At 39.6% G+C, this 72,089-nt stretch overlaps 1 protein-coding gene across 1 annotated transcript; it reads right to left on the bottom strand.

Annotated features, from left to right (window-relative positions):
* Positions 1–48,379: 48,379 nt before the first annotated feature.
* On the bottom strand, positions 48,380–70,648 carry BMS1 (BMS1 ribosome biogenesis factor). The gene is made up of 23 exons (XM_053949480.1): positions 70,572–70,648; positions 70,050–70,292; positions 69,583–69,773; positions 69,133–69,212; positions 67,506–67,694; positions 66,882–67,024; positions 65,526–65,647; positions 64,726–64,922; positions 63,883–64,019; positions 62,555–63,396; positions 61,623–61,724; positions 60,524–60,681; positions 59,913–59,994; positions 58,892–58,968; positions 57,648–57,833; positions 56,063–56,251; positions 55,266–55,446; positions 54,743–54,801; positions 52,495–52,617; positions 51,306–51,453; positions 50,255–50,430; positions 49,600–49,761; positions 48,380–48,904 (listed from the first exon to the last, which is right to left on the bottom strand). Exons 2-23 carry the CDS (start codon positions 70,223–70,225, stop codon positions 48,668–48,670), a joined length of 3,957 nt encoding a protein of 1,318 aa, XP_053805455.1. The 5' UTR covers positions 70,226–70,292; positions 70,572–70,648; the 3' UTR covers positions 48,380–48,667.
* Between the last annotated feature and the right edge of the window lie 1,441 nt (positions 70,649–72,089).

The following is a 72,089-nucleotide window of genomic DNA, read 5'->3' as shown; positions in this document are numbered from 1 at the left end:
CCAATAAAAAAACATCAGCCACCAAAAAATTGAAAGGAATTGAAAGGAAAGTTGAAGTTCAAGATCTTCTAGAATTTATTTCAGTATTTATTTATAGAGGAGTGTCTATTTAACAATTTTAGTATTTTAGTATTTATTTATAGAGGAGTGTCTATTTAACAATATACTCCTTACCAAAGACTTAACAAATATAAATTTTCAGTTTACCTCATGCCTCAGACATAGGGAAAAAGTAGTTCTAGAGCATAATTGTTGTTTCTTAATGGAAATTAGTTTTCCAATCACTTAAAATTCACTCCAATTAACAATATAAACTTATTAGGTGTCAATAAACCAAGATATCTGAAAATTCTACTGGCTCAAAAGAAACCAAACCAACATAATTAAAACAAAACAACAAAAAAAAATCAAGAAAAAAACCCCAAAACAAAAAACTCAAAGGAATATTCAATTCACAGCATTTATCTCATTTTCCACAATCCTTATTTTGCACAGTCTGTGTAGAATTTAAAGGGATTAAAATGCATTCCTAATCTTCTCCTTTGAATAATTTCTATTGCCAAAATTTTAGATGTTCCATTCCTATGTGTCCCTAATCCTTTGTGGTTCTGTTTTTTCCCAGCAGAGTGCAGATGTTTTACTGAGATCTACTGCAAACAGAGCTCACAAAATAGGACTATATACCATAATAAATAACTCAATATAACAAGAAAATGCAGAAAACGCATTACAAGACCTATTGCAGATAATATCCAAGTCCAACTTTAACCTTTTAAATGAAGATTATACAGCTACTGTGTAATTTTAATGGGAAGTACACTGTAACCTTGAAATAAGTATCTTAAACTTGTCCGTCTGCTCTCTTTGACTCATTCTCTGCAAACAGCAGTTCCTGATAAAAATGAAAACATGCTTTTGCTACATGACTTCCAGGAGAATCTCTAGATCAATTAGCATTTGTATTATCATTTCAGGAAGTGATATATAACCCTGGCCACTTTTTGAGCTATCTCTTGGAGAGCCTCTTATCCCTCTGTCAACTCACATTTGTCTGCTCATGAAGTTACTGGAAAGAATGACTCAACATTAATTTCAATTACGGCAGAGTGAAAGTCCATTCATAAATATTGCCCCTGACAGACTTCATTTGGCTTCTTGAAGCTGACCTTGATTAACCAGTACACACTCCATATGCCAAAGAAACAGAATCAAGAACTTGCAAACATTGCTTTAACTCAAATACACAGTATTTTAGGGGAAACAGAAAAAAAAAGTTCACATTGAAAAATTAAAACAAGTTTTCAGTATATTAAAGCAATTTCCAGCAATTGTACCATCTTAGTAATAGCCTTTACTGTAATCACCTAAGGAGAACTGAAGATGCACTAACGGCAACATTTCATTCATTCTGAGGCACATCTAATTGAGTCTTAAAGTACCAGTATCAGGGTTTTTTCCCTTTGTGAATGCCTGCAGAAATGTATTAGAACAGGTTTCAAGTATTTGTAAGTTATTCATCATATAAACATAGTTTGATGGAAGGCTAGTTATTCTACTAGTTTGAAGGTATACAGTGCACCAGTCCCCAAAATATAAAAGAATTCTGAGAAGCACATATGCATACAGCACATGCTATGTAGACAGAATTTTCCCAGAAAATGAACAAATAGCCTTTCTGTGCGAAATACAGGACAGCAGATGGTGAGGTTAGTTTTTCTGTAGCATTAGCATCTTTTCCCTGATTGTCATAGTGCCTCAGGGTCCTTTGAGCATTTAACAACCCAGTAAGATAAGGTGAGGAACAAACACAAGGAGAGACTAAAGTCCAAGACTGAAAGTATCTAGGAGCATAAGGATTATTGATTACAGAAGTCATGGGGGTTCAGGCTTTTTGTTCTTTTGAGATTCAGGCCTAAATGATTATCCAAAGTGGCAAGGAAAGTTTGAGGGAATGAACTTCCACCTCTATCTTCTGTGCCAGCCTGCACAATCACCCCTTAGATTATTGGTTTCTTTTGTCTTCATGTTGTGAAGTGCTGCAGCTGCCAGAAGATGAGGCCATGTGCACCTCTTTCCAACAAAAAAACAAAACAAAACAAAACAAAAAAAAAACCCAAAAGAAAAACCCAAAAAAAAAAAAAAACACCAAAAAAAGTGAAGACAGCTTTGGTGGAACTGTCAACAACAAAATTCACTTGACTCTATCCTAATGTAAAGGGCAGGATAAATACTGTTCAGATGACCTACAAAAGGTTTCCACTTTTTAAACACAAATATAACCTCAGGTACCATGCTGTCTTCATGGTTTGGCTTTTCAAGTTTATGCATGTAGCAGTTAGTTATCTGAATTGGATTATGTATTGTAAACCCATCTGGTGTAGCCAGATTATAAGAAAGGGCTTTTAATGCCAATCATGAGACAATCTCCTCTGCAGTCATAGTGATACTGTACCATGCTTACTTTCTGCCCAAAATGTTCACAGATACCTCGCAGCTGTTGACTCCGTTTCAAAATAATATATCGATTAATTCAATTAAAACTTCAGTGCAAGATGTTCTCAGGAGACTATATGAAATCACAAAAGATAGAATATAAGGACAATGTGCTGCTGAGCTAATTGCAAATATATCTAAAAAGCCCTTTATCCTAATATAGTGATAAAATCCATTTCCCAAGCTTCTTTCAGTCAGGTGATATTTTCTGCTGAGATATCCTCTGTGTAAAGCCAATATTCACTAAAAGCAATTACTGGTGCTGCCAGAACAAGTACTGAGGAGCAGTGGGAGAGCCTGCCCACTGTCTGGTTCAGGATCTCTTTCTGTCTTGGCACTGGGTGTTTGCTCTGGAGGAAGTTCCACCTCACTGCTGCCAATGGGCTAAAACCCAGTGTACATTTTGCCTCCAGTAGCAGAGAGCAGCTCTCTACCAGAAACATTTAAGAAAACTGCTGATTACAATACTTAAACGGCAAATTAAGCCATAAGGTTGAATACAATCCTCCACAAAACAGTGGATTTGGCAGCACGGGCCCTGCATCCCCCCTGCAGTAGTTCCCATGGCTCCACTGGTGCGTTGCTCCTCAGAGAGCTCCCACGCTGGCACACCTGCGCTCATGGCACGGCTGTGCTGACACATCCATCCTTCCCAGCCACCCTCCTTGGCACACCCTGCTGTGCCACGAGCACCAGCAGTTCCCCGTGACCAGAAGCCCAACACTGAGCCTGCCATGACAGGGCCCTCACCATGCTCTACCTTGTCACCTCTCTGCCAGGGCTTCCACACCCATCTCCCAACACCGGGCACCGCGGCTGGGCTGTAAAAGCGTTGGCAGAGGCCCAGAGCCCTGCCCAGAGCGGAGCCGGGAGCAGCCTCCCCTCACGCGCGCTGTGGCGGGAAACCCTCGAGGAGGCCATCGCTGCCAAGGGCCACGGCGTTTGCAGCTTCCGTGACTGCTTCGTTTGGCTGGGTCATGGGATGAGCACACGGGAGGTGCCCCATTGTAAGAAGCCAGTGAGTTTTCTGCCTACCTATCCACCATTCACACAGTCTCCTCCACCACCTTCTCCCGGTCTGAAAATTAACATGGCTACTCTGCAAATAAACTCACTTTCTTACAGCCTAAAACGTAGCCAACTGAACTGCAATTTCCATTTCTAAACAGCATCTTAATGGCCTTGTGGAAAGCACCTTTCACTTCAGGCAGTTTGTGGTCCAGCTGTCACAGGATGCCATTTGTTTTCCAGCATTCCTCATGCTCCTAAGATGCCTACTTTATCAAGGCAGCACCCACCCCCCTTTAAGGCATTTTAGTTCATCTGTCCTTATAACATTCATGGGCAATAAGCTAAGACTTATCTTTCTGTAAATACCAATTCTATTCTTTTTAAACTCCTAACAATTTCTTGCTGATTTCCCACACTTTGACCATGATCTTATCCTGCATCTATTTTAGATCCATTATGTATTCTGCTTTTTGTAGGAAGCAGAATACATACAACTACTAACATCCTTAATGAACCTCTTTTCCAATTTTCATGCTCTTTGACTCTAATTGGCTTTCTACCAGCCAGCAGCCATACCACAAGAACAGACTTTTTACTATGAAATATCTCAATTGACTTTAGGTAATTCAACCAGACTATATAAATGCCTCTTTGAACAATTCAGCAGCTACCATGTAAATATCTTAATCAGTGAATCAATTGAGGATTTTCCTTCACTTTAAGGGTTGCATTGGAAGGTGAATCTCTTTGGCAATGTGTTTTAAAAACACTGGTTACTGAGTCACAATGTTGTCTTCCCAAGCAAAATGCAGTGATGCAAGTGATACAATTGTTTGGCCATACCCTTGATGAAAAAAAACATGAAACAATTGAATATTGTAATTTTCCTCTCCTCTTTCCCTAGAATTGTGCATGTCACCTCTAGAAAAATCCAGATCCCATCCCACACTGGCCTCAAGAAAAGCACACCAATTCAGACTTTGACTTAAGTTTCTAACTGGTGAAAACCAGAAACTGTAGTAGCACTTGTCAGAGTCTTGCTGAAGCTTACCAGCATTCAGTCTTAGTCAGGAATTTATCCAAAAGAAAAACTCCCAGCATCTAACAGAAGAGACATTTCACAGATGTTAGTCAATTGATTAACTATGCAGTTGCAACGTAATAACCCCATACATGTGATTGGGGAATTGTAACTTGCAGCTCTTCAGCTGTTTGACACCATTTATTGATTAGAAAAACAGATTGCCATTCTCAGAATTGTAACATAATATTTTAATTACTGCCATATATAACATCTGACTTTCAGCCCATTAGGATAAAATTATCCACATAGTGACTAAGTCCTCCTCTCACCCACAGCTCCCAAAATCTGATTTATCAGTGATGCCTATTCAAGCATGATTCTGCAGCCTTTTCCCCTACCAAATAAGTTTAATCTCTTTTTATCTCATTTTGCAATGGGAAGACGCAATCAAAGATGTTCATTAGTAGTTGGATGCTTTTTATTTCACAGTCCTTGTAGAAAGTTACAGAAAATGGAATAAAAGACGTATAACACAAATACTTCAGAGGCAATAACCCCTACATCACTAGATTGTCCCTTTTTAATGTTATTTACAAGAATCTGGCAATGGTGCTCATCCTACAGTATCTGATCACCTTTGCTACAGAAAGTAGAAATTATTAATCTTCCAGTAGAGTTCAATAGTTACTAGCAATTCCATGCACAAAAGACTCTGCAAGAGACAGGGTTTGGAGTTTGCTTTATCAACATTTTATTGACCTTTTTCCTCCTTCTCCTCCCTTAGGATTGTTTAATGATCTGTGTGGGGAGAACTGATAAGTGAAATTTTAACATTGAGAACAATAGACCTAATACCTCTCTAAGGAAGCTCCCCATGTCTTAAAGTGACACTTGTGCAGAATCCAATAACCCAGAACAATCCCAACAAGAGTATTAGTCATTAGATTGTGTTATAAAGGCAACATTATAAACACCCTTACACAACACCCATATCTTTCTACAGAAAATACACACACAAAGGAAATAGGTATTATTCCAACATTAAACTCATATCTTGCATTTAAGTTTCTTTTCTGTGACTAATCCTTCTGTCTGGCAATCAAGCAGTCAAGTCTGGATATATAGACAGCTTCTTTTTCTGCACTGGGATGGCACATAGCGAGTTGAGCTATCAGAAACTAAGGTTTTCTAGCAACAAATATCTAAAGAACTTAGCTAATTCCTATCATTCAAAGACTAAGGGAAAAATGTAAGAAGGCATCAGTGTGAGACAGTGGTTTCTAGGAATATATTCTACTTTCAGCATGTGTGTAACACCCTGTGAAAAATAAAAGTGTGTACTCCAACTGTGCAATTCACATCACAGAGGACCCTTAAAATAAACAGGTCTTAGGAGAGAACATTGTCCATTGCTGTATTGTACAATTAATCAAGCAGAAACCTATCTCAAATTTAACCTCTAAAACATAGGGTGAACTATCACCTCCTTTAATTCCTCAAAGGAGATGCTGGCATATGGACAACCTGTGTGAGAGGTTGCAAGGCAGCATAGGTGTACAAGTGTTGCAATTCCATATGCTGTATGTGAATAAGACATTTGAACAGTAAAGCTGATTTAAGCACGAGAATTGGAAGAAAATCTCAACTATTTTACATGTGCTAATTCCAAAAGTCATTCTCATTTTAAGTGTATTATGGAAGTCCATTCTTCTATTGGAAAAGTACTGTTTACACTGATACTGCTCTGAAAATAATGTCATGTGGCACATTTCTCTGAATGTGCTCTGTCACCCATCTACCCATTTGTCCTTTAGATAATCCAACACACCGATTGCCCCCGGCTCTGGTGGTTTTTCTTTGCTTGTTGACTGAGCAGCCAGTGTATGTTATCTTAAGGCAGCATAAAGGAGACCGAAGCTTGTGTTTTTGACCAGTAATGTTCTTCTGTACACTTGTACTCCCCCATTCTCATCTCACTACTTGTAATCCCACCAACAGCCATAATCACAAAAGATCAGAATCTGGAAACTGAAGAGAAGTCAAAGAAACTAAGAAATTCACACAGTTTGTATCAGTTTGCACTCTTGATAGCAAGGGAGATGAGCACAGACGTTTTAGAACCAGATATCAGAATTTGCAAAATCTCCTATCTCTCTTCATGGTAAAATAAAAACTCCAAACTTAACAGAAACATATTAAAACATTTTTACTAACCTTGGTTTCCCGATGCACTTCTGCATCAAAAAGTTAAAACTTTCCAGGTTTGTGATGGGTTTTTTGCCTTACAATTTATAAAACATAAAATTGCCTCCCTGATCACTCCTACCATGCAGAAAGAATGCCCTCAAAAGCAGATTTATCTTTAGTGGTACTCCTCATCAAAAAAGGATGGGGGAGTTATTTTGTTTTCCTAAAGAGTATAATGAATTTTACTGGTAAAGGATTCTCTGTTACAAGCTCTGGGATTGAAGTGTATGTCCCACGGGTGTATAGAAATCAGAAAGTGGGCAATGCTCAGTGACCATGGGATGAGAACAGAGTTTAAGAAGCATACAAAGGCTGTTATATAACCTATTAATTCGATGGCTTCACAGCATTTTCTGCTCTGTTGGGTACAAATGAAAGGAAAAATTACCTATTCCAAGCCTATAAGGCTTGCAATCCCTAAAAAGGGCTGGCAGAATCTATTCTGGGAGATAGTGTTCATGTAACCAAGGGGGACAGTTACTTCTCTGCTGAAAATTCCAGCTGGAATTGAAATGGAGAAATAATTCTGTTCTTTTTGGAACTAAACTCTGCTCTACAATGATGAATTTTTAGTCACTCTCCATGTAATTTTTGCTCATTAGAAATGAAACTCACTACCAAAAAACTCTGCTTTTGTCACTGAGATTGATTTCAGGCTGGACTCTGCTTTAGCAAAGGTGGAACCTTACAAGTCTTTGGACTTAACGGTCTGTCTTCATAGAAGGCAGATGAGAAGTAACATCAGGGACAGTTTTATTCCATGGAAAGAGAAGGAGCTTAGAAATTACTAAATAAATACAAAGAGGAACCAAACTAAATGTTCTGACCTACAGTGCTGTGCTTGGTTGATCACTAAATCTTTTTTTCTCACTACTATAAGGAAAACCACAATTACAGACAAACCAAAAGTTTGTCTGTTTTTTGGCTGGGATAGTTTTAATTTTCTTCCCAGTAGCTAGTACAGTGTTTTATATGCCCTTTTAACACCGACAACAATCCAGGCCCTAGCAAGTGTGCCAAAGTCTTCTTTTTTTTTTTTTTTTTTTTTTAAATCAGACAAGAGCAAAGAAGCCTTGTTTATTCAAATGTTTATCCCGGTAATGCTTTTTCTATAAGGGCAAGGTGAAACCTGCACTTACGAGTTTCACCATGACTTAAAAAAAACCTTTACAGTTCACAGTAGCATAGAAGCAAGTCTGCCACATTTCACAGGCTTACATATATTTGCACCTGCTAGCTAAGGTAATAAAATGCTTCCTATGTCTCAAACAGGAGTTCACAAATCACATCATGTGAACGAGCAGAGAGCTCCCCTGGGTGACTGAGCATACAAGGTATGACAGGAACCGTTTCTGCAACAAGCTCCACAGCAGCTCTCAAACAAAGCATTGGCAGGAACCATTGCCTGAAGTTACCCTGCAGCCTTCTCAACACTCAGGAAGATTATACACACACATTCAGTTTAAACATTCTCAGGATCAAGAAAGAAAATTACTAACCACAAGAAATAAATCAAAACCTAAACAAATCCACAACTCAGGCCCCCAAATGTTCATGTTTACATGTGTTACTCCGTACCTGACAACTTGATTCCAACAATCAGTACATGAAAAGAGAGAGAACAGTGTCTGGAAATTCATAGCAATGTGCCTTATAAATGCTTTCTACATTACATTTGTGTTAATACTTTGAAAACTTAATTCAGCCATCCCACTAACAATATAAGATAATTTTAGCTGCTTTTACATCAACTTTCACAATTAGTCTGATCAGGTAGCATGAGGGCATATTTGTTATAGAAGCACACTCCTTCATTTCAAGAAGTAATTGCCAACACATTCCCCTACTCCATAAATAAAGCTTTTCTTTTTTTCCAAGCTCAATCCCTGCAGTGAAATGGCACACAGATGACAGCACTCAATTAAGTTCAGAATTAATGTAGCATGAAAGCACGGTCTTACCAAGAAGGCCAAGTGAAATTGAACAGGAGGATTGCAGGTATTTTCACTATATTTTACTGCAAATGATCACTCATTTTTCCTGCCATGGAACAGGTTAGTAGGGCAATAGTCAATAAAGGGGACCTTTGGAAAGCAAGGGGTGGCATTGAACTCTTAAACATATTAATTCAGATGTAATTCTTAATATTCACCAATAACCGAGTTGACCTACATACCTGTGCTGTTGTCAAAAAAGGTACTTCTGAGAGGAAATCTGATTTTTCAACCTCCTCTATGGGTTACTGGATAACACTCCAAACTATTTGTGAATAGTTTCCATAAATTAAGTTATTAAAATTAAACTCTTTCATTGCATGATGAGCTCTCTGGTAATTTATGTACATGTGTACATACTTATAAGTATACTTACAATATATGCATATTTATGATATCTTTTTAGTGGATCAGCTAACTGACATGACTTCAGACACTGACCATGTGAAAGAACTAAATTATAAATTGTGTTGGCTAGAAGTTATTATTCCTGTCTCAAGAAAACTGATGGGGATGGGAAAGGGAGTAAATGTGCTTATGGACAAAACAGTAGAGTTAAATTTTGAGAAATTGAAAACAAAAATGTAAAAAGGACTTAAAATTACTCTGGATAATTTTGACTCAATCTATTTCAGTCAAACATATCTATCTACCTTATGTTTTTTAAATAATTCAGTATGGACCACTGAATATATGAATATATTTTATTAATATGAAACTAGACACATTTAAAATTAAATGAATACAGGAATAACATTTCAGCTATGAGAAGTGTTTTGAAAAATGTGATGTTCAAAACAATCCTTTTTTCTGTGAAGTTTCAGGTGTAACTATTCCCATTCCTCCCCCAGAAAAGGCTTCATTCTTTTATTTTCAGTCAGCAAGAGTATCTAGCAATCATCTGTCAAATCTGCAATCAGACCAGACTTGACAGTCATTACTCCTCTACATACAGGTAGGTAGCAAATAGAATAACTAGAATTTTAATACAAATTACACACAATTCTCCTTGGTTTGAATGTACATAGGAAAATCAACACAGAATGCCTTGATTAGAATGTTCATGTCTCCAAAACCCATGAAAAAAACTTCTCTCACCCCACACTGTGTTCTGCACAATCAGTGCACTAACCATGATTTAAAAGCACAGATCTTTCTCAGATTTCTCAACTTCTCAAGAAAAAGGCCAAAACCTTTGAGGGATGTTTTTAAAGTTCAGTGTTCTCCACCTTGTTTTCCTTAGCACCCACTCTTTTCTTCAACTGCAGGGCTGTTTAGTATCTGATATCAGCTCTGTCATCTTCCTAGAGGCATTTATAGGACCTTTGAATTTCAAGTGGTACCGGGAATCTCTCTTGCTGAAATCATGGCACCATCACTTGTTTTTGTCCCCAGGGGTAAAAAGAAAATCAGTGATACCCAAAGGGAATATAATATTTAAGAGCACTATTGAAATTTTTCAGGCAGGGGCTTGTTTATCTTCACTAAAATTTCAGAGGCGAGATAATGTGAAGCACAGCGTGGTGAATCAGAGACTGACAGGTTAAAATAATTGAAAGGAGCTCGAGTTTTTTGCTAATTGCCTGCTGCAGGAGAAGTCCTGTGCTATGCCATGAATCGAATGGGTGAGCAGAGACCCAATATTTTCTATCAATCAACATTACAAGCATTTAATGAAAAGTTTCATAATGGAAAGGTTGAGTGAGCTGAGACAGATCATTTTCATTAACCAACTCCTCTCCACAGCCTACAACTCCATTATGAAGCAGCAGTCTCCAATTATTTCAAAGCTCAGTTTCCTCATATTAAAAATAGTTTCTGCAGCACATTAAAAAACTGACAAAAAGTTAATTTTCATGCATCTTTGGTAAGGTAGAGGAAGTGAATTGGGACAAAAGGAGTTCCTTTGCTTTTTTTGCAGTAGTCTGTATGTTTTAACAGGGGTGACCTGGAAAAGAGCTAAGAAAGGTACAAGGAAAAGAATGGCATAAAGCACTTGAACCTGTCAAGCCAGATGTGGTTGACAATAATTTTTTTAATTAATCCAAGTAAAACTCCTGAACACAGGACCTATATTTCTATAAAACCCATTTCCTTGGCAGAAGAATTTACCTCTGGATTGTGTACCTGGCAAAGGGAGTAATAACAGATCCCAAATCATTATATACCTGCTTGCAATCTGAGATAAGAATATGTGAAGTTTTCAAATGGAAAATGAATGTGAATCATGCAATTGAATTTACCCCTTACTAGAAGCCCTTTAAACTTAACTGAGGACATGCAGGGAAATGGAAAGCCTTCAAAGCAATCTAATGTACAACACAGTTGTATCAAGCACCTACTAGCTTCAGCTTTCAAAGCAGACAGCTGGTGTCAGGGTCTGAGTCTGCCTTCAGCTAAATGTGTCTGGAAGTCATCCATACCCACAAGTTAGAGACAACCTACTCTCACAGTATGTACATCCACATTCATGGTACACATCTCTTCTCCAGAAACTCACATTCTCTTATTCATATCCTCCATTTATTCATTGATATATTAAATAAGAAAAGGGTTCTTGAGTATAAAGTGAAGACTGCTGGAAGGCAAGAACATAATCCAGAAGGGGATTATGTAGAAGGGAAGGAAATGTATAGGTACCTACAGAAAGCCAAAACTCAAGCAGCAGCACATGGCCACAAACATTAATTGTGTATCAGCTATCCTGTCTGCATTACAAATTAAATGTTTGCCTAAGCTGTTTAGACCACAGAAGTTTTTGAATTATTGTCATCATATATTTTCTCCACTCTTTTTGGCAAGAGAAAAGAAACATTTGAAGGACTCACACAGACATTCGTCAAAAGATTGATACTGTCTGTTCTTGGCTAGAGTTTATGCAATGACATTAGAAAGAATTTTTAGAAACATGTCTGGCATTAAGGTGAATAATCAAACGGTTAAAAATATAGTTTAAATGCCATTCTATACTTAATAATAAAATTTTATTAATATATGTATTTGAAACAAAACTAATACAGGTCCATAGAGAATATATTAGCAAAAATTCCATTACCTAACTGTCATGTAGGGACATCACTGTCATCCCTGAAATTATGTCAATGAAGCGAGCGAGCTATGAAGAGATGAATTAGGGTCAGTCTTTGCCAGATATTTATTTTCCTTCATTTATTACAGAAGAAAACTCACATAGTTCAGTCATGTTTATGGTTGTTTTAGAAGAAAGTAAATGGGAGAATGATTTTTCAAAATACAAATGCTTAGGCTGTATCTTAATTTTCATTAAGTGCATCATTAAGGGGAATGAAAAGCAAGATAGATGTACTAGTCCAGGAGAATCAAAGTGAAGGAACAGGACAATTCTACTCACTAGTCCAGCAAGTCTAGAGGAAGAGCAAATTAGTTAATTAATATTTCAGGGTTTTTTAAATGTTATTAGTAATGCAGAAGAACAGCTAAAACCAATTTTATAACATTTACTGCTATATTTATCTCAAAAAACATTGGATATTTGTCTAAAATATCCCCAAACCTGCAAAGAATCATTTGAAATTATTTATTTTGGTAGTAGCATCAAATATCTAATAAAAGTTAATGTTCTGAAAGAGTGAAGGGTTGCAGGGAGAAGACAAGCAAATATACCAGACACCTGCAAGTGCCTGGATTCTTGCAACTCTTCATCAATTTTGTTTCTATCACAGCCATCCTGTGGGGATCCTGGGCATGCTGGTGGGGTACACCAATAAACTTCAGCCCTTTGCTTTACTTGCCAAGAAAATTATTCTGGTTAAAATAATATTATTTCACACACAGGCTATGAGACCAACTTAACCATCTAAAGCTTGACCTAATGTAGCAAAATCTTTTCAACCAGAAAAATTATGTCTCTATCTCAAAGATAGTAAGAATGGTACAAAACCCAAACAATGGCTTTTACTTCATTGCTCCTTTCCATCCTTTGAGATCAGACATTCTGGTTGGTTGTCCTGACATAGCTCTTCTAGGTGATGGTTTCCCCTCTAATAGTCTCTACAGTGCATTTTCTACTGCATTTTCAGAGTGCAGTAAATGAACTTGTTCTTAGGACAGTTACCCACATTTTCTGTAACAAGAGTATTTTCAAAACTAACAGCCAGCAGGCAGCTGCAAGGACAAAATTGGTCTGTCTGAAGCTCCTTCCAGCTCTCTAGTGGCAAATGTGAAATACTGTAATTCCTCCCTGTATTATTTCTGGCTATTATTTTTTATTGGACTATATATATAGCTATGTCCCAAGAAAAATAGAGCTCATCAGGTAACAGAAACCAGGCAAAAGAAATAATAATTTCTAGGAACCCTGAACATTAATCTTACTCAAGGTTTTTTACACTGTGCTGCTACTTCTGCTTTAAGAAAAGCATAGCATCGTAAATACAAATATACTCTCACAGAAGCTGTGACTTTCTAAAGCAGACAATTCATATTGGAAGGTGAAGGGGAGTGGCAGGTGCAAACTAATTGAAAAGAAGAATTCCAAAATGGTGGTGCCTTTAAAATATTTTTGTTCAAAATCCTTACATGTGCATGGGAAAGGTGGGAGTGGTTTTATGATGATTCTGCCTTAACTGGTACCGGGTTCTGTGTTAAGTGCAGACAGTTACAGTAACTCTTAGAAACAAAAGAAAGTCAAAGGTCTCTACAATTTTCTCAACTTTACTTTGTAACACATCTACTTCGGGTCAGGCATCAGCCACTGTGTTCCCAAGTACTACATGTCCTTAGCTTTTAAATGTGGTACTTTCTTATGGTTTTAATCAAAAAAGGTTCCTAAAGATTGTTTTTTAAAAAAGTATATTTTTCTACACTAGGCAAGGAGGTTTCACAATTTATCCATCTTTATCACCATATGGTCAACTTTTTCAATGCATTCTAATTAGGACTACATCCTAATTAGATCTATATCTTTAGCAGTGACTATTGTGCTGTGGGTCTGCTCACCAAGACAGCCTTCCTAGTTTGTTTTCAGAGGAAGCTCTAAATGTATTTCATCAGCTGAAAATTTTACAGCATTTTTCTGGTCAGTTGCCTGAAAAGAAACCAGATGCAAATCAGGGTAAGTTGATACTTCTCTTTCTTAGATCTAAACACATTGTAGGCTGCAATTAGAAGTAGTGCAGTAGAATAAAGTTGTTGTTTCTAGAGATTTCTTTTCTAAAAGCACTGTCCTCCTTTCCTGCGCACACAGAGATCATGAGTTTTCACAGTAAACTCTCAGACACTAAGTTTTCCAGACCTGTCTCTAAGGCACTATCCCTTCCTGCTGGCTCATTGCATCAAGTTTGGAATTAATCCATTTGGTTGGTGGATGGAAAGAAAAAAAATCAAGAGTAAAGAGAAAAAGCAAGGAAGATCAGACATATAGGAAAATTACAATACTTAATTATATTCTTCACCCATGCCTAGCTGCATCTAGAACCTTTGTGAGAGTGGAGCTAACAAATCTAAGCAGAAAGACAAGCTGTGTCACTGCTAAACAAGAAAATTCAGATGATAGTTGCTGGGCAAAGTGTTCAGACCAGGTTTCTAGGATGAATGCAGTGCTCCTACAACAACCCAGCAATTTCAATCTAGTTCTGGAGCATCAGCAATACATGACAAAGCACACCAACAAAACCTAAGTACAGGTGGCATATCCCTCAGCTTCTCACAGAGAGCTTCCAATTCTGTAGCAAGCCCACAGCTGCCTTGTGATCTAGCATTCATTCCTGATCATGAGCACAAGGAAGTCAGCACTAATGGAAATAAAGCAATTAGATGTGGAGAGAGGCTCATGCTGCCTTTATAGAGCACCCTGAGCAGATTTCATGAGTGATATTAGCCTGCCACTTCCCTTGCCAGTGCCTGGTTTTCTTACAAGAAATATGTGTATAATAAGTAAAAATATACATGTATTTTTTAGTACAGTATTTGTAAACCTACTAAACTTATAAGCATTACCGTTGGATTTTATGTGCAAACACACTCAAAATTGTGTTATAAATGATGTAAGGTTGAATTTTTGGTTGGATTGTTTTGTTGGCTTGTCATGGCTGTTTTTTGTTTTTTTTTTTTTCAAATTTAGGATGTTTCTTTGTAAAGTATTTGCTTTCTACCCCCACATCTTTGTCTAAAGTTCTTAAGTGCCATAAAAAGTATTTACATGCCTTTAAATGAACTATACATTTCACACTGCAATATTTAATCTTCCATGATATTGAGAAAATGCACTCTGTTCTTTGAAGGTAGCAGTACATCTCACATGTTATTACTAGAAAAGGTCATGAAAAGATCAATACATGCCTTGTGCTTACATATCTTCCTAGAGAAAATTGTCCTTTACAAGCAATAATAAAAAACCTCGCCTAGAAAGAAGCAGAATCATAAGGAATAAAAGTGGTAATTAACAGAAGGCAGATGGAATGCCTTGAACTTTCAAGGTTTGATCCTGTGCAGCCTAAGAGGAGATAACAGCCAGAATAGATGCTTAACACCAAGCACAGATGTAAGCAGAGCTGACTAAGAGCAGTGGGGGGAGGGGGGTGATCTGCATGGTTACTTACTGAGAAGAGGATGAGAATATAAGCAGTAAATTAAGCAAAATTGATTCTTCCCAAGACCCCACCCATGCATTTTTTTCTAATTATGGCATAATTCCATGCTTCTTCTAAGCACTAACTGCATCTCAGAGCCAGTGAAGATTTTACTCATTCACAAAGGAACCAGATAACAAATATAATTTAAAGTTGTGGTGCAAGTCACCAGTTGGCCCAAAGTATTTTTTAATGATTTGTTGCTACTGCTGTTCTCTAAATTCATTTTTGGTTTGGGGTAGGTGAGCATAACAGAATCAACATTTCCCTGTTGTACCCAAGGCCTTGAAAAGGTTTGCCATCTAGATATCATTTAAAATACTTTCATTTCCACCATTTAAAATTTGTCAGCCAAAATGTTCATGCTTATCGCAGCTTCCTTCTTGCATGGCTTTGGTCACTGTGAAATCTGCATCATTCCTGTCCTCTTCATGTACAGAAAAGTGAGGTACAAAATAAACCAAGTCTGAGATCCAAGAGGGATTTTTGTTTTGAAAGTTGGAGTTACTGCAATGTAGGAATCTAAGCCAAAATTTTAATCATAGGCTGATGATTATGATAATCATAGGCTTCACTTACTGCCTAAACTCCTCCAATAAGATGGTTTTCAACATCCCAAATTGTCCATCTGCCTAGGGCTTGGCTTCTGCACATGCACATCAGGTAGGAGAGGAAGACCAAAGGATCCAGAACTTTGCATTTCTATCTTGTTAAAACACATAAGGCAAAGTACTTCTAGATATTTTAACTGAGGGCCTGGCCTAGCAGACATTCCCACAGTACTAAGTTTAACTTCATACTCTAAGTAAGGTTTATCATCAACTTCAACCCCAGTGACATTGCCCCATTCATCTACTTTTAGGATATCCTAGTAATGAGAACACTCATCTAAAAAAGATAAAAACTCTTGTTCTGAATATATTCAGAAGTGACTTTATAAGACTCATCACTACAAGAACCAATTTCCTCCTACAGCTTATGAAATGCCCCCCATTTCTTTTCCATTCACTCTATTTGAATCCTGAGAGTCCCTTTTGAATCCTGAGAGAACAGACCAACTTCAGCAGGAGAGACTGATATCTGCACATAGAACAGCCTCCAGTCACACACAGCACAGCTCCAGTGAGGATGGGGGCAGAGCCTTTGCCAGACAGAGGCAAGGAGGACAACATTAGCAACCTGCTTATTGTGCACATCACTAGTCAAAACATACTGTTTCACAAAAGAAAACTGTTAAATAACTTATTATTTTGCTATAATGGTGTGGGGTTTTGTTAGGGTTTCTTGGGTGGTTGGTTGGTTGTGTTTTGGGAGGTGGTTGTTAGTTTTTTTTGGTTTTGTTCTTTTTTTATTAATATGATTTAAATCACAGCAAGATTTCCAGTTTAAAAAAAAAATCCAGATTTTGGCCATCTTCTGGGATAGAAATAAGTTTTAGTGTGTAGGTGTGCAGCTCATTTGGCTTATTAACTTGCTTTGTACAGTAGCTCAGTAGGCAACCATCTCCATCTGTTGAATTTTGTGTCTTGCTGAGAAACCAAGGTCTCTTCTGGAATTTTGCATGGGAAGCTTTGCCTCTCAATTTTCCTGGTAGGAAAAGAAGGGCCAAATCAATGTGTTGTTTAATCCTTGTCTCTTACTTGTACATCTCCTCTCACAAAGACACTGGGACTGTGACCTGCATGCCCACATCCAAGACAGCTTCCAAAACTGGATATTCAAGCTTGTATACTGATTTTCAGGCATTTCCTCAGACTACTGTTGTTGTGCTCCTTCCCTGGTAGGTTCTCATACATTTTGCCCCAGGTGAGTGTATCCACCTTATCGTATGCCAAGCAAGAGTCTCTTACCAAACTGAGGATCAGTTCACCATTCCCAGCTGCTACAGTTTTCCTTCAGCTCCTCATCCAGATATTCCAGCAAAAAAATGGTGTTAAAACAGCTGCCTCCACCTGGAAGCAGTTTCTGTGTCTGGTTGCAGATCTGCAATACTGCAGAAGGTAGAGCCCAAACAGAGGCTTGTGAAGGTGGCTAACACCCCTGATCCCAGCTCTGTACATTTCAGGAATAAAAAGAATTTTTATCTCTAATTGTTTTCAAAGGAAGGTCACTTCCAATGCATTGTCTACAATAGATTGTCCTGCCTTTTCCTTTTTATAGCTCACAACATCTAGCTAACTAACAACAGGGCATTTTCCTCAGGGGGTCATTCATATCCTATTACCACCAAGTGACCAATTGTCAGTATGCAACCCTGTTTACTTAAGCCGTTGCCTAGAAACTACTGAGCTTTTCCATTTGAAGCTCAACTTTATTGCAACACAGACAAACAATGAGATATAACCATGTGGGCAAATAAGCAGCAGCCTGCTTTCAGTAGTTTACACCTATTGTTTCACTTCCCATAAGTGGTGGTTTTGGTTAGTGAAATGATTTTGGCCCAAGACATCCTGTAGTGTAACTAAAAATCAATCTATTTTTTCAGGACTCTCCTGGAAAACAATATATAACTTCTTTCTTCTTTTCTCTTGGAATCCATAGTCCTGAACAGTTTTATTATTACAGGCTTGAGGTTTTCTTGTTCAAGTTTAAACATAGAGACAATTGAGCCAAGACTGTGTTTAAGATTAGGTACCTTAATAAAAATAAAATGAAGCCCATGGTATTACTAAATAGATGTATTGTAACTACAAACTTCACCTCATGATTATCAAAAGCAAACAGCCAGTACAGACTGATGTGAAAAGTGAAAGTGAGCAACCACTCCTGATAGGAGAACAGTCCCTTCATTCACATCAGTGATTTGGAGGAAGCTGAGGGAATATAAATGAAGCAAAATATTGATTTTTAACTTCCATTATTTCTTAATCTTGGTAGCAACTCAGTGTACCTGAGACACAGATTTTCTTAGGCACTGAACAGGCACAAACAATTGTCCTTTTTGTGTTCCACACCTCAGCACATCAGACACTGAAAGCAATAGGGAATCAATAACAACTGTACATGAACACATGCCTGGGCTGGAGGTTTCCTTCTGATCCAAGCGTCAGGCTGAGACCCTCACCTGTGCAAAGATCTGTAACTCCCCAACACTTTGAAATGCAATCTTCCTATCAGAGACTAAGATAGAGCTTGCAATGACTATGCCCCAGGCTTGGTTTTCCGAGATTAGTCTAGGTAGTCTCCATTTTATTATGTATAGATATGGACATATAAAACTGGGCAAAACACTTTTCTCCTAAACCTGATTAAATAGATTTTATTAAGTTTCCTTCATCTTTTCTGGGTTATAAACCTCAGTCTGGACTTTTATACAATTTCAGGCTACTAGGAAAGATAATTCAGCAGATTCAGTTGGAGGTGAACTTGCCTTGCATCTGCATTAGACCTCTCCTGTCACTCAGTAACTTTTCCATTTGCTTCAGTTACATAACCACTCTTGAAATAACATATGGATTTACTATAGAAATTCAGTTGCTCACACTGTGTTTGAAAGTGCGCACAATCACTGACCTTGAAATATCTCAGCAAGAATTCTAGCTGATTCTCTAAGAGGGGAAATCAGTGTTCTACCAAGGTATGGTCATTTTAACAGCCCACATCCCTAAGCCTATGTCTTGGTTTAGGATTACATTGCCTGACAAACCTGTTTAGGGTTTACATGGAATACTTGTGCCTATATGAGTCCATATATGTTAGCACACTCTAGTTCCTTAAAATATGTGAGAGTGAGTTTCAGTGTGCAAATTAGATTGTCTTGTTCTGGTTCAAATTGACTGGATGTGCTGTTAAACAAGCACATCCAGTCAATATTTAATTTAGAGCAGACAATACAGGGCAGACTGATAATTTGCACAATGGTTGTAGGCAAATTATGTACAAAACAGCACAGCATGAAGACAGTGAAAAAAATTACAAATATCACCTCTTTAAAAACAGATAGTTTCATCTCTTGCTTGTCTGACTGAACAACTAAACAAAAAGAAAAATTTAAAAATTAATGCATGCAAAGAAAAATTAACAAAATGTGAACAAGCACCAATCTCCAGTGCTTGCTAAAAATGTCTGCAGCCATGCTAAGCTTACATTACATACAACTTCAAGTGTGAGGATCTCAAAGTAAATATTATCTGTGAAAGTATCATCCGAGTTATTTCAATTAACGTGTGCAAAAGATATAGAATATTTTTTTATCTTGTTTGGGTTTTTTGTTCTCAAAAATAAGTTCCATTTCTCTATGCACCTTAAAAAAAATGAGCAATTCACATTGAATATTCCCAGTATTCCATATGGATTAGTAAGCAAGGCTGAGAATAAGCCCAAGAGTAACATGAATGAGGCACTTTGTGGTAAAGTGCAACAAATACATTAGCAAATATTTCTGTAGTTATTTCACTAATGGTCATGAAAGCATGGTAAAATGGCTTTTGAAATATTCTACTGATATTCCATGTAAACACAGTCCTGACAACAGAAGTGTTGTTTTTCAAAGGTTTGCCTATGAACATTTCTTCCCGTCATTTACCCCCCTTCTTGTCTACCCATCACTTTTCCCCCAGAAGAGTCCCCTTGATATCTATTCATGCACTTTCTTTTCCAGACACACTCTCTCTCCCACCATTTGTTCTGAGACACAAAGAATAGCTTGCATATTGCCCAAATTTATCAGTTATAGCTAATAAGTTTTGACTGGTATAAAAGACTTCAAGTTCTACAAAGTAGCAGAATATGCAGGCTATTTCAAGGTTAAAATATTTAAAATTGGCCCACCAAAGAGATACAGAATAGCAAAAATCCAGATATTTCAACTTCTAAGACATCTTCATTCTCCCATTGTCTTGCATTACACATTTTGCAACCCAAAATTTGTCAGGTTTAACATGCTCCCTCCACCCCCAGCTCAAGACAACTTTACTTAAGAATCCAATTTGTCTGCCATTCATCAATGCCCTCCACGTGAACCTCATGGCATCACAGAAACATTTCTATCCCCTCCATCCACAGTGCTGGAGTCTCTTGAGCCAACAAACTGTCAAATTAGTGCCAACTCATGACAGCTTTATGATATGTAATCTTGTTCACCAGCAAATGGTCTGAGACCCCCTGCTTGCTACTGCTGTCATACAAGAAAAGCTTTTTTTGTGCGTCTCTGATATATTTATATTTTGAAAGCAGATCCCAGCTGGGCAAGTAGTGGTTTTGCCTCACAAAAATCTTTCATACGCATACTTAACTGCTTTCTCCATGTGTTTCTTAAAAAGCAGCTTTTGCTTGAAAGGTTATGTTAGGGAATAGGAAATTAATTAAAAATTAATTTAACATGTACTTTGTCCTGCTGATTCCATATACTTATGTAGCAAGCAAAAAATCCTTACTCCTTCAACATTCAGTCACAATTGACACACTGAAAAAAATATCTTGCCAGGGCTATGTGGGCTGCAAAGTCCATGTATCAAAAACTGAGGTGCAGATAAATCAACTTTATACAGATATATTCACAAAGAGGAAAATTCACAGGGGAAACATTTCTGAAGGTTTCAAGATGATAAACAGTGGACAACAGACCAATGTGGAGAAGTTAGAAAAGTAGCACACACCCTTCTTACAGAGAGTTCTTTGAGACAGGAAATTAGTCTTTCCTTTACATAACTTTATAATAACCTTATTCTAGTGATTACAATATAAAACAACACCAGTACACTAACTGACTTTTTAAACATATCCTGAAGTAGTTAGCTTTTACATCCCTCTTTGTACAAGTGACAGTAGCTGCCTACATTTATTTCTTAATTGGTAGCAGAATTAACCACAAGAAGTAGCCAAAAGGAAAAAGTAGTGTGTGAGAAATGCTTAAAAGCAAGAACATTGTTTTCAATTTGCTTCATTTATAATTTAAAAGCTATAAAGGGTGCAATTCTGCAAAGTTCCCATACAAAGCACCATAGTAAAGTCAGTAGAAACACAAAGACTTATGGGAATAAGCCCTATAAACAGGGTAAAAACAAAAACAAACCCGAAAAACCTAAACAAAAAAAAAAAAAAAAAAGGGACACACACAAATGGGAAATACCAGCGGTGACTTTCACTGGAAAATATTAGTTCTAGAGTCTTACACCTTCAAAAAGCTTCAAGTGTAACAGGACTGTGCTAGGAAACAGACTTATTTTCCTCTATTGCCTGTTCCTCTGGTCTAGAGAACAGCAGAAAACATTAGTGGTTTTGCTGTTTTGCTTAAGAACCACTTAAGCTATTTTGCTTAAGCTATTCTTAGGGGCAGTGTGCATTTCTAGGCTTGAGCTGACCATTGTTAACTAACAGAGGACTCACACATACCTTCATGTGGAGTCTAGCAAGTGGTACACCCAGATTACTCACATAAGAAACAAACAATTAATGAACAAATTTTCCTCACCATCTAATCAATCTAGGATGTTAGGACTTGAAAAGGCTACAAGGCCATGTAAAACATTCTTGTCCTTCATCAAAACCCTAACTCAGGACTTTGGGCACCAGGGTAACCTGAGCACTATACCTCCTCACAAGGCAGCCAATAACTAGAACACATTCCTGCCATTCAGCTCTTCACCCTCCATATCCCAGAAAAAAAAAAAAAGCTCAGCCCCTCTCATCTTATGGATGAAGCTTTAGGATTAAAAATCATTGCAGATATTCATTTATTTTATAATTGAAGCTAAGATACTTATTTGAGGGGTGTAGTATTTTTACATGGCAGATATTAAAGCTCTGCAATTACAGAAGAGAACAATCTGCAGCTCATCCCATTTCAGCTTTAGTTTATTAGAAAATGTTGCTTGTTCCTGTACTCTGGCCAACTAGTGCTATGCCACATAATCTGATAGTTTAGTATCAACAGAAAATGACAGCACAAGTAAGCAAGTTTTCATCCTATATTAAGTCATGGAAATTAACCAATTCAAAAGTACAAAGCCCAAAGTTCTTCCATTCTTGCTCTTTCAGGAAGTATTTCAGAAATAGCCACAAGAATGATTATAAAATTTTGCAAAATAATTTGTCCATTTGTTCAACTGGCAGAACCATTGCAAGGTTCTAGTTGAAAAGACAGAACCTCAGAGGGTGTTTATGATACTTTAGGTATTTTCTGTCTTCAGATAAGAATTTATAGATCATGAAGAAAAGAACATTATATTGCCTGTGTAGTTGTCCATAGTAATATGACTTAAAACCATTTGAATTAATTTAGTTAAGTAAAATCTCAAATCCATGTGAGCTCATCTAGCCAGGGTCATCAATGCAATAGGAGCTTGCCATGTTGTAGGAATCACAAGCACTATGCCCTAAACCAAGGCAATGCAGTCAGTGGCTCTGCATGTACATCTGCCTGCCTATGAGCAGCCAAGAAATGCTACTTGGTCTTTCCTGTCACACACCAACAATCCATCTTTCCCATTTACCTGCCATCAGAAACACAGAAGTGACCTTTCCACTTGCAAGTTAACAAGTTAGAATTGCTGCTCACTTCACAGAAGGACGGCCAGAAACTGGAGCAAATATGCGATCTACAAATGCATTTCAATGATGTCAGGCATAAAGTCAAGCAGAAAGATGGATATATTAGTATTTCTTTTTTTCAGAGAAGTCTTATGCTGTAAACGACATAAATCTTTGTCTCTCCTTCCTCAGTATTAGCACACAGAAAGGCACCTTTCCTCCTTAGTACCTGCTTTCAGTCTAAACAGAGGAAGGGAGGTGGCCAGGCTTCTTGACACAAAAAATGAAAGCCATTCTCTGGTGTTCCTGCTGAGATATATCCTTTCACACTCACTGTGTGTCCAAAGCAGAATAAAGGGCTAGAGGAATTGCAGTGTATTCAATATATAGTACAGCTTGTATTTATAAATAATAAATATACTCAAGTACATTATAAAATATGCTTATTCATTGTGGTCTATGGTCTACGATCCTTCCATGAATGCTGCTGCTACAGACTTAAAGGGTCACCTGAGGACAGGCTGTAGCAATGAATATCTCTATTGTATAGCTGAGACTGGACCTTTCTGTGGAGGATCTCAAGCTGATGAAGTTCCATGATTAGAAGTTGGTAAAATTATTTGTAATCAAGGGAAAACTGCACAGACCTCGGTATGAAATGTACTCAAACTTTAATGATCACAACAGTTATAAACAGTCACATTCACAACTGTCACTGTTAAGTGACAAATAAATTCTAAGGAATGGATCATTACTGCAGATTTTGAAGAAAAATACTCTAGAAAGCCTTCAAATCTCAGTCTGCTACAGACACGCAATAATCACAATATGGTGTGCTCGTGCTTTGGAGCCACCTGAGAATGACTTCTGAGAACAATCTGTGTTTATCAAAATTGCCAGACTCAATTATACTTTGAGTGTAAATGCTTTGGATCCTGAGAACAGGTATATTGCTTCCATGGAGAAATTAGTTCTGTAGGGAAATCGGATCAATAAATCTCTCCAAAAGTACACTGTTTCTTGCTAATTCTCCACTGCTGACTACTCAGTAGAGGAGCATTAGCCAGCCTGCCTTTCCTTGATCAAGCATGTCATTCACTACCCCCAAAAGAAGGGATCTGCTGTGCCATACCAGACACACTGTCCCCTAGGGGATCAGAAAGAGCCAGCATTCCAGGCATTGCTTCACCACTTAGGATTGCATTTGCATTCAGGCTTCTCATAAAGCAAGAAATGAAAATATTGCTTCTAAATAAAGAAGAGCAGGACTCTAATTCATACTTAGTTTCATGGAAGGGCATTAAAATTGATTCTCACCACTGTGCTAAAGCTTCACATTTGTTTTCAAAAAGTACTGTTCAGTATTAATAACAGATGCTCTATCCAACTAATCCTTCACATATCCTGTCATTTGTTTTGGCTTTCAAGCTTGCTGTTCTTAATGGGCTCTTTTTCCAAATAATGCACGTCGTTGTAGATGCTGTATCATTGCAACAGACGGATGTGTCTCTCTTCCTCCCCCCTACACACACATTTTCTGATGTGCCTTTCCAACCTACTACCAGAGTGCTAAAAACCATATCCACGCACAAGAATCATCTTATTTGAACTGCAATGTACTGTACCCAAAGGTGAACTTTGAGTTAAAAGTGAGCATCATTTCATAGATAAGATATTAGAACAAGACACACTGCATTTGATTGCAGGCTCAGTCAGGAGTCCCAGCCTTAGGTAATATCCATAATCCTTAAGATAGACCTTTCTGATCTGTAAAATAAGAATAGTTACATTGTCCATATTTTTTTTTTTTTGAGCAATTTTGAGGCTTACTGTTCTGTACTTGCTGATATTCAATATTTAACATCTCAGAACACTGATAGGGATCTCTGAACATTTCAAGAAAGAATAGGAAGAAAAGCAGAAAATAATCCTCATAAGTCAGACTGTTTCTTTTTTCATGCATATATATTTATAGAAAAATTGACACGTTTCATTCTTTCTTTGCCAGAAACAGGATACAAACTCTTTGACACAATTAGATAGGAAGAATCAAAGCCCATCTGACAGTTCCCTTCATGAAAAGATTAGAGCCATGGCTGGAGGCAGGATCATTTATCTTTCTCCTTTTCACTGACAAAATCTATGATAAATTGCTATATAAACCTCATTCTCTCTCTCTAAGCAATTATGTAGGTGTTGTTTGATTTTATATAGCTATATATATATATATACACCTATAGGTATCTACATAGGTTTATAAAAATCACACTCCAGCAAAACATGGCACCAGCACTTGGCAGACTACATGAAGATGACTTTTGTAAAATCAAAATACCATTCCGCTTTTTAAGACACATTGTAAAGAAAAGGTAGTGAAGCAGTATTGAACTAATACAGAAATGACAACATTATATATATATAAGCTCTGATTATATACACACACACATATACTCCCACACAGAAAATGTATAGACATATATAGAGAAAAATGTCTGCTTCAAAGTCCAGAGCAGCATTTCCCATTTACTAGGTCAAAACAACATTAAATTTAATCTTGCTGCCTTAAAATAAGTTGGTTAAAGGACCAATAAGATTCACAAGGAAGAAAATCTGTCCATCATCAGAAGTTACAGTTGATACAACAATATTATAAATTATCTACATGCATATCCTTTTCCTTAGTGATTCCTTTGAGTAACAGTGTTCCAGGAAGATGACATACAATCTTCACGCTATATTGCAACCATCAATGAACTGATGGTTTTGTAGTGTATATGCATTTATACATACATGTGCTCCACAGAAATTACTCTGGCACCATTCTTGTATGATTCCTGTTCAGCATGTGCACCAAAGCATGTGCTTAATTTAAATTCTGTGGTTGAAGTTAGATACAGGTTTGTGTCCTTCATCTATGCAAGTTTAAATATCACAGTGAAATAAGAACTTCGCTTGATCCTGATTTGAACTGGACTTCTACAGGTTCTGACCACAGCCCATCACATACTCTGAACTCTTTTACCTCCTTAAAAATTGGGTTTGAGATTTGAAGACAGAATTTTGAAAAAAAAAGATTTAAGAATTGAAAACCCCACACATGTCACTAGCAAGAGCACAGGGAGACATGCATACACATAAAAGACTTGAGTGTCACTGGCAATTGTATGCTATCCTCTATGCATTTCACAGTCTCCAAGTTAAAGGCACCTGAAAAAGGCAAGTTTTTGATAGTTACCTTTAGTCTTATACATCACTAACCATTGACATTTTACATTGTATAACACAGCATGCCTTAAAGAGAGGCAGCAGCAAAACACATGTGCACATTGCCCCAGCTCAATCCAATTTTTAAGGCACCCAGACTCCTGAATTTCTGATGAACTTCCCCATTCTGGTGCCTTCTGAGGTAGGTGTGACAAAGGTTAAGAGACAGAGCACACTGATGAAGAGACAACTGAGACTGCCAAGTTTCCTGTTCCAGCAAACACTGGCACTGCTCCTGGAACAGAGGGGAATAGCAGTCTCTTAAATTACTGTTGTATCCCATAGCTCAAACATCTGCAGAAATGAGGGGATTTACTCTTCTTTCCCCTCTCCTTTCTCCCAGCTTCTTGGATATTTACACTTGCAATGCCTTGTGAACTCCACACCACAACACTGACTTAAATCTCACAGCACCGAGAAACACTTTAATTTTATTTAGCTCATAACACTAAGCTTCTGTAAGAGCTTTTTCAAAGCATTATACTGACAACCCTTAGAAAAAAAAATGAAACAATTTTTGATTCCAAGGAGAAAGGAAAAGCATCCACATAATATTTTATTATATGTGACATGTTTTCAGTATTGAAATTAAAGCTTTGGAAAAGGCTACAGAATATAAAATCAAAGTCCCAAGAGTCAAGCTGGATATATCTATCACTGATTTCCATTGAAAGTTTTGTTATATGCAATTGAGTACATAAAGACAATTTTTTCGATATTTGCATAACTAATATGTTACCCTGGAAAAATATTTATTTTCAAGCTTTAAAAATACTGTTTTAAAAACATAGGTAGGACTATTTTGTGAACAACAATGTATGCTGAAACAACTTCGACTCTCTCCAGAATTATTTCTTGAGGAATTGGAAGTATGGAAGTAAATTAATATAATGAAACTCTAAATTAAATAGTTCTAAACTAGTGTATAATCTGAAGAGAGATATAAGGGTAACCTAGCTTGTTACCAAATGGCATCTAGCTCACATTCTGAGTACCCTTATTGTAGTGAGATATGTTTGGTCTCTTCTGAGAGTACTTACACCTCCCTTTCTTAGCCATTAGGACTAAAATTAGTATTTAAGAGTTGGAACAATATGGCATGTGAAAAGGTTAGCCCTCATATGGCACTAATTTAAGTAGATCAAGAGTAACTATCTACCTAAAAATATACATTCAGCCACATATGTTATGCTCAATGAAGAAAACACAGGATGAAGTTCTGCATCAGGGATCATAATGGTCCGTGCTATTATCAAAATCTACTCCTCAAAAATTCAAAATAAACAACAAAAAGACCCCCAATAAAATAACCACCTCAGAAAAACAAGATACATACAAATAAAAATATCATCAAAACTACACATACTCCCCACACCTGACTCATTCTCCCATTCTGTAGTTCTGTGGAAGAGTTAGTTGGCTTAGAAGAGGGTGTGAACATCATCTTTGTTATAATAAAATGAGTTTTCATCTCAGAGAACTTTTAAAGCATATTTTCTACAGCATTCAGACATGAAAACTGTCTAGCACACATGCCCTGACTGTATTAGATGTGCTTTCCAAGCTTAGATAGAAGAGTTTAGTCCCCTCCTTGTTTCTCAGGTCAGAGAGGGCTAACAGTACTTCAAAAGACAGCGCATACTCTCAGCTAGATAAGTTTTTCACTGTGGGGGGAATTACAGTCCCAAAGGAAGCTCCTTTCTTCTATTAAAAGGAGAAACTTTGGCTGCTGAGGGAGGCAGAGCTGTGGGAGAAGGTTTTTAATGAACTCAAGTAGAAATTGTGTGGATTAACAGCTGCATCACTGGATCAGGAGTCAGGAGATATGCACTCTATTCCTGGCTTTGTGACCTCAGGCAGATCAGTTTTACTTAATAATTACTGCACTACAAGTAATTGGCAGCCAAAAAAATCATGTAATGCAATACCCATACAGTACTGTTAGCCATTTTATGTTGCTTTCAGTTTAGTAGCAAATGAGACAGGAGGTGTTCCAGCCTTCTAAAGAGATAATGTCCAAATGCAGGACCTGGTTTGCTGAGTGCCATAAACTTGTACAGTGGGGAGCAAAGACTGAATGGGTAGACAACAAGTGAGAAAGACATCCAAGTATGATTGCCCTAGACCTACTGGCCAAGCAAGGAGTAACATCCAGGCACAATCACCATCCCCTCCGACTTGGTCTTTTCAAAAAAGTCATCAGTACAACAGAAAAAAAATGGAAGAGCTACATATTAAAAAAAAAAAAAAAAAAAAAAAAAAAAAAAAAAAAAAAAAAACAAAAAAAAAAAAAAAAAAAAAAAAACAAAAAAAGAAGACACCAACCTAGAAATCATCAAGCATTTTAACACACAAGCCCGATAAAGTTACAGGATTGTCTAAGACTTTGCTGGTCACAATGTCAAGCATATTTCAGGAAACCAGTGAAATGGAACAAATTATACAACAGGTCACATCTCAGCTTCTGAAAGCAACATGGATGGCTTAAAGTTTGGAAGGGTGGGAGGATTATTAATCCTCTAAACAGTCTTTTATTACAAGACTATAAATCACTTAGCTATGTATTATAAAACAAGGACTATATCCCAAAGCCTAATACAATTTAGAAAGGCATTATGCATCCTTTTCCCTTCTGGTTTTGCAGAGTCTTTCCCCATTTGATATTAACCCAGACAACCTGTCTCTTCACATTAGCTTCAAGCTGCCTCTAAACTTTCGGTGCACCCTGGGTATGAGATTTCTGTTCTCAATCTGAACCTTAACCAGTAAAATTTCTAGTTATACTGTCAATATTTTCCCTGGGTCAGGTCAATATTTGATCTCTCAGCTTTTTTCATAAATGAAATTAATACCGCAGCAAGAAAAAAGCCCTCTGAGTTTTATCAGTTTTGAAACATAAGCTCAAAAAGGAAGCCTCAGGTGTCTTTTGAAAATGGAAGGAAAATAGCCAAGCTATGAACTTTAGACAATGACTGTAGTTTTTTATTATTTACCTGTACTTACAAATAAAAAAAAATATTGTATCTATTATTCTTCAGAAAGCCCCCCTAAATATTAGGATACATTAATCTAATCTGCTGCAAATTAAAAAAATTGTGCTATATGTTTGTGCTTTCCTTCCCTGTTCTACATAAATTTGTGTGGCTGTAGAGTTCAATAATCCAGAAGTTTGTTACAGCATAAATTCTTCATCAGAAGAACTACCCCAAGGCAGCATCCCCTGGTGTAGCTGATCTTCAGCTGCATTAACAGGTGTTTACTGCAGTGCTCATGTGTCCAGTTTGCCACAGTGAAAATAAAAATGTACAACAAAAAGCCCACACAGCATTTTTCACCTCTCTTTGCTATGCAGAAAAAGGTGAAATGTCCTGCTGTGGGGCAAGAGAGCTGTACAGTTTACCCTCAGAGAACAGGAATGGCCTCAGACATGATGGGCTATGACTTGGCAAGCACAACTTAAAGCTGGGTGTCTCAGCACACTGTCACTGCAACCAGCCCTGGCCAGGAAATAATCAGCATTGACTCCATGATTCACAGAAGGCTGATCAATCTCTATCTTTATTAAGAAACCCATTGCTCTTAAAGCCTGTTAAGATACAGGTTGACCTAATTGGTCTTTAATTAAAACACCATCACCATTGGCTAATTAAGAAAGCACCCTATGGTACACAAATCTCCATAACACATTCCACATGTTCACAATACCAGGTGCAGCAAGTTAAGAATTGTTTCTCACTCTTTTCTCTGATCTTCTCACAGCCTTTCCCCAGCACGATGCCTGGGAAAGTTGTGTGTTGCTCTCTGTGGCCAGAGAGCCGCTGCCACAGCACACAAACTCAGAACAGCTTGGCTCTGTGCATCCCAGGATCAAAGGCAGAAGCCTCACAGACCGAAGCCCTCTTCTCTAGAAACACGTCATCAGCTTCAACACCTACGAAATATTAGCTTAAATCCAGCAACATGAGGAGAATACCTTTGTAAAAGGCTTTTCAGCTCCAGTCCAGTAAAATCCGATTGCTCAGCTAAATAAAACGCTGGATTTTTTTATACCATTCAGGAACAATTACACTTATAGTCAAACTATGAATTTGAAATCTCATATTTGGTTGTTAGTGTAAGCACATATTTTTCCATTCCTTTTGTAGTATTTATCGCCAACACACAACCATACGCCATACAAAATTATTGAAAAATTGTGAGAACCAAGACTATGTTTAGAAGAGATACATTTTATTTCTGCAATCAAGTAGCACTATAATGGAGTTTCTAAAGACTGAAATATTTCAATTATTATTTGGTGTGAATGAATGTGAAGTGTTTTGTACTTTTCCTCTATTTCCTGCCTATATTTGCATGGCCTTTGTTGAAAGAAACCAGTCTTGTCTTTTCTACCAAGCTAGAAAGGTTAAACTCCTATCCCAATATGAAAATAAACACATTAAGAAAATGCTAGAACTGACAGATCACATGTTTCTACTACCTAGAGCATAACACCAGCAGGTTTCTGAAAACTGAAATTCTCCAATCCCTTATTACTCCAGTAATATTTGCAAGAATTATGTAAACCTCTACCTCTTCTCCAGTTACATGGTAAAATGAACCATAACCAGTAAAACACAGCAGCCTGGTACAGTGACCTAAGGCAGTGAGAGCAAACATCACCAGGTGGATGCCAGGCAAAGCCAGGAGAGCCTCACACCAAAGGGTTTGCCTGTGGCATAAGCCAGGCTCAGCTGCCTCTGACCATTCTTCACATCCACCATATGAGATTCCTTCCAGAGCACAGAAAAAAAATATTATCCCTGTTGGCCCTTTTGCACTTAAATCCTGCAGACCAGGGACACACTTTGGCAGGCAGGAAGATATTCTGTGTTTATTAATGCTGCTCTTTGTTTTGTGTACTTGTGAAATATGAAACCAATGTTCAGTTATACATCATGGAATAGAAACACCTGGCTCAAGTGCCTGCTCAAATATTAGTCAAAATGCAAATTACTAGTATAGAACCTCTGCAAAGAGTATTTCTAGATCTACTTCCCAGTGCCTGGCAACAAGACACTTTCCACAGAAAGAAGCCAGCCTAACTTCTCTTGTTCCTTTGAGGAAGTCTGGATAACAGGACAAGGAAACAGCAGCTACAGAAAGACCCATAACAGTCTGCTGCTGCAGGCAAGAACTGCAGTCTTGCTGAGGACTGAGCAGCAGATGCCAACCTCTCTAGGCAGCACCCCACGTACAGCAGCAGCCGAGGAGCCTCTGGGCATCCTGGGCTGCCAGCAGCTCCAGCTGCAGGATGGGCAGCAAGTGGACAGTGCCTCCTTGGGCACCAGAGAATGAAAGTTCCCATAACAGCAGGATCTTGGGCAAGAAATAGTCTGCTTAAGTGTGTGCAAACCCAATTTCCTTCCTAATGTCCTGTCCTTTCCTCCCTTCAATAAGGCACCACTTTATTATGTTACTTGGCAAAAAGCAGTTTGTTCAACACAAGGGCAATTAGTTTAAATTTTCTGTGCAGGAGCTTAAACCAGTATTTGTGACCTCTGAAGGGTCCTTGTTGCTGTCAACAGCACCTGACAGCAAGTTAGAGGTTCAGTGCAGTAATAAGAAAACCAATGCTGCTTGCTTACTCACTGTATACATGTCTAGTAACCAGATAGTAACTGCTCCTAGTTGCAGGGAAGCAGGGCAAAAACTTGGATCTTCAGCTGCCAATGGAAGAAAAAAAAAATTGAGAAGTATCAACACAATTTCCTCCCATTCTTAACACAGAAGGGAGAAAAGGGACACTTCTCTTGTCATAGCACTCCCCTCTGTCTTCAGATCAAGAAAGCAGTCTGGGATTACAGTGAGACTAGCAATTACTGAACTACTGCTCTGAAAAATACAGGCCTTTTGCCTCTAGGGGCCCTGTTCTTGCGCTTCCAGCAGAAAACTTCCTACAAGAGAAGCTCTGACATCTTCATTGCTTTCCATTAATGAAATACTGTTAAGGGTAAACACCTTTTAACAGGAATTATCTGTTATCACCAGCACGATTGAGCATCATAAAAAGAAGCCTAATATTGTATTCTGTAACAAGCTATGGGTTTTAGCTCTATCACATGTATTTGTGCTAACTTGGAATGGAGATAACTTAGGAAGAGAAAGAGGCTTTAAAACAATTTGCACAAAAATCGAGCAAAGTGACAATCCATAGTAACAGTTGTAATCCAGCTCTCAAGATTTTTCAAGGCAATGTGTAAAACCAGTTGTGGCTTTCAGTCTATTACACAGAAAAGGACTCCCCAGGCAAGTCCAGATGCTTAACCAGATCTTTGCTCAAAAGCCAGAGAACAGAACAGGACACCACTGAAGATAGGAACACATGGAAGCAAACTGCTTCCATGCAGCTGCATGGGAAAAAAAGCCACAACAGAGACAATGAAGGGTGTTGAGCTAAAAAATATGGTTTCTAACAGTCATCAGTTTTAAAAAATATTTTAGCAAATCTTTACTGCCCTATCTAAATACAAATAATTCCTTAAACAGAGACAGCAAATAGTATGATGGGGCTGAGCAATGTGAACCTACTCAGCCAAAACCAATCACTGAAGTCAGATCTATTTCTCCAAGTATTTGACAAAACCATCTTTCTTCTGCTCACCTGGGCAGCTGGCTCACTCTGGAGTCCCTGACTTGGCTCTGCTGTCACACTTCTTAACCCATTCAGGGGCTGAGTCTCCAGGCCAGCCATCGCTCTGCGAACACCATTTCCCAAGAGGCAACAAATGAGTGTACGCTGGCCTGTTTCCACCTCAGATTTATTGCACTCTAGGGAGCATAAATCTTAATATCTAAGGAAAAACAATCAATGTAAACTTATTACAAACGCACAGTTTATTAACTTATTTTTTAAAGTTAGTTAGGTTTTTTCTTCACTAAGTTTTTCTTCCTTTTCTTTACCCCCATTACTTGACTAAGAGGAAGTCGGAGAAGACAGTTAAAAGTTAGTTTTAAAAGTACCTCCTTCTTCCTGTCTTAAAAGCAAACTATTCCCTGGATATTGAAAAAAAATTAACAGTATTATTTTATACCGAGACAAAAGAATTCTATTTGCCTGCTATTCATTAGTAACAACATTCACTCCAAATATTCACAGACTTGGACACACAGCTGCAATTGCAATATGGGTACTGATGGAAGAACAAAAATAAGCCATGGCTTTTCCTTTATGCTTTACATACCACGTCAGGCATCACTCCTGTCTCAACACTCAGGCAAGAAACAACAGCCACCCCATGCTGCTGCTCAGGCATCACCAGAGTTTTCGTGGGGGAAAAGGGACCTCAACCAGATAAAGAAGGGAGCAGAAAGCCCCAGATATTTGAGGTCTGTCTGTCCTCACATCTGTGGGACTGCCAAGTCACCTCCTTACATTTCACATCTCTGAGAACAGTTACTGCTCCTGGCCCCATTATTCTAAATTTTCCTCCTAACAAGCATCCCTTTGCCATCCATTTACCTAAGTCAAATGCAGCACATTCTGCACCAGAAGTTGCTTCAGAGCTGCATCATATACTGTAAATGTCAAGGATGAGTAGTTATTTTTTGTCTGTTTTACAAATATCTTACACTGTATTATACCAAACCAAGAGGCTTGAAGAGGTGGGGATGTGTATCCTTCTGCTTGTACAATTTATTTTATTCAGTGCACAGCATTTTCTACAGCTGCAGCACCATATTCTGCAGGAAGAAATGCAATAAAAGTATTCTTAACCTTCAAGGAAGCTGAGGTTAAAGAGCCCTCTACTGAAAGTTGTGTTTTCTTACAAGTTTGCTACATTCACAACCTCTTTTTCTCCTCCACATGGCTCAGAACAGTTGCATTGATCACTCAAGCAATAACAGCATAACCTCCCTCCATAGCCAATACTTCAACAGTTGAATCCTGGAGATATTCACCATGTTTATTAAAAATGCTTTCTCATGCCACTGATAGCAACAGTGCTCACTAAGCCTGAACTTTTAATTGCCCAATATAACCAGAGAACAGTCTTCAAGGCCTACATTTAGATAACTAAACTAAACTTTATAAATTTGCATGTACCCAGGTGCTCTGCAGGCAATGAAGAAGAATATGTAGTTCTTCCTCTCAAAAGTGTACACCATAACTTTTTAATCACTTTATTTGGGGGGGAAAAAAAGCTATGGAGTAAATAGAAGAGTGTTGATGGCTTCAAGTTTTACAGAATATCAATTAAATTCCTTTTCAGTACAAAATTCAATGTAAAAAGAGAAAAATATGAGAGGCTGTAAAGAAATTACAGCAAACTTTCAACTGATGGCAACTGGAGGCTAAAACACACAGTTATCTGACACAGAGAAGGTTAAGAGGACAAAAGAATGAATTTGGTGGACATGAAAAATTGAAGGAAAGACAAATTCGGAACTGATGTCAGGCCACACATTTTAATTGCGGAACTGAATGCCAGACATTAACACAGAGCCGGGGTCATCCAGAGAACGATCAAAGGGCATTTGGGGGACATTGGGCACTGGGGTGCAGCAACTTTCTACAGAAAATCTTAATGGTCTTTACTTACTTGTGCTGTAACTGTAATATATGAAATAGCTAACATGAACTGGGGTGCTCCTTCAAGACAAAAAAAAAAAAAAACACAGAAAGAAAGAAAATAGTCATAGCACTGAGGTTGTCAATCATAAGCAAAAGAAAACTACAACCATTCAAAATAAACTGCCCCTTCTGAGCTGAGGTCACCTTGTCAATATCAATCTTCTCATTTTGATGCACATTAAGAGCTATTGGAGTGTCCCCTTTCATCCTATGACTGTGAATTGACCTTACTGACACTACTGAATACAATATGGTCATTTAGGGATGTGGTAATTATTGGTAACTGCACTAACAAAGTTAGTAGCACACAGGGCATCATTGCTGGCTTGTATTGCCACCTGGCCTTTATTTTAAGAGATTTATTCTCATTTCATATGCCTTGACACAAACTGCATACACATCAGTTCCCTATTTACAGTTATTTTCCATGGGATTCCCATGACAGTTTCTACTAAAAAAAGAGTATTTTCACCTGAAAAAAAAGACAAAGCTGTTGCTTAAAAAGTCTGAATTACGTCTATAAAAAGTCATACCACACAAACAGTCCTACAATATTGTCATAGTACCATCCTGTATTCCCCATCTTCTCTCAAAATACAAGACAGCTGGGTCAAGAGTGAGACGTCCTGCCAGGAGTTGCAGCCTGTCACTACCGAGGTGACACAACACACACCACCACCACCACCTCTGATACGCACCAGCCCATTAGAAGCAAACCCCACCAAATTGCACCTCCCTCTTGCCAGGACTATACTCCACTTCCAAAATGAATCAAAAGGTAAAACTGTCTCCAAGACTCGAGATAGGAGGAGCAGGTGCCTGGGACCTGTATCCATAGCCCTTTTTGCACGACTCCTGAGCCCGAGAGGTGGCCGTGCCGGGGCAGCAGTGGCCAGCCCTGGCACACACAGCAGCTGCTGCCCTGCTGCCAGAGATAAGCCACAGTGCTTCCTCAGGCAGCAGCTTCCTTCAGTCTGAAATTGCCTTTACTGATTTACTGACGAAGATATATAATGTGATCACCGCAGAGATGACTTTTTGTTAAAAGGAAAGAGAAATAATCAATAGTAGCTTGGGCTGGAAAGGGACCTTGGAATTGATTTGGAGATGACATGCTGGGCTTAGGCCCAAAGCAGAGATCCTGGCCAAGCAGAGTCTAATGCTTTTAGAGTTCATTTAAAGATGACCCAAAATTAAATTTCCAATTGTAGGGGTCTAATTCACTCCAGATTGTTTAGAAACACTGCTAAGAAAAAAGAAAATTCCCAACACAAATACCCTTCAGAGGTTTTGGAGTTCAACTTCATAAATTTTTAAGAAGACCTTGTATTTTACCCCATATTTGTTCACTTTTGTTGCTATAGGTTGTCACATTCTGCTAACCTGGAAGACCAATCAGAGGCAAGTTTCGGCAGACAGCTTGCAAACACTACTGTTTTCTTCACACTGTTTCAATTCAGTGCTACTTCTGCCATAGGCAGACCCACATTTTTAATGCTATTTATTTTCCCCTGAAATGGATACAAAATGCAGTAGCAAGAAGGCACAATACTCCACCAATTTAAACTAAGGACTCGAAAATATTTCGCCTCATTTTGTCATATCACAAGCAAGACTTGAGAAGTTACCTGGCTGTAGAAATTACCACACATTCATCCCTCCAGACTGCAGCAGTCCCGTCACATCAGATTCATCTGCAGTGCAGTCTTACCTGCCAACTGTGCCAGCAGCATTTGCTTCACAACTGAGAGAAAAGCGAGAATAAACCCCATGGTGATGACCCAGCAAAAGGTCACTGAATCTCACTCTGCTGTGAAATGCCACTGAAGACATCCAGAAAAAGATCCAGAGCACCAGAAATGCAGCAGTGACAGAAAACCTGTCATCTGTTACTCAGAGCATTTCAGTAGCTCCAGCAGCCTGAGCAGTACCTTTGCAGAGCTCTTTATGCCAAAGCCCCAGTGTTTTCCCCTAAAGAAAGCATCACTCTGCAAAGACAAGGGAGATGGGGGTGAACATGGTGGAAAGAAGAGGGGAATTAGAGGTGAAAAACACTTCTTTCAAATGAGTCATACTCACTTTGTTTCTTCAGCTATGTCTTGACAAACAATTAATGGTAGATTTTCACACTACCACTCATTTGGCAGAAGATATTTAAGTCAATACAAAACACAGATCGGATTTCAAATTAGCAAGATCACCAATGAATTATATGACGAGAACGATAGCAAGCCTGTGCTGGCACCAGGCTTCAGCTTGCCACCTGGTATTCCAGATTGCACTGATCCCAGCCTGTGCTGGTCCCCACCACCTGGTGCATTGTAAAATGCCTCTTCTGCAGTACTGCAAGGCTTTCTGAGCAGCCCTCTTGGAAGGAGGGCCCTTCTGTTTCCAAGGTCACCCATACTTCCAAGAAACAGCCTTGCAGAAAGGCTGCTCAGCTCCATCAGACCTTTATGTGCATCTCAGCACCATAAAAATCATACACCACTTCAGCCTGCTGACTGACCAGTGATCCTATCACTGCACTCCTCCTCATGACCAGGACTACTTTCTCATGCCCATTTTGCTCATTGAAAGCAGCTGTACTCCTCCTTGACAGATCCACAGTGAGCACCCCCATTCCAAAAGGGTGTGTGTGCTTCCGCCCAAATCAGCTTCTCCTTGCTGCCAGGACTTTACAGACCAGCTTCTTTTCTCTCCATTGACCCAGTTTGATAATAGCTCATGCCCATCTCCTGGTCACAGCTGAGGCCAGACCATGAAGTAAAGCACGCCCAGGTGCGCCCAGAGCATCCCTCAGAAAGCCCTGCTGTTTCTGGGTCAGGGGCATCTTGTGCTGTATTATCTGACCAAGAAGAACTTCCTAAATGTAAGCAGACAAATTCCCTATTCCATAAACTATATGGAGAAAGATCTGTTGCTATATTTAGCAACAGATAATTTTGTCAGTCCAAACAATAGTGAAATAATCAACTGCAGTGCAGGAGAGGCCACATGTCTAATCTACATTGATGAGCAGAGAGAAGTCATGCCAGGGTCCAGACCAGATTCCCCACTGAAACCTCACTTCTGGCAGGAGTAAGTTACCACTACCACTGCACACAGGCAGCTCTGCATTGTTATTTCTCTTCTTTAAAACTAACAACAAAAAAACTCCAGGGGTAATGCCTGAAGAAAAATCGGCAGAGACTGCCAGGGCCTCTCTAGGAGTGCTCACAAGGACACAGCAAGCAGCACCTGGTGCTCTAGCCATTGCCACCCCCAGGACACAGCAGCTGGAGCCCATGCCAGAACACAATGTTCAGAAAGCAGCAGAATCTAAAAAATATCAGCCCAGCCAGCCCCTTGCACTACATGTCACAGGTAACAGGACTGATAGAAAATCCATAAAAATAACAACATACTTGGCTTAGAAAGACATTTTCTTGCATTAGTCGGGGGCTTCTAAGGAGATTTCCAGCAATGCCAAGGAATCAGTAGTGCAGCAGATCCTTCCTTCTTACCTGGTTCCACCACCCTCTTCCAAGCGCAGCAGCCTTCACAACTGTGTTGAATCTTTACATGGACCAGCTTCAGCCACCTGGCACTGAAGATCTGATGCTGAAACACCTGCAAAGCAGGTGTAGCAGATCAGTTATCAGCCACCTTAATCAGAAAAGCCTGTGTCTTATCTGCCACATCACAGAACCCTAGCAAGTTTTCTGGGATCTAGCTAGCAGACCAGTGGGGAGGGGAGCCAAGGGATTGCTGGGGACACGCAGAGCCTGCCTGGGGGAGGTGCAGTGCTGGGGCTACGGCTGAGCTCCCAGGGCAAGTACAGTACAGGAGAGCTAAGGAGTGACTTCACAGAATATTGTGAGTTGGAAGGGACCCTCAAGGATCACAAAGTCCAACTCTCTTTAAGTAAATGGCCCACAGAGGGATTGAACCCATGACCTTGGCACTGTTAGCATCATGTTCTGACTGCTGAGCCAATAAAAAACTGGTGGAAGATCTGGTTGCATACTGGGGGAAAAGAAAAGATACATGACCTGGAATAAAATCGACCAAACTGAAGTTAAATCATTATTATTTTTTTAAAATATCCCACATTTTCACTTCCAGGATAAAGATATATGAAACTACTTCTTTGTGACTCAGAGCTACACTGTTCTAAATCCAGCACCAGAAACACTAAAGGACATCTGCCATGCCATTGCTTTGTTTCCCACCTTGGCAAAAGCAGATAATTTATGATCTCTGCTATCACAGTAGCTTAGAGGCTTCTTACACTTACATGAGTAAAAACCACTGAAACTATTAGAGTGGATGTAGAATAAAAATGCAAAACGTATCTACTACATAATTCTCTATATTAGCTAGAGCTGGAAGGAAAATAGGAGGCTCAGCAGATTAATTGCTTTACTCATTATGGCAAATTATCCATTCCAAAAGGCAACTAGTGGCATGAAAATAATATGTGTATGTTAGAGGACATTAGCAGAGGGGTAAGATTTCCCTACCATTAACAGTGCTAGTTTCTGTTTTTATCTTTACAACAAATTAGCCATACATTACAAAAGCTTCTCAACAGCTCTCTCAGTAGAAATTAAACCTTGAGCTCACAAATATTGACATCTCTGTCTTTTCATGACAACATACCTTAAATGAGATAAATTAATATTTTTCTGCAGTGATTACGAAAGAAAACACAGATTCAAACCATGCAAGAGTAGCCTCAAAGGCAAAAGTCCACTTATCCTTTCCTCCCCTAATATATGCTAATTTGTTCCAGTGAGGACATTAACATTTAAGAGCAGGCAGGACTGCTTCACCTGCTCTGGTAGCAGAGAGGCTGCTTTGGAGTGACAGCTGAAAGGCCAGTGGTACAGCTGCCCCCAGGGAGACACGCTGTGTGCACACCCCAGCCCCCAGCAAGGGTGCAGGCCCAGGGTCCTGCTCCTGTCAGCAAGGTGAGAGAACAAGGGAGGACCTCAGAGAATGTCTTTACAGGTTGGAATGCAGTAAGACACTGATACTGTGGAAGTCAAAGAGAAATCTCTTCCAGGCTGGGAGAGCAAGAGGCTGGGGTGGGTTCTGCTTTACACCATCAGGCACAGTTGAAAGGCACATTTCCCTACTGAGCCCTTTTACCCCAACAACAACAGGATAAATTATGTCCAATATACAGTCATTCTTTAATTCTTGAGAAGCTGAAAGTGGCATCTTTTAGTTTTCCAGAAGTGAAAGGCTGGATCGCTATCTTTCCCTCTTGCAAGCCTTGGGGATTAACAGGCATCACTTCATCTGGGAGACAAAAATCTGCTCTTCCAGCTGAGACTACAGCCCAAGAGTATTGATCAAACATCCACCTCCCTTCCACATAATAGAATTTCCCAGTGAGCTAATTGTTTTTTTCTTCTTTCATCTCCATAAATGAGGTCAATGGCAAGGGCAAAGAAGAGAGAATTAGCTCTAAATGTTCTTGGCTTCAAAGCAAGAAGAGACAGAGCTTCCACATTTTGGAGAGTGCTCTACAGGATTTATAAAGTACCCTGGGACCTTCCAAATATCTGAATTTAGAATTGCTTCAGCTTCAGTGCAGGCTTGCCTGCACTGACCAAAGATTTATAATTCCTCTACACATGCTGTTACAGTTTGGCAATGCCACTTGTAGGTCACTGATGGCCTTCATGCTGTCCCTCCAACATCATGAAGTGAGTGACCAGCTCCCATCTACAGCTCCTAAAGCATTTTACAAAAATGCATAAAGCTTCCCAACAGATGTGGGAGCAGGCCCGTAGTGCATCTCCGTGCCTTGTCTTCATTCCCTTCTGCCTGCAGTGGCAGAGCTGAGCAGCACCTCCTGCCCTGCAGCCCTGTGTTGGGAGTGCAACTGAGGCAAAGCAGGTTTACACACACACACCCACATCATGCTTACAGAAAGGAATACTCAACCACCAGCAAGGGGCCAATGACAGAAATAAAATCCAATGCCTGAGGGAAAAGTAGGTTCTTTGGCTTTCTCTTCCAAAACAGCAATAATTCTCTGAGGTCTGGCCATCAGCCCTCCTCTCTTTTTCTCCCCCCAAGACATGGGCATTCCCCTGTGCTGTATAAAAGCCCTACAGGACTCATTAATATCTCAGGCAGAATTAATAACAATAATTAGGAATGATGGTCAGGGACTGGCAGATGCAGACTTCTGCTTCTATGGGTAGGGAAGCAATTAATTTGCTGCTGAACTCTTCACAAAGTTTTCCCATATTCTGGGGACAGTTAGAATTGAAAAGTTACACTGATAGTATAAACAGCAAGTTCTCCACCAGAAAGATTAAAAAAAAAGTCAAATTCAACCCACCTCCACAAGTCTATCCTGTACTTTTTCAGCACTATCCCAGTCCCAGCACTACCAGGCTAACGGGCTGAATGCTGATTATGTGTGGTGAAGCTTCTGGCACACTCAGGGCTACTGCAGCATCTGCTTTACAACCCTCAGGCTACCACTGAGTCAAAACTGTCCAAGGGCAAGACAAGAGGGCACAGCCAGAGCAGGGATGAGGCTGTGCAGGGTGACAGCTATGGCCTCACCAGACCTTGCTCCTCACAGTCACCCCATTTGCAGCACAGGTGGTGATGCCTTAAGTTTCAGCTTTCATATTTTCCAGATTCTGCACTCCATTGGTATCTAACTCTGAACTTCATATAAAGTGTTAGCAAGTTGTCTTCTCACTTTCCTTAGACAAAACAATCCTTTTCCAGCCTGAGAACCAAGGACACCGTTGCAGCTTCAGGCCCAAAAAGTATAAACAACAGGGAATTGAGGAGAGAAATCTGTGAGGATGGGACTTCATAACCAGAAGCTGTAATTGGATAATTAACCCCAAGATGTAAATGGATAAAACTTACAAAAGTGTGAAATCTCGTGACTCAGGGTCCATCTTGGGTGGAGCCATGGCCAGGCTCTTGTACTGCCCAAGGTGTATCCTTTGAAGGCCTTTTAATAAATCCCTACTTTATTCCTTTAACACTGTCTAATTTCTGACACTGCCTCTGTTCCAGGCAGCCTCTCCAGGCATCAGTAGGAGGAGGGCTCTCATTTGCTGGGCAGCCAAAAAGTTCCCAGACAGGTGGGAACAGTTTTATGCTCTCCCAATCAAGGCAAGGCACACCTCAGTGGTGAAATTCCCAGGTGTTTGCTGTTCCCTTGTTAACACTGGTGCTGAAGCTGTAGGAAACAGTTTTGCATTCTGGAAAGATGCCTTTAAACCAAGCTCTGAGTTTTGTGGGGTTTGCAGAGACCACCTCTCAAGAAACAGCACAAACCTAGCAGATGTTACTGGTCTCAAAGCAGACGAGGTACCCTGTCCTGAGGGACCAGCTCTCATTAACCAAACGCTACAACACAAGTAAGGTCAATAGCAACACCATGTCCAACATTTGTAAATAGAATTCCGCAAAGCAAAATTTTTATTGGAACATTCCTGACACATTTACATATGCTTTCACCACGCTTTTGCCAGAAAGGACACCTTATAGAATAGAAAACCTGCCAAAAACATATGCAGCTCAACTCTGGGAATAATTTTTGAAAGTCTGTTCCTTCCTGGTTGTGAGCAAAGGTTATTATGTGTCTAGAATAGATCCAGTCCAGACAGATGGAGCATCATGGGGGGAGGAGGACTGAACTCATGATCTGTTTGTTTCCTGAAGAGCCTTTTGTAATGAACATTGTAAAAAGACTTTTTGTAAATCCAAGTGAACTAAATTGCTTTATACAGCACAGGAGTAAACAACTTATTGACAATTAGATTTTTTTTTAATTGCTTAAGCAATGAATCCTGGAAACAGAAGAACAAGGAGGAAAAACTGGATAAAATAATTTTAAAATGCACACCTGTCAGTAGGCTGGAAATTAAACCTCTTCCAAAAAAAGAGCAATCATACGAGCAATCCCATCAAAAGTCGGGAGTTTATTATTTTCAGGAATAAAGATCTGTATCGAGCAATCCCATCAAAAGTCGGGAGTTTATTATTTTCAGGAATAAAGATCTGTATCTTTCTTTTCAAGCTCTGACCAGTCTCAGATCACAGAATCATCTATCAAGACCCTCAATAATCCATCTTGTTCCCTGTGTTGTTACTGTCTGTAATGAACAATGTGCCCTAGAAACTATCACATGATCTGAAGACCTCTGAATCTTTAACAGGATGCAGTCTTGTAAGATTTGCAGCCTTTGCAGCCTCTCCTGATAATTTCTGAAAGGGCATAAAACACTGCAAACACACACTGAAAATTTGAGCAGAAAAGAGAATTCGTATAACATAGTGGTGCTTTTCTTTAGCATCAGATACATATTATTCAAAAAAAACAAGAAACATAAAGCAGAAGCAAAACAAGGAACTTATGATCTTAAGGCAAAACTGAGAAAGAGACCTGAGACTATCCTAGCAGGCCTCATGAGAGTGAAATGATTTTCAGGTACAGCTAATGTTATTTTAACCTGTCTTTGCTTGTATCATTTAACCCTGTTGTGATCCAAAACTCTTGCTCTTACTCAGATACTGAAATGCCAGGTTTGATGCAAATCCCAGAGGGAAAAGACAAGCACGTGTCAGTTCAGTCCCAACTATGATACGTCCCCTTCCCAGCTTCATCTCCAGCACAGCGCTTTTACTCCTCCCCATTCCTACAGAAGGAGCAATGCAGTGTAAAGGGTTCCTGATCATTCTTAATCTCTTTACCACAATATGGTGGTGGGGACTTCTGACTCCTGGTCCTACTGTCTGCTCCTCTCATGGGAAAACAAGACAAATATTTGTTCAGGCAATTCAAAGTAAAAACATACTGCAAATATACAATTTGTGTTTGAGTGAACTTTTGAGTAAGCCAGTCCTTACTTAGTTTTGCTTACGTCCAGGCTACAGTCTTCTACTACTTAAAAAAAACCTTGAGAACACTTTCACAGATATTATCCACAGATAATTTAAAATGAGGTTTAAATGGCAACCTGTTTGTACCACAAAAGGTGAAATTAGTAAATGGATGATACTGTAAAAATTCAACTAGCTTTTAATATTGAATTTCTATGGATCATAGGTTTGTTTCATAGTTCTATGAAACCTGCCCTTAAGAGTAAATGAAAAATAATTACAATAGCATTTTTCAACCATGTTTCAAGCAGGTTTCAATCATGACTGCTAGTGCAAGAGGGGCTACAGCAGAAAAGGTAGGAAAAGCAAAAACTGGCTCAAGACTTTCCCCTCTCTTCTGCCTAGCCGTGAGTTTTTGCCAAAGCAGATGACACACCAAACTGCTACATGGCAAACTGGAGCAGAGAATCCATCCGAGTCAAAAGTACCTCCCCTGTTTTCTTTCTTTAGACACCATTGATAAAGGAAATTGGCAACATTCACTTAGGATCAGTATCCAAATGCCCACATCCTTAGGCCATAATCTGAAACCCTGATTTTTCACTCAGGAAAGCTGGCATTTAGCATCAGAAATTCAAAGCCAGAGAGCCAGTTGCTCCAGACTGCATCATAACAGATGACCCATCTTGGGTTCACTGCTAAGTTATTTTGGTGCCAAATAACTTTTCAACACAACAGTCTTCCAGCATAGGAATTTAAGAACCCTCAAAAGAGGGTAATATAAGCAAGAAGGAAAATTTAAAATTATTTTTTAAAGTGAAAACAAAACAAATTCAACTATACCCAGCAAAATCTTGGGGAAAATAAATTAATGAAGGAAAAAGTTGTGGATAGCTCTTTATCTGATTTTACACAGTCAGCATAGAAATGCTTTAGCATCACCTAAAATATAAGCAACCCAACATTTTTAGTACTGTATAGAAGCACATATCTTTTTGTACTAAAGAGAGTTAATTTCCATCTATTTCCTCTATTTCCTCCATTCAGGCAACTACTTAATACATTGATCTTTGTTGCATTTCCATTTTCTCCACCGATACACTTCTTATAATTGGAATGAGCTGCTCTATTAAGCTTTTTAATAGATTCTGTGTTCTCAAAACCCAATAACTTCAGGACAATGCATTAAAATAGACAACAAATTAGGCTTGCTGTTTGCAAATGTGAGACCCCATCAACAGTGACCTTTAAAGTTACTGCAAGGACACTGTTTAGAATTGGTTGCAGAGAAACCAGTATGTGATACATGTAATTGCATTCGTTTGTGCCAATGCTAAACACCCTGAGACTCTTCTGATGGCCAGGAACAAATTAGAGTTCTGATGTGAAGCAGCAATGCACACATGTGCAGATGTCAATGAATTCACTTAGAGCTGTAGGTGCACAGTGGTTGTGGAATAAACAGGACCTCTGCATCAGCCAGCACAGACATAGCCTGGTTTGAGTGATGGAATCTGGGCTTAGGTTTGAATATGCAAGCAATGTTAAGCATTACACACAGCACAGAAGTATTTTGACAGTCTAACATATTTATTTTAATTATATCAATTTGATCCAATAGCAATGCCACAATATCACATTAACTTAGTTTGAAATATCATGTGAACAGAGTTTTTTATTTGCAAACCATTACAAAGATGTAATTCCATTTAAAAATAGCAAGCAGTATAAAATAATTCTCTCAAAGCTGGTTAGCCCCGGTATGATTTCTACCTCTGCCAATAGCTAATAGCTACCTTCACATGCATTTTAGATCACTTCTTAAGTCAGTCAGAGTGTTTTTCTGCCACAGCTGAAGAACAAGGTGACCTGACAATGTGGAGGGTGAACACCTGAAACACGCTGAGCAACTGGAGCCAGGGGAGGGGCATGCCTGACAGACACATTGCAGACTGCTGGAGTGGGTATTGCCCGTGCCACAACCCAGCCTCTAGGACAGGGCAGGAGATCACATTTGCTCCAGCAGGTGTATCACCAATTCCAGCCTGATATCAGACTGAAACAACACTACGAGTTAGGAGGAAGAGGCCTGGTAAAATGAATCTGGGTAGATAGCCCAAAATGGAAGACTGTCTTCATCCAGCTTTATGCTTCATGGGAAATGTTTTATTTAAAAGTGAGCTCCCAGCTGCCTTTCACCTGGCATTAGCCTTTGCTAACCACTTCCACAAATAGCTCCATGGGCAACGTCAGCAACACAACTGCCCTCCTGGCTGCCAATTCACCCCTCTATTTATTTTTGTTTCCAATGACTGTTTCCTTGCAATTTCAGTTTCTTTCAAGTTACATATTTCCGCAGCCTCACAGGTGAACTGGTGCTGTTGACATCCCCCTGCTCACAGGCAATTAGTCAGTGTACGCTTCCATGTGAAATACTTTGGCATACGGTTCATTTTGTATTACCCTGCCTGGATGACCTGTATGGCACCTTCTACCAGCACATAACTTTTTTTAGCACAGAAATCGTTGTGCAAACGACTTTGCTTTTGTTACAGTTTTTCATATTTGCCTCAGGCTTAATCAGGAGCACAACTGCTAATTATTTGCACCTCCCACAGCGCTGGCTGGGCTTATCCACGATAAGAACAGTTCAGCCCCTCCTTCCACCACCTGCCAGTCCAGGCCTGATGCCAGCGATTCCCTGATAACCCCGGCTCTTTCAGCAGCTGAGCACGAGCAGTAAATATTGTTTGTTTTCCTAGGGCAGTTTTACTTGGAGGCTGCGGCCAGGGATGTGCGGCTGGGCGGGGGCACAGCTGAGACAATCCATGCTAAAAACAGCCCAAAAGCACTGTGAGAGATTGCTGTTACCACTAAAACCAAGGTTTATTTAGTGTTTGGGGACAAAACCCAAGACCCTGGCATGTGGTGGTTCTCCTCAAAAGCAATATTAACATGCCTCCCAGCCGCGCAGGGGCCGTAGCTGTTTTCAGGCTGACAGGAACGCCAGGCCCCGGGCGCCTTCCCGCCGCGCTGTAACTGCGGGAGCAGCCGGCAGAGGAAGGCCCTGACGCCGCTCCTGTGCCACCGCCTTCCTCTCGGCAGGGCTCACTACGCACACCAGCTCCCACCTACTGCCCACTGCCCCTTGGCTTCCTTTAAAACAAGTCCGCTCAATTTACAACATCTTCTCTCCCACTGAAGAAGGCTATCTAAAGGAAACAAAAAGTATAATCCAAAACCAGTATCTTGTACTGTCTTCCCAGGTGTAACATCTTCACACTCAGTTGGCTCTCCAAGTGCTTCTCTCCACAATGAAAAGAAGACTGAAGCCCACCATTTTTGTCTCTGGCAGAGCTATCATGGATAAACCAGATCTAAGTTATTTTTTATTACATGCAAATAGCAAATGTGAAAACCTAAAGTCAGATGCTGCTGTGCTAACTTCCCGGGCTCGTCACATGTGAATGCATGGAAAATGCAAACAGCACCTAAGATGGAAGTTCGCTCACAACAGCATAAAAACAGGGTTAATAGGAAACACTTCCTTGATGGCTTAATTAGACCTAGCCTAGCACAGCTGGACAGAAGCAGAAAGAACCCTGCAGAAACAAAGTCATGGCCAACCATCCTGTACTATTCCGTGGGGCAAAATGCCAACAATTTCCTTGTAAATCTCTGAAGGCAGCAGTTGTCTATTCAGCAGAGACTCTTCAATTATTCAAACATAAATCATGTTTTCATATTCACGTGACCTCATCTGAATCTCACAAGGGAAAGAAAAATTACTAACAAATTAATTTGAGTCAGGTGTCAGCCTAGTATGATATAGACAAAGATGGATGCATAAGAATTTCTATATCAGTAAACAGAACATTATGAGATTAATTTAGAAAATCCCAAAATACTAAATATTTTTTTAAAAATCTACAGACCCATTCGGCCAAAGGCTTTTGTGTGAGACAGCCTGATCCCACATGGGATCTCACATCTGAGATAGCAAATATTACTACAGTGTAATAATAATGAATTTCAGTTTGATGACAAAGAGTAAACCTTTTCAGGAAGGAGACCAAGAAATTACTGATATTATCTGCCCTACTGCCTGTTTGAGGATGAAGTATTAAAAATCAGTATACCATAGTAACTACTTGATGCCATATATGGCATAAAAATAAATTCTGCTTGCTCTTCCAACAAAATGATTGTTCAAAGTCTTCTGTCATACAGAGAAAGACTTCAACTGCCAGTTAATTTAACAGGATTGAAACCATCTACCACCTCTTCTGTCCGTTCATCTTAAGCCTAACAATGTACCATGAAACCAAGCTGGCTGGACACAGGAAGATGTTCCCAAAGGAAGCAAGTTACCCTTGTCAGTGCTTACCCCACAGAAAATCACAGAGTAGTTGGGAAAGGTCTGATACCGATGGTGCAGAAAGCTGCAGTCAGTGAGGGATCTACTGACAGCCTCAGGGTGCCAAAACTGGCCAAGTAACACAAGATCTACATGCAACACTATTTTGAAGATCTGCTTAATAACCTAGTGAGAAGGGGAAAAAACTGAGATGCTTTCATGCAGGGGGAAATGATCTAAGCACAGGAGTGAACTACTCTGATCAAAGATAAAGAATTTCCCAAACTCCTACCCAGTAACAGTTGATCTTCACACCTTTTAATAAAAGATTTGCCAAGGGAAAAATTTAGGTAATAGCTCAAAATAAGGGACATATTTGGAGATATTCAAGGGAGTTTTCTTCCAAAGAAGTCCACTAAGACAAAACACAAAGATAGAATATTCTGTAATTGATTAAAATATTTTATTGGCTAGATAGAATATGCAGTATGCATAGAAATATACTGAAATACAAAGTCCTCCAGAATATTCCTGTATAAAAACCACAATTCATACTTCTACACCTTATTTATATACAATACCAAATGTACTCAAGAGTGTGAGTAAGGTCATATTTGCATTTCTTTCTTCTCTTGAAAACACATCTGCTGTAGTCCAAGGCCATTTTGTTTCAAGAGAAAATTGCACAGCTACCCTATTTCCTCATTTGGCCTGAAATCTGATGAAATTTTACATACTCTTCTCTCCCTTACTAGATCCTTTCAAGCTTGACTTCTGCCTCTTTTTCTCCCTTTGTCCCAGTATGCGGTAGACTTTCTTCTTAGCCTCCTTTTGCCTCTTGAATTTCTGTTCATCCTCCTTCTGCTTAACTTTGAGATATTCTTTAAGCTGTTCCCGATGCTTTGCTTTGGCTTTCTTTATCTTGTAATTATTCACTGTACTCAAAGCACTGAGTAGAGCTGATATCTAGAACAGAAAATAGACAATCAATAGACATGCAGTTCAGTTTTGGTGAGCAAGAAACAGTGTAACCTCAGCAGACACACATAATGAATCAGAGATTCAAGGCAAGTTCCTAATTATCTCTGCACCTGTTACCCAATTTCTAAAATGGTTAAATTATTTATCCTGTTAGGAAGTTAATCAAAGCTTTAATTTTTGTGATTTTGGTTAGATAGCTTTTAAAAGGCTATGCCTAATTGCTACTATAGAACACTTAAACTGCAGTTTGGATCTTCTTGCCAATGTAAGCACTCTAATTCTCAATTTTGCAAGCAGAGTATTTGCTTCAAATCCTGTGTTAATAATGCATGGCAATGACAAGTCAAATAAAAAACTACAGCTACCAATTTAAGTCACCCATAATATGAGAGCACTAAATCCAAGTGAAATACCTTGCAAGTGCTGTGACAAGGACAAAAGTTGTATTTAGGCTTCAGGTGACCTACTAGTCTAAAAAATAGACACCATCCACTCGGTGACAGTTCCATATACATACTGTGTGCCAAACAGGAACAAAACAAATTGTGATCATTTTTTATTAGGAACATATATATCTTTAGCATTAGCAGTAGATTCAAATGCCAAAGCAATAGTTAGGAAAGCTTTAAACAGCACATTTACCCTTCAGGAGTCCTTGTTTCAGAGTAAGTGATAATTACCTTCTTTTCATGAGGCTCCCTGATAACAGCTGGTCTCCACTGGTCTTTTGGAGTCTTGCCTTTCTTCTCAAGATTCTTAGGCTTGTTCTTAAAAGGCAGTGCCTTCTGCAGGGCTTTAGGAATGTGGAGCTTATTGAAGTGCCTCTTCTCCCTCACAATAGGCTAAAAGAATGAATAGAGAATATATATATAACACTCATGATCTTAAAAAGCTTTTATTTAATTTTGCATCTTTCAGCGGGGAAAATGCCCCACAAAACACCACAAACCAGAACAGAAATACACACCCCTCAAAAAAAACCCCAACCCAAACAAACCACAAAAAACACAAACCAAAAGTAAAAAAACCAACATCCTCTGACATCCTTGGACTGAACTGTCAATGATATGTTCACCCCAATTACTACAGCAGAAGTCTCAGTCTGGAGAAGACTTCTACCCTGCAGATTACTTTATAAACTTTAACTGACCCATAACAATCTACTCTCAACTGTTTTATTTCCATCTCATACCAGGACTGTGCCTTGTAGATAAAAATTTGAAGTCACACATGCATGTGTATGAACATGTATTTATACTGCTCTCAGTTTACACAGGTCTGAGACACACTGCAAATTTGACTGGTTTTAAAAAACAAAACAAAACAGAAATATACCTTATAGAGAGAATCCTTGTTTTGTTTCAGTTTGATGCCTCGCTCATACCTCAGCTGGCCTGTTGTCTTCATTCCACTCCAACTATCTTTCTCACCTGCTGGTTTCAGCAGGGATGTTACAGGGTTATAAAATGTTGGGATAGAAACAGGATACCAAGTCCTCACAAAAACAATATCTGAAAGGAAAAGGAATGTTACTTGGCTCTAAAAATATGAAATGTAAAGAGTTCATCACATCCACACTCTAAGCAAAGATTGCCTGAACAGAACAGATACTACACCACATGCTAGCATTGTGTTTGGTATATAGACCAAATGTCTTCAACTTGTGGTAAAAGCAATGCAAAACCCCATAAAGGCATGAACAGCACACATTCCTGAAGAGTAGGCAGCTGAATACCATCCTGTTCATCATTCATATTCAAGAACAAGCAACAGAATTCACATATGTAGATGTGCCTGTATAATTACTGACAAAACCAATTTTCTTTGCCTGTTTTTATAAAAGGACTAACTTGCTTTTATTTTGCACTATCTGTGATTTTGGTGTGTTTAGGAAAACAGGTCATATAAATCCAAGTAAGTATAAATTCATATTCTCAATATCACAGTGTCACTTAGCAAACACAGGAGATCCTCTGCACAATTTCCCCAGGTTACAGAAAGAAGTTAACTGGAGTTACAACGCCAATCCTTGGACTTCTAAGAAAACTGTCCTTCTAGCACTTGTACCAGTAAATTCAATTCATTGTGTTCAAGGAGAAAGGCTGTGTAAAACACTAAAACTATGCTGTGTAAAGGATTAAAACACTTGAAGATGCATGTCTTCAACTCGAGCCTTTTTATCTGCATACTATGACTTCTGAGTATAAGTGAAAGAAATCCAACATAAAATATACTTCTTTTGAATTTCACTCTGCATCTCACAAGGTATTTCTTATTCTATGAATTCACATCTCAATTATCAGATCCCAGAATTCTGAGACACAGCTTTACAATCTGTGAAGAAGGATGAAAGTTGTGTGATAACTTAATGCAACGTGCAACTTACCACTCATCAGCAATTTGTCTTCAAATGTTGCTCTGAAAGCACCCACGGGAGCTCGGAGGGCCTTTTTGATCTGTCCTCGGATGCCACTCACACTACGGATCGCTGCACCTTCAAATTTAGCCACTTCCAACTGAGAGTTAAACATTCCCTGAAAATGTGAATTTCCCACCGTCACTCAAGATGCCAAGTCTCTCTCTGTGACCTATGTAGGCCACAAAAACAGAATTTCCACAAGCTTATCTTATAAAGAAGCAGGAGGAGCATAGCATTGTCTTTAGACTAAGAGTGCTGATCATACCAAAAACCCACTGAATGACTTTAGGAAAGCTACTGAAAGCAATCTACTTAGTCATTTATCACAGGCAAGGTTGCTAAGCATTAAATATATATATTTAAAATTTCAAAACAGAACACATCTACAGAAGCTTTACAGTTCTCCTTTAAAGTAATTTGCTGGAACACAGGATACCTTAAAAGCAAGCAAGCAAGCAAGCTGCCTTAAGTTGCTAGTTCTGAGATTCTAATACAATACAGCTCTTGAAGGTCTGTGCTTCTTTCATATATCACAAAAAAAGCAAAAAAAAAATCTCTCTATGCCTAGTGCAAACACTTAAGTGCTTCATTCCTGGGATCACTGCTTAGCTGCTTGCTGCCTCAAATGCAGAACAACCTAAGTTCTCTCTGAGCCTGAAAGCCCAGCTAAGCACAGTGGGAAGGTCAATGAACATTCACTTCTGCAGCACTTCCTACCCCAAACATTTTTTTAACTGTAACTGAGAAGTCTTAAGCACTGCTAGAAGTCTGCTTTGATTCCAGAGCTGAAATTTAGTGGGATCAGACTGATGCCTACCAGGCACAAGTTTACATCCTCCAAAGGTGTCTGCCACTACTAATCAGTGGGGTTTAGGAAGGAAGCAGGGCGTGGGAAGGAAAAAAAAAAATCACACTGAATGTGAATCAGGAGACTGTTCCAGAATTTTTGCCTGGTTAACAGTTATTCATATTCCTTGTAGTAACCAGTACCTTTAGAGATCACATAGAAGGGAGCTCAAAAAACCAAAGGCAACTCCTGAGATCCAAAACAACATTCAACACTGAGAACTTATGCCTCAGGAAAAACAACTCCAGGTTGCATTCCTTCCTAACATTAGTACATCTGGTTTTACAGTATACATACCTATGAACTTACCTTAATAAAACAAGTGTTCTTAAAAATTTTGAATGGAAAACCAGTTAACTTTAATTTCTTTACAATAGTTATGGATTTATCTAAATCGAGCACAACTCCTGTGGCAGCAATCCGGAAGTCAGGCTGAAACATCAGACATGAAAGACACTGCTGAATGTGTATTTCTCAAACAGTGAAGACACCATTTAGAATCACAGAATCAGAAAATAGTTTGATTGGAAGGTCATCTAGATGACTTCTAAAGGTCATCTAGTCCCACCCCCCTGAAGTGAGCAGGGACATCTTCCAATAGATCAGGTTTCTCAGAGCCCCATCCAGTCTGACTCTGAATATTTCCAGGGACAGGGCATCCACCACCTCTCTTGTCAACCTGTCAGTGTTTTACCACCCTTGTAAAAAACTTCCTCCTCATATCTAGTCTAAATCAACTCTTTTAATTTAAAATCATTCCCCCTTATCCTACCACAGCAGGCCCTGCTAAGTTTATCCCCATATTTCTTTTAAGCCCCCCTTATGTACTGAAAGGCTGCAATGAGGTCTCCTCAGAGCTTTCTCTTCTCCATGATGAACCCCAACTCTCTCACAGCCTTTCCTCCTGGGAGAGGTGCTCCATCCCTCCAATCATCTTCATGACTGTCCTATGGACCTGCTCCAACAGGTTCCTGTCTTTCCTGTGCTGAGGGCCCCAAGGCTGGCCATGGTACTCCAGCTGGGGTCTCACCAGAGCAGAGTAGAGTAGAGCAGAGCAGAGCAGAGCAGAGCAGAGCAGAGGGGCAGAATCCCCTCCCTTGCTCTGCTGCTGACACTGCTCTTGCTGCAGCCCAGGATGGGATTTGCTCTCTGGGCAGCAAGTTCCCATGACCACAGCATGTCCACCCTCTCATCCACCAGAATCACCAAGCCCTTCTCAGCAGGGGCTGCTCTCAATCCCTTCATTGCACAATCTGCACTGGGGGCTGCCCCATGTCTGGTGTGGGACCTTTCACTTGGCCTCGTTGAACCTTATGGGTTTCCCCCAGGACCACTTCTCAAGGTTCCCCTGGACATATTCCATTCCTCAGGCATGTCAACCACACCACTCAGCTTGGTGGTGCCTGCAAACTACCTGTGCCACTGATGGTCAGTGCTGATCAAACAGTGCTGGTGCCAGTACAGCCTGCTGAGGGACATCACTTATCACCCCTGCACATCAGGACACTGTGCTGTTGACCACTACCCTCCAGATGTGGAACCAACTCCTCCTCCACTAAACAGCCCACCCATTGAATGAATATCTTTCCAACTTGGAGAGAAGTATGTTGTGAGGCACCTGTATTCCACATTTCACTTTTAAGATTCAGAATTTCTAACCTTTACAGAAGTAATGCAGCATGAAAAATGCAGATTGACTAGTACAGACTAGTTGAGGTGCTGCTGACATAACATTCCTACCATTCACTAATGAGATTTCCAGAACTGCCATTCTAATTACCTTGGAAACAATCTAGAAGTCCTTGTGATCTACCTCACTGTGTTCTGTTTCTCTTTATGAAACAGAATCTTCCTCAGACAGTCTCAAAGGAGAAGTGCTCTGTGCACTGCTCTAAGACACTGTATTATGCGAGGGACACATGATGAAAATAGCCTTTTAAAACATGCAAAAAGACAACTGTGCAATAGTACCTGAAGGCATTTTTAGGAAGGAGATAATAATCACCACTCTGATTACTGACAAGCTCATTACAATGCCATGCAAAGCTTTTGTTACCAATTGTCTGCAAACATGAACCTACCTTTGATTAATATATATCTAATAAAGATCGTATCTGATAAATACTGCTTTAACGCTATTTAAATTGGAATTATGGAATCGTTTGGTTTTGAAGGGACCTCAAAGATCAGCTCATTCCAACACCTCTGCCATGGGCACCTTCCATTAGACCAGGCTGCTCATGGCCCCATGCAACCTGGCCTTGAATCCACAGCTTCTCTGGGCAACCTGTGCCAGAGCCTCATCACCCTCACAGTAAACAATTTCTTCCTGAAATTTGTTTAAAAAAATCAAACAAACAAACAAACAAAAAAAATCCTCTCCATACAGTTTCCCATCTCAACATAATACACCTTTCAAAAGCTTGAGTCTAGCTACTTTCTTAGTTCCTACAACTACACTGCTCTATCATAATGTAAACCTTCTTCCCAAAATATATATATTTTGCCCAAATATCCATACAAAGCATTAATCAACAATCTGTGGTAACAAACCTACCGTCGTGCCACTGACAGACTGCACTGCCAAAAATCCTGTTCCCTGAGGAGTGATGGGCCCTAAAAGAAAATAAATTTTAAAATTTCTGAGAAGTTTTACTACACAATATCTAGTCCCTATTTAAATTCCAAAAGCTTAAAAATACATGACAAATATACTTAATGAAGAAAACCAAAGTTTAAAGAACTCGAACTATTGCTCACATTTAAAGCCCCATAAAGGAATGGTTAACAAGAAGTTACTCATGCAAGGGCTGGGCCCATAATGTGTGCAAAGTCTATCTGCACACAAATCAGGTTCCTCTTCAATATGCTACAACTTAGCAGAATGCTCAGAATTTGCTTAAGAGCCAAGCAATTCACAAGTCATTTAAATAACCCACAAATATTAGACAACTGCCTATTTTCCCATACTACTTGGCGTTATTTTTTGTTCCAAGAGCTGCGTTTCCTGGTACGTCCCGCAAAGCCTGAGAGCCGTACGCTGCTGGAGCCAGCCGGCACGCAGCTGCAGCAGGGCTCACCCCAGAAGGCCGCCCCGCAGTGCATGTGCTGCGGGGTGTACTTCAGCAGCCGGTGCCGCCCGTTGTGGTCCTCCATGTAGAACATGGGGATGGTCTGGAAGCGCCTCCAGCCCAGCGACAGGATCAAGGGATCGCGCGTCTTCAGGATCTTCTTGTACCACCGGTGCTTCTTCAGGCGCAGCTGATTAGAAGAGAAGGTGAACCGTTCTACTACAGGATGGCAACAGTGATTCTGAAATTCAAGCCTTAATTTTTCAGGAATGACTGAAAGCAACTTCTATCTACACTAGAATTTTTAATACACTAAGTTATAGCTTTGTTTATCTTCAAACATTCTCACTAACATTAGGTTGACTGGGAAGAGCAATCAGTATTTCACTCACTCTGAAGCCATGTGTGTATGCGTACAAGCATTATATTAAAAATACATTTATATATGTGCTAGTAGCTTTTCTATATATGTGCTAGTCACTTGTATATAGATCATGAAGGTCAGAGTACAATTAATATTTGCAATTTAGCAATCACAGTATAAGATCTTAGTCCCGAGACACCTCTGCAGCTGAACATTAAACAACAGTAACCTTTTCCAGTTATCCAATTAAGCCTATAAAAATCCAGAATCTGCTACTGTAGAATTACACTTTGTGTCAAAAGCAAATCCCCTATTCAGGAGACAAGGATGGAAGTTTCTCTCTGTGTTTACTGTATTTTAAGCACACAGAAAGCAGTAACTCCAGACACCATGAAGCACACCTGTACCGAGATAAAATGCACTCAGCCCTTTGGCTACGTACCTGTACATAGCCGACATTTCCCTCGCTGTTGCCGAGACCACCCAGGATGATAGGATAATGAGGATCAAAGTTCAGGACAAATTCACACGGCACATTCTCAATCTCTATTCGAACATACATCCCAGGCCTGAATCCCTCATACTGCACTCTGGTCTCATCATCTTGATCTTCAAATTCTGCTCGATTAAGCTATGTGACAAAGAACACGATTCACAAAACTCAACTATTAGCAACTTGTTCTTGAAGGGCTAGTTCTACTTAAAACATGCTAATATTTATATAAACCTTTTTGGGAAAGATCTAATAGGTGTTGTGACTTCCTATTCAGAGGAAGATCTCTACCACCACAAAGCCCTTCCAATTTGAGATCCCAAGTGGGCCTGTTAGTCTACTTGAAAGACAGTACCCAAGAGAAGCAAATGGCTGAGGGACTTCTGAAACACTTTTCACTATGGTGACCTTGGATTTTAAAGATACAACTGTCTGAAGTACATTTTTTATTCAGGAGACCAAGTACCTTTTGAAGTTAATGTCTTCATCTTTAACGTGTCACTTCATGAGGATGCTGCACTCCTGTCTTACTCAGCAGCTTAAAAATATTTTTATGCATCCTCACACTGTACATCATCAAAAGCTCTTTTGTACCATGGGATAAGGAAGTAGATACTGTGCAAATATTTAAGAAGATAGCCTCATGAATGACAGGAGCCTCACCCTCCTGTTCTAGCTTCTGATGTTTAGCCACCCATAAGACACTGTTTCTTTTACTGGAATGTCCTTCTTTACCCTTTAAGTGCTCTCAGTGCATCAGCATAGCAGAGCTCACATTATCCTTTGTGACAGAGGCTAATACAAACAGGTAAGGATTAATTTAACACTATTTAGGGCAAAATTTTGTCAGAAGACAAGACAGTGAAGTTATTAACAATGTAAGGCAGTGTTCTCCCAAGTCAGTGAAAGAAGGAAGCTGCTTTTAAGCTTATGAGTTCTTATGTAAAAAAACAAAGGCCTGGAACAAAACCAACACCTCACATTCTGGATCCAGTTACACTGAAGACTTCTACCACATGTACAGAGCAATAGTCATTAATTATTTTTTCCTCAAAATAACTTCACAGTTGGATGAAAAAGACTGTCACAGAGAATTTACTTCTCCATTAATAACACTGCAAAAAATCACACTAAAAATAATACTAGGAAAATATATGGCAGAAATTAATATGAGGAGAATTTTCACCTTCCTACACATAAAAGGATGCCTTTTTTATTTAAAAACTTCTTAAGTAGTTGAAGTTGAGATGATACATCCTGGCTTATTCAGTGATTTAAAGTATGGTTAAATACTGCACTCAGTTTAAATTAAGCTTTTATTTGTTTGGCTTGTTTGCTTGTTTTCCTTTCCAGATAACAGAATCAAAAGTTCAAGCATAAAAAAATTACAAGCATGTATTTCTTTGTGTGTACTTTCTGAAATAACTCCTGAGCACCACCTGTGTCTCAAAGAAAAAAATCTTTGGGGGACAAACCCTGTGGAGCATTTTTGAAAACATATAGCCAGATAAATTGTCAAATTAGCAGATTGTACCTGTGCTTGTTTATGCATTTCTTCTTTAAGATCATCAAAGTATGTGGCATCCCCTTCATCATATTCTGCATCAAACATTTCTTTAAGTTTTCTTTTCTTGTCCATGCGCTCCTTTTTCTTTTCCTCCTCCTCAGGTTCTAGTTTGGATGTTTTTTCATCTTCCTCCTCCTCTTCTTCACTTCCAGACTAATCAACAATAAGTTGTCAAACATGTAAAATGGTTCACTGAAAACAACCCATTCTGATCAACATTTTGATAGATATTATTAAACAATACTTTTATAGATATGATTAAACAATACTTTCTTACAGTGTCAATTATTAAGACACTTGAAAAACATTTCCATTTTAGACAGAAATTAGTAAGCTATTCATACAAGAAGACAACTCCAGCAAGGACCAAAAGATCTCATGATCTAATCATATTCCTTTTCACTGACAAAACTTTTTTGACTAAAAATCATTGTAATGTAAGGGAACAGACCCTAGAACTGACCCTAGAATAGCTCTCAGTTATTTCTAGAGCTAATATAAGCATATATAATACAGGAGAAAAAAAAAAGTAATTGTGATAGCATTGAGCAATCATGCTGGAAGGCTGGAAGCACTCTTGAGACCAGGGAGAAGGAAGTTTGTTCACAGACCATTTGAAAACTGCCAAAATTATGCCATTACCCTCAATTTTATAATGAATGCAAAGCCATCAAGTTGCTCAGTCCAAAAAGAAATTGATTTTTCATTTTGTACTGTCACAGACAACTACAGTTCTGTTACTGGAAGATATCCAAGCCACAGCATAAAATTGCTTCCACCAACCTCCTTTCTGCAGATAAGAGGAATGAACTAGGAAACTGTGTCAAGTTTCCACTATTTGTTGTGTTTAAACAGAGTGCTATAATCTTCTGCATCAGATGAGATGACATAGTGCAAAAAATCATGATTACATTTGGTTTTAAAATGCTTCTGTCCTGCCTCCAGATCCTCCAACTCTTGATTAAGCCTGACACCTACTGTTAAATAAGTGAGGTGACTTCTACATAATTAACTATAAACAAAAATTCAGGCTCAGGCTAAAAACATGCCACTCTAGATAAAGTCAGTAATAACCATAAATTTTCTTTCATGCTCCCACTGATTTCCTTCCTACTGATTCTATGAACACCAAATTTATTACATAGGATGCCTATCACTTGATAAGAAGCACACACTTATGTTGCTAAAGAACACAAAAATGCAGATCAGACCTGCTCTCCTCCAGCAGTAGCCTTTCCTTTGTGTACAACCCCAGTTTCCAGATCTTCAAAATCTCCATACAGCTCTTCTGCAAGACACGTGAGCATTAGTTAACCATTCTGCTGTATTGCTCTACACCATCTCTCATGTGTTCAGTACTATGCATTTCTCAGTGCTGCTGTGGAGATTAGTTTCAGTCCAAATATTTTTGATTCCCATCAAGTTTTATATGTTTGTTCTGTCCTCTCTACAGCTTCAGCTGAAAATTCCCAGCTAAACTCAACGTGGCTCCTCCTTTACCCTTTCAACACCCTTATGATTTAAAAAATGTAAATGAAGTTTAGATCACCCCAAAGGACTCCCAATATATTCATTTGCACTCTAATGACACAAGACATCAGCAGAGCAATTGAGCTCCTATGTTTAATTTCAAAAACAAAAAAAAAAATTAAATATAGCTGACAGTCTTTAGGTTAAAAACATATGCTTACAGAAGCCTGTTAAAGCACAATCATGCATGTAAGATACAGCCACATTATTAAATTATTTCTTAATTAAAAATAAATAAATAAATAAAAACACCACCTCCAAAACGTCTGAAGATAGATCTCACTTTTTAGCCAAACGTGAAAGGCAAGTTTGTCTTCCCAATAAAGAATAGTTGCTGTTTACTTCTGCCATGACTATCCCAAAGAATAAACCATATAAGATGAATAGATGAACTCAGATACATAATTCAAAGCTGGCATGTCCAAGTGTTGAGACTAAGAACTCCATTTTGTAATTTAAATTACATACTCTATTTTTTGGAAAGTAAATTCCCAGAATGTGGTATGTGCCTACTGTTTCTACAGAGACTGACAGCAATGTGTAATAATGTTAGGATCTACATAATAATTTATATAATAGTTTGGAAAAAAACCCTGCAAGTATAGCACTAAGGCACAATATTCTACATACATAACTAAAGAGTCATACTTTTCTTAAAAATCCTGTATAAAAAGGAATCATTATTAGAAGTGTTACACATACCATCTTCCTCCAACAGCTTTGCTGCATCTTTATCATCCTCCCACTTTCCAGTAACAAAGCAGTCTCGAATACTGCTCATAACCTGCAAAATAAGTGTCATTGCCTTGCACAGCTGCAGCTTATCATCAACAGAAATGCTCCCCAAGACATTCCCCACTTCCCCATCAGAGACATCACCTCAGAGACAATTCTCACATGCAGCTCCACATCAATTCACCGTTACCAAAACTACATAATGCCTCCCCAAAAGCAGGACTGTGAACCCAGTTTAATTCTTGCTCAAAGGTCTTTCCACTACCAAAATCTCCACCCTACATTGTATTTTCACTTGGGTCTCCCCCGCTTTTTACTTTTTGGTAAATAAAGAACAAACTGTTATCCAACAAATATTCAAGTGAGATAAGCATTAAATTGATTTACTGTAACTTGCCACTCTTCTAAGAACAAGCCTTGGAATCTGTTACTTACAGTGACAGCAAGTGGCAGAATCTAAGACACTGTGGCCATAGCTCCCACAGGTCTGTTTCAATGACAACTCAGTCACACTTTATGAGACACAGCCAGGACAGAACCAGACAGGACATGCAGAAGCAATTATCCAATGGCATTACCTCTTCTAAATCCCAATCCTTCAGCTTTTCTACCAGAAATTTGGAGCAGTCAAGAGCATTAGCCTTCTGTTTGGATGCTTTGTCTGGACGGCTGACACGAAACAAACCTCCAAGTTCATCATCTGCATCCTCGCTCTCCTGGTCCTCATCCTCCACAGCTAAACCAAACACAGAGGCTGTGATGATTTCCCCCACAGTACATGCATGAAATTCATTAACCACCTCTCTCCTTATGTTTCCCAACAGCTGCAGCAGTTTGAGGAAATTAAAGAACCAAACTGGAACAGTTTTAAATGTAAAAGCCTGAATAAAAAGGTACACTGATCTAGTTGTTTTCATAACTGGAATTATATTTAAAAACATAAGTAAACAGAGGATGCTTGTTCAATATCACAAATTGGAACAATACCAAAATGATCTGTGAACAAGAAGGACATTAAGCTTGCCTGTAAATCAAGAATACAAGATTGGAGAATCTGTCAGAAAATCTTTCCACACCTGCACTGTGGAAGGTCTACAAAGGCCAAATTCTCATCATGTTCTACAAAGGTTCTGCACAATGAGATTGACAACCATTGTTGTCAAATTTGTGAATTAAACCAAAGTTGTGAATTAAAACAGGACAAGTTACATAAATAGCAATTTTCTCTTCCTTTTAAGCCAGCTATTTTCCCCTTGACAAACACCTGATACTAAGTAATGTGTAAGAGACTCTTTCACTTCTCTGTGAGACAGAAATTCCTGAAACCAGCCAACAGACAACATCCCTTCATGAAACACAATTACCACAATGGGTTTGCACAATATCTATCAGATCATTACACAAACGACCAAACCTTAAACATTTGGAAGAAATAACTGTATCAGAAAACATGAGTAACAACTGAGTAGTCTGGAAAATTAACTCAAAATGCTTTTTATGGGAAAAGTAAAAACTGTCTTCTTATTACAATTATTACTGAAAATGAGCATCAGCAATTAAAAAGTAACTCTCCTCAAGCCTCCTACCAAAAGACCGTGCTCAAATATTCAGACTTGAAAACTTGGTAACAGCTAAAAGCCAGCACATACTGAGACAAGTTTCCAAACAGATCTGTACCTTTTCCATATACAAGTTTACGAAGATTGGGGGTTGATCGCTGCTGCCTTAGAAAGGCCTCAGCTGCCTTCTGTGTGAGGTCCTCTTTCCATTTAAGTGCACCTGAAAGGGTAAAAAAATTGCAAAAAAGAACAAGAATCAGCAACTACAAAAATAATTGAAATATGGACATGACAAGAGGCTTAAGAAGTGTAAACAGAACCCACAATTTCTTCTTCTCATATTCCATATATACACAAAACCATAAACTGTTGATAAAAAATTATGCCACTGATTTTTTTTTTTTTAGGATACAACAGTAACAGATTTGATCATGTTCACAATGATACATATCTTCTTCACAGACTCACAGAATGGTTGAGGTTGGGAGGGACTTCTGGAGGTCTCTGTGTCCAGCCCCACTGCTCAAGCAGCCACCCCTAAGGCAGGGTGCTCAGCACCACGTCAGGATGGTTTTGAACATCTCCAAAGATGGAGATACCTGTTCCAGTGCTCAGTGAATACTTAATGCATTTTAGTAACATTCCCACAAACACGTTTTTTAGTCTTTCTAGATGTAATAGAGCATCATAATTTGTTTTACACACATAGCTATAAAGATTAAAGAGAAGTATATGCAAAATCAATTAAGTTCTGTTTATAAAAAAAAAACCTCTGTTCTAGAGGAGGGAAATTTGACACTGCATACTACAATGTAAATGAAAGGCTTAATAGCAAGTATTTCAAGCTTTCCTAACTTGAAGTTTTGCTACTTAAGAATCATATATAAATGCACACACACACACATATATATATATATATAAATAAAACAGGCAAAATGATGGAGTATTTAATAATGATATCCTTTAACAATTAATATAATTAAAAGTGGACAGTATTAAAAATTAAATTAAATTTAAGTGGACAGTAAAAATTGAACAGTTATAGTCTACCTGTTGTGTCAGCAGAAAGATCTATTTTTTCTTCATACTCCTCTTCCTCTCTTAGCAGGTTCTCCACATCATCATCCTCAGTACCTACAGTTTTAACTTTAGTCTGTCCAACACTATCAGCTTTCTTTGCTTGACTGTGCTGAAATCCATTCCTATTTGACTCTTCAGCTTCTAATTCCTCATGTGATTCCTCCTCCTCTAATTCCTCACCCTCTTCAAGGGAAGAGTTCTCATCCTCAGATTCTGACGCTTCTTCCGCGGTGCAATTTCCTGAATCAGTAGTGAGCACTGCTTTTCTTTTGGGACTGTGCTCTGAGATTTGTGATTTTGTTTCTGTACGTTCACTATCCATATCATACTGCTTAGATTCAGCTCTTTTATTTGCAGCCTCAGATTCACTACCTAAGCTTTCATCTTCACAAGTCCTTTGTATGTCCCCCTCCTCCTCTTCCTCCTCCTCCTCTTCCTCCATCTCACTGTCTTCAGGGGCAGTTTCTCCTTCTTCTTCAGAGCTCATCTCCAGATCATCATCACTGTCAGCAAATGCTGGGAGCTCATTCACAGCTTCTTCCTGAGCCACCTCTGTTTTCAGACGCTTGGCTCTCCTAACAGCCATCCCTTCCCGTATTAGCACTCTCTCACTTTCTTCCTCAGCATCATTTTCATCATCACCATCACTTCCATCTTCAGACACTGCTTCTTCTTCATCTCCTTCTTCTTGGTCATCTTCCTCATCACTTGCTACATCATCATTTTCCTTCTCGTCGTCTTCAAATACAGCCTTCCGACGAACTCTTCCGGTCTTCAAATCCACCTGCCTCTCTTCTTTTGGCATCACAAACCTGTTTTCCCAAAGACCACATTTGGGGTAAGATGGTAAAGTACAAGAAAATTTTAATAAAAGAATTAAGCTTCATGTTAGTATTATTAAACAGTTCTACAAACTTTATTTCAAACAAAATGAAGGTATGTAAACCATTAGAAAGGCAGTGGCATCCTTTAATGTCTCTTTATTCATGAATATTGAATGTTATAGCCAAAAATAATTCCAATAAATTTTTTCATTTTCCATGGAATGTATTAAAACAGAAATGTTACTTGTACCAGCAAGAAATTCCTGGAAGGCAGGACTACACTGCTTGCAAAACCTTCTAGTACCAATTACTTCTATCCCAAAATACAGTATGGCATATGAGTAATCTCAGGAGAGGAAGAATCAGACAATATGTCATTTCACTAGTTGTGCTCTATTGAGAATTTTTCCTAAATTAGAGCTTGAAATTAGAGATTCATTCATGCTCAAACACTGCTCAGCATTTAAAACTTACTCTTGTCCTACATCTTCTGAACCCAAGGGTGTAGAGTCCATGAAGAGAGAGACCTTGCTTGATGCCATCTTAACATCAATGGTTGAGTGTGTGGAGATGAGGCTCTGAACAAGTTCCTGATTTGGCCTCATTTCCTCCTGGAAAGAAAAGATTTTTTACTTTTCAATTAAGTTGAATAAACAAATGTCTAATGACAGTTATCAGTTTAAACCAGCAGAAATATGCATATGCAAGAAAAAAATTGCAGAGCATTTTAAAGAAGCATTTTCTCAGAATAGAATAGCAAGCTCTCTCTTCCCCTCTTCACATTTCAAGAATATCTATAATATCAACCCAAGAAAAATTGAAGAGGGACTCCTTCACAATATGCAACCACTACAGTAAATACCAGCAAACACATTATCACAGACCCAAAGGTATTTAACATTTAGCACAATACAGGGGAATAAAACTGAATTTATTTTGTTTGTAGGTGAATCTCTTTTTTTTCTCTCTTTGACCAGTTAAATCCTTTAAGTTTTCTCCCAACAATCACCCATGTCCTGCAAAATAAGAGTGGTAATAGTCCAGCACCAGGAGATTTCATAAATCTTAGGTCAATATTTGGAAAGTTATTATTCAAATTTAAGGTATTTAAGATCAACTGATCTTCCAATGTTTTGTACAATAACAGATAATAGAAATATCCCTTGTCTGAAATCCCTGAAGAACAACTAATTACCTACTATGGATAGACAAGGATTGATTATTTTAAAGAAGCTTATTTTAAAACACTTATTTTGGCTTTAAGGATAAAAACTATATTTTCCAAGAGAATTCAAACCACCAGCAGCATTCTTTTACCTCTTCTTTTTCATGAGCATGGCTTCCACCAAGGTCAATGTAAACAGCATCTTTATCATACACAATACCCCCGACTCCTGAAAGAGGGGCATAGACAAGCTTCTCTTTCTCATTTAAGGAGCGTTTCTTCTGCTGCTCAGGGAGAGCACAGGGGTCTGGCAGGAAACTCACATCACTTACAGTGAAGTCTCCAACACCTGAGGGGACACACAATGATTCATCAACAGGAAGCTCTGTACCAAACATCCAATTCCTCTGCCTTACCACTGAACTCAGAGAAGTATACATAAATTCACCAGAATCCTGCAAAGCTTTGTTTGTTTCTTTGCTTGTTTTCAGTGACAAAAACAGCAACACACTTTTCTGAGTAGGTCTGTAAATTCATTACCACGGTATTTCGTAATTTAAACTTTTTTATCATTCACTTAAAATATTATTCAATTCTGACCATAATAAATATATTACATAATTTACTAATTCACATCATTCAAATTTAGTTTCATCATTAGGGCTGGTATGCTTTACATTTTAAGCACCTTTTGAAGTGATATATCTTTGAAAAATTTTTAATACTGTAAATAATGTGTTTATCAGTACAACAAAACTGCACAATTAAAAGCAAAACTATTTACAAGATTTATTTTCACAAAAACATGCATTATGAAAAAAATTTCAAAAACATAACAGGTATTTAGAAAGGTGAAAAGTTTGTTGTATAACATGCTTTAAGATACAAATAATTTCAGCTATGTTAGTTTTCACAGTTCAGTACAGGAGGAGTTCTAAGACTGATAAATTACCTGGCATATGAATTTGACTTTTGTTTTTTAGGTGTGCTCCTCTCAGGTATCCATACAGTGATATCTTCCTGTCACATTTGGGATTGATTCGAACATCCTCTGGGTTTGTCAGCTCTTCCATTCTACTCAACATTTAAAATGACAGTTAAATATCCAGAGTCTCAATGGTAACTTCTGAGAGAAGGTAATTTAAGAGAAGAGAACATCACTGCTGCCACTGCATGATCTGCAGACTCTAATAGTCAAAACTGAATTATCATAAGGAAGTTTTTTTCCATGAATTTTTTCTATCTCCTAAAAACATTTTAGAATTGTATTTTAAAAGCTGTATAATTATGTTCAACAAATTTCCAGAAGGTTTACTGACACTTCACTGAACAGGTACTGCTTTCTTTTAACTACTCTTTATCGGCTTTGCACACACAACCCTCCTCTAATCAATTTCACCATTAGAGGGGAAACAGCTGCATGTCACATTCCCTGCAGCCACACAACACCTTCTTTTCCCTAAGAATGGTGGTTAACAACACAAAAGCTACCACAGAAAAGAGTGGCTGTTTGCAGGCAGAGGAGGGGGAAACTCCTTTCTACGCTGCACATGGGAGGCAGCACAGGGAGCCAAGGAGGAGAATGGGGCACACAACCCGGTGCAGATCAGCTTAAAGCTGACCCAACAATCATGAAACTGCAACAGTCACAGCAACCTAAAACAATGTTACTGAAAAACTACAGAATGTAGGGTTTGCATTTTCCCTCTCTTTGCTTTATGCATTTTGCAGGACTTTGCACAATGCTTATCTACTTCTCTGACAATTTTTCCTGAAGAATTAGAGCTAAAGAAGAGGCTCATTCAAGGCACTTTAGATTATTGTGGGAATTTAGTCATAACTGTAAGCATTCTGGCAATAAAAAATGAAAGGTGAGGTAATTTCTCAAGCAGGCACAGCTGCCATCAAGATTACTTTCATGTTCCAAAGAGACTCTGAATCAAATGCTATACTTGGGAGATGAAGCAGAAGGGACATTCCAGGGAACTCAGAGGACTAATTCACCAGCTGTTGTTTAATCACTAGAATGCTGTTTCTTTTCCACAAAAATTCAGTATAACCATCAACAAGCAGGATTATTTTAACTATCCTGTGTTTCAAAAGTATTTACAATATACGAGAGGCATGTGCATGATCTGACACAAATGAAAACTCAGCGGCACAAACCTGCAGAGGCGCCTTCCCTTCCCAAAGCCACTCAGGGAACACCAAACATTCACACACAGAGCTGAGGGCTAATAGCACAGCTTTTTCAAATAACAAGGTGCTATCTACTCTGAGAATAAAGAACAGAGAGAAAAACACACACCTGTCTGCAAGAACATACGGGTGAGACGTCTGCCAAGTGAGAGGCCGGAATTTCATAACCGAAATAAAACGCCCCAAATTGTGAATTTCCTGCTTTTGATATTCTCCGTGAACCATCCCGGACAAATAAAACAACTTGGCACCCTAAACACATTAAAAAGACATAAAAACATAAAAAATTCTACTTAATACCCATAAAGCTAACAAGAAAAATACACAGTTAATGCAATTCTAATTTGTAAATCATAACTGAAAATTACATTACAATTGGGCGTGAAAGATCAAACTAACCAGGTTACTTCAACATGAAAATTGTCCCCTAAATCTCAGTGGAAAACTATTCACATCCTCAAGACGTCAAACAGACCTACAAGCAGATCCTCCTCACACAGCACCTGCATACAGACCTAGTAGCAAATTTAGTGACTTATCACACTGGGATAAAGAATAATCACACAAGTATTTTAGCAAACAGAAGAAAGATGAAACAATCTGATACAGTATCAACACTGGTCACTTACCTATTTAAAAGATGTAATAACATAATAAACACAAGTATTGACCCACTTTTAATTTAGCTTCCATAAAGCAAAATACATGAAAAAATTAATGTTAAATGTCATACCGGATACACTTCAGTCCAGAATCTGTGCTTTAACTTCTTTTTAGTCTTCTTTAATTGTTTGTTGTTCTTGAATGTGTCCAAGTGGGTTAGAACTCCCATAATTTTGGGAAAGCCATGTACCTGGCAAATGTTCAGGAATTCAAATGTCTCCATCTCAAATCCAAAGCTGGCATCAATGAGCATGAGAACCTGTAAACACAACATTCACATTTCACTAAAGCAATACCACAGTGCCCACATGAGATTATTTCAAAGACCACACCTTTAAACTCTTAAGCTTCTCAGGACCCAAAATTTTGCAAAAGGTTCCATAATTTATTTTCATATACCCTGAAAACCAACTTTGGCTTTTTATCTGAAGTATGGAACTTGGCTGCTAAAGATGTTCTAGATGCTCTAGGTATGCAGTAACATTCAGTATATAATAAGATCTGAACAAGTGTTTACTTAGTGAATTTAAAACATGCAAAACTGATTATCTTCCAAGATATTCAGGAACATCTTAGAAAATTAATAAAACTCTTATACCTGTGTCTTGGATACACTAATGCTGCTAAGGCCAAGTCTTTTGGTAAACAAAACCAACTTTTTTCCCTTGTTGCAACTGCTGTTACACATCATTAAAATGCACTGGCACAGGGAAACAACAGCCAACAGTCACATGGAAATGCAAGCAAAGTTGGTTTAGGGTCTTAACGATAATAAAGAACTTGAAACATACAGGAACTGATGACAGATCTTTAAGCACTGATGTAATCTCACCCCCCTAACAAAAAATCCAAACAGATTCTCAGCACCACCATGTGCACACAGAATCTGAAACATCCACCAAATATACCAGCAGAAGTATTTGTACTGCTTGGTACATCTCCTGTACTCAGTAGGAAACACACAAGTAGAAGAATATCTAGATCAGTGTACACAAGTATTTAGATATTTACATAGTTAATACTTAGACAAGGATCTCAATACCTAATCAGCTGTGAATAATATACTCCAAATCCACATGTAAAGTAAAATTCTAAACAAATAGATCATGTACTGAATTCCCAGGAACAGTTGATGTAATCTCTTGATCCAAAAGTTGCAAGTAAATTACAACAGTGACCACACTCCACTGAAATCAATTGTATTACTACAAGACAGATGGAGACAGATGGAGACCTCAGAGTGCATAAAAAACCCCAACTAGTACACTAATACATACTTCCACTTTGAACATTACTTGAAAACTTCTTGACTAAAAATCATTTTCAGATTTTATATGGTTTAACCAGAACCCTTAATGAGAAGTCACTGTGTCACCTTGGCTTGTTATAACATCTTCCACTAGAAGTTTACCAGTTGCATTAGCAATGAAGCTCAGCAGCATTTCCCTTCTTTCACATCCTCCCCACCACCACACACACACACTTTACTTTCCCCACCCTCAGCATGAGGAAAGTCCTGGCGTTGTTCCAGAACATGAGGTCTGTCAAAGAGTTCAGGTCTTGTTCTCTTTGAAACCAAAGACAGTTTTGCCTTTGACAGCAAAAAATGTGTAGAAACCAGACACTGGTGCAGTCCAATCAAAAGTAGTATTTTCAATATAAATTATAGTAGAGATCACATTCCATTGTTAACTTACCAAATCAGCAACTTTAGCCAGGTCAATCATCGTGTTAATGTCACATCCACATTCAATAATGGTCAGCCGGCGTTTTTTACCTGAAAACAGAATTAACCATCAAAAAATGAAACAGAGGGAGCAAACCAATTCATAGTTTTCTTTTCAGGTCACATTCCTGAAGTTCCTCCAGGGTATCTGAGACCCAGATTCTGGTCTAGCATGTAAATCATCCAACATGCACCACTGCAGAAGAATCTGTTTTTACCTGTTTATAATTCTGCTAAAATATATTTTTTTAATTTAAAATTATCAGATCTTCTTTTACTGTACCTATGCCAGATCACACATCCAAATTATTTCTTCAAAATGACCAAAAATCATGAGAACATGAACACATCCCAGCTCTCAAAGCAAGACAAGTAAGGAACACAAAAGAAGCATTTCCATTTCTCCTATCTTTGTTCTCACCTGAAACAATTGTAACAGGACCCCGGATTTCAACCAGCTTTTGCCTTGTGAAGTTCTTAATGAGACACTTTATTACAGTGCTCTTCCCAACCTTGGGAGGGCCAACCACAACCACCACCACGGGAGGTGGCTCCAAAGGAGTCCGGTCAACCACGGGAATGTGATGCTTTTTAGTCTTCAGATCCTGAGTTCTGAGGAGAAATGTGTCATAAATAAACACAGGAATGTCATGGGGAGCTATACTGCTTTTCTATCGATTAACACAGTGTAACAGAGATGCACAAAGCACCCCATTTCTGACACACACACACAAACTACAGCGTGACTGGGGCAATGATGAACTCTAGGCAGACACACCAGTGAAAATCACAGTCTGTGTATGTCTTCACAAAGCAACAAAGAAAGCCCGGGCAACCCCCACCCTCCAGCCGCCTCTGCACACTCTAGAGCCAGCTCCCGCTCCTCACCGATGGAAAGTCCTGGCCATCCGCACCGCGGACTGCACTGTAAAGGCTTTGGGGTTTCTCTTCCGTGCATTCTCCTCATCGCCTATTCCCAGGTCATTGAGATAACGTTTCCTTTTCTTCTCTGCCTTTGGCCCGCTATGCTTTGCACGATGCTTCTTCTTCTCTTTTTCCTCCATCTTGCTCGTTCAACAGTTGTTCACAACCAGCAGGATTCTGAGTGCCTCCGTGTGACAGCGGACGCAGCTGGCACAGGAAGAGAGCGCAGCTAGCACAGGGCAAGTGTACACAGCACAGCGCTGCAGAACACCGGGAAGCACTACCAGACCCAACTCCCGGCGCCCATGCACGCCCTGCCCGGCGCACGGAGCCCCCGGGCCCCGCACTCCCGGCCCAGGGCCGCGGGCACCGGCAGCGCCCCGGCGACGCGGCGGAGCGGCGGGGAGCTGCCGGGCACACCGCGGGCCCTCAGCTCGCGAAGGGGCCCTGCGGCGGGGCCGCTCCCCACGAGCAGCCACCACTCACCTGTGCCGTGCGTGCCGTGGGCCCCGGTCCTGCCCGGCCCCGCGCTGTGCCCCCGGCTCGGGTGCCGTGCCCCCCGGCCCCGCGCTGTGCCCCCGGCTCGGGTGCCGTGCCCCCCGGCCCCGCGCTGTGCCCCCGGCTCGGGTGCCGTGCCCCGGCCCCGCGCTGTGCCCCCGGCTCGGGTGCCGTGCCCCCCGGCCCCGCGCTGTGCCCCCGGCTCGGGTGCCGTGCCCCGGCCCCGCGCTGTGCCCCCGGCTCGGGTGCCGTGCCCCCCGGCCCCGCGCTGTGCCCCCGGCTCGGGTGCCGTGCCCCCCGGCCCGGCCCGGCCCACGTGCGCCCGCACCGGCCGCTCCGCTGCGCAGCCACCCTCCGGGAAACAGCGGCTGCGCGCGGAGTTCCGGCCGCGGCGGAGCGCTATCGGCGGCGCACACGGTGTCCCGCAGCGGGAGGGTGGCGGCGGTGCCCGCACAGGGGACCGGGACGGGAACCGGGAGTCGGCCCCTTTGCGCGTGTTTAGGAATAAATGACTCTCCTGCAAGCTCTGTGAAAGCTACGGGAGGACGAGCAAGTCAGAGGGTAAAAGCCGATGAAGACCTTTCCAGTGCAGTGAGTTCGGACGGAATCAAAGAATGACAGAACCAATGGGGATTTCAGCTCTGAGCCCGGGGTCACGGAGTCCAGCCCGTGCCCGAGCGCCGCCGTGCCAGCGCCTCTTGGCACGGGGTGCCGCGTTCCCTTCAGCCCGGGAACGGTGACAACACCACCTCCCCGGGCAGCCCATTCATTCACCTTTTCTGTGAATAAATTCTTCCTGATTTCCACCCTAAACCTCCCCTGGTGCAGCTTAACACTATGTGCTCTCCTCCTGTCGCTAACACAACTTAGCGGGGGCGTTTTGCACCCACAGGGACATGACCAGGCATGCAGAGGGCAAGGGACCCAGGTGAGAAGTGAGCCATTGTTTTATCTCAGGTCAGTGCCCCGCCTGAAGGTCTGTCCCCTTGAGGTGCGTTGTAGGTGCAGACCCTGCTCCATGAAGAGCCCTCTTCTCTGGGGTGATTCTCCTAATGGCATGAGCCAGCGAGGGGCAGGGCTGCTAACGAGGTGTCCGGCCGTGAGCGGATCCCTGTGTGCTGCTGGCTGGCCCCATCCTGCCTCCCAGGCAGGTGGCTTCCAGCTGGACTTGCAGGGACCGTGCTGTCACACTGGCCCTGCTCCCGGAGGAGGTGGCTGTGAAGAAAGGAATGTGAGTTCAGGTTCCCACATGCTGAGGACACCCTGCAGTGAATTAGCCCAGGCTGACTAAAAGTGGCGTTGGTGAATTTGGGTCCTCACTATCTCTTTGACAAGTTATGTAGAAGAAAATACGTGTTTCAATATTTAGCATGCAAAATGCTCCCTTCTGCTATAAACAGAAGCATTTTACAGGCAGTAGAAGGGTAGTTCAACTACTGAACACTGGTTCAGTAGTTGGTTCCTGCCCCAGCTCTTCCTCAGCATCACCTGATGATATGACAGCAG

This window comes from Vidua chalybeata, chromosome 8, assembly GCF_026979565.1.
Source record: "Vidua chalybeata isolate OUT-0048 chromosome 8, bVidCha1 merged haplotype, whole genome shotgun sequence".
NCBI lineage: Eukaryota > Metazoa > Chordata > Aves > Passeriformes > Viduidae > Vidua > Vidua chalybeata.
Note: the sequence above shows the minus strand (reverse complement) of the source record. Positions and strands in the feature narration are given on the sequence as shown.

What these genes read in the sequence shown, in the direction of transcription:
- BMS1 (XM_053949480.1), bottom strand. Translation starts at nt 70,225, where the DNA reads ATGGAGGAAAAAGAGAAGAAGAAGCATCGTGCAAAGCATAGCGGGCCA. An exon ending in TGGCTAAAGTTGCTGATTTG is followed by an intron (nt 67,695 to 69,132) that starts GTAAGTTAACAA and finishes TTGTGTTTACAG; the next exon opens with GTTCTCATGCTCATTGATGC. An exon ending in AGAACACTTGTTTTATTAAG is followed by an intron (nt 51,454 to 52,494) that starts GTAAGTTCATAG and finishes TCACATTTTCAG; the next exon opens with GGAATGTTTAACTCTCAGTT.